This window comes from Martes martes (assembly GCF_963455335.1).
Source record: "Martes martes genome assembly, chromosome: 18".
Lineage (NCBI taxonomy): Eukaryota > Metazoa > Chordata > Mammalia > Carnivora > Mustelidae > Martes > Martes martes.
This window is the reverse complement of record NC_137906.1, coordinates 8,996,095-9,068,183: the sequence shown is the minus strand read 5'-3', so window position 1 is coordinate 9,068,183 and position 72,089 is coordinate 8,996,095. Positions and strand designations below refer to the sequence as shown.

General features: G+C 40.2%; 1 protein-coding gene across 2 annotated transcripts; it reads left to right on the top strand.

Annotated features, from left to right (window-relative positions):
* The first annotated feature begins 20,652 nt into the window (after positions 1-20,652).
* LOC308359176 (cytochrome P450 3A12-like) lies at positions 20,653-71,109 on the top strand. Of its 2 annotated transcripts, XM_080829949.1 has the most exons (13): positions 20,653-20,818; positions 26,416-26,509; positions 27,689-27,741; positions 32,898-32,997; positions 53,282-53,395; positions 53,657-53,745; positions 55,086-55,234; positions 60,247-60,374; positions 61,408-61,474; positions 64,542-64,702; positions 66,106-66,332; positions 68,591-68,753; positions 70,608-71,109. In XM_080829949.1, the coding sequence occupies exons 1-13, from the start codon at positions 20,748-20,750 to the stop codon at positions 70,701-70,703; spliced, it is 1,512 nt and encodes a 503-aa protein (XP_080686075.1). In that variant the 5' UTR covers positions 20,653-20,747; the 3' UTR covers positions 70,704-71,109. The 2 variants fall into 2 exon arrangements, with proteins under 2 accessions (XP_080686075.1, XP_080686076.1); XM_080829950.1 differs by lacking the exons at positions 26,416-26,509; positions 27,689-27,741; positions 32,898-32,997.
* Positions 71,110-72,089: the final 980 nt, after the last annotated feature.

Sequence of the window (72,089 nt, the reverse complement as noted above, 5' to 3'; positions counted from 1 at the left end):
ACTGTTTCCTTTGCTGTGCAAAAGCTTTTGATCTTGATGAAATCCCAATAGTTCATTTTTACTTGCTTCTGTTGCCTTTGGCGATGTTCCTAGGAAGAAGTTGCTGCAGTTGAGGTCAAAGAGGTTGCTGCCTGTATTCTCCTCAAGGATTTTGATGGATTCCTTTCTCACATTGAGGTCCTTCATCCATTTTGAGTCTATTTTCGTGTGTGGTGTAAGGAAATAGTCCAATTTCATTTTTCTGCATGTGGCTGTCCAATTTTCCCAGCACCATTTGTTGAAGAGGTTGTCTTTTTCCATTGGACATTCCTTCCTCCTTTGTCAAAAATTAGTTGACCATACAGTTGAGGGTCTATTTCTGGGCCCTCTATTCTGTTCCATTGATCTATATGTCTGTTTTTGTGCCAGTACCATACTGTCTTGATGATGACAGCTTTGTAATAGAGATTGAAGTCTGGAATTGTGATGCCAGCGACTTTGGCTTTCTTTTTCAATATTCCTTTGGCTATTCGAGGTCTTTTCTGGTTCCATATAAATTTTAGGATTATTTGTTCTATTTCTTTGAAAAAATGGGTGGGATTTGGATAGGGATTGCATTAAATGTGTAGATTGCTTTAGGTAGAATAGACATTTTCACAATATTTGTTCTTCCAATCCATGAGCATGGAACATTTTTCCATTTCTTTGTGTCTTCCTCAATTTCTTTCATGAGTACTTTATAGTTTTCTGAGTATAGATTCTTTGCCTCTTTGGTTAAATTTATTCCTAGGTATCTTATGGTTTTGGGTGCAATTGTAAATGAGATCTATTCCTTAATTTCTCTTTCTTCTGTCTTGTTATTGGTGTATAGAAATGCAACTGATTTCTGTGCATTGATTTTATATCCTGACACTTGACTGAACTCCTGTATGAGTTCTAGCAATTTTGGAGTGGAGTCTTTGGGTTTTCCACATATAGTATCATATCATCTGCAAAGAGTGATTGTTTGACTTCTTCTTTGCCAACTTGGAAGCCTTTGATTTCTTTTTGTTGTCTGATTGCTGAGGCTAGGACTTCTAGTACTTTGTTGAACAGCAGTGGTGATAACGGACATCCTTGCCATGTTCCTGACCTTAGCGGAAAAGCTCTCAGTTTTTCTCCATTGAGAATAATATTTGCAGTGGGTTTTTCATAGATGGCTTTGATAATATTGAGGTATGTGCCCTCTATCCCTACACTTTGAAGAGTTTTAATCAGGAAGGGATGCTGCACTTTGTCAAATGCTTTTTCAACATCTATTGAGAATATCATATGGTTCATATTCTTTCTTTTATTAATGTATTGTATCACATTGATTGATTTGTGGATGTTGAACCAACCTTGCAGCCCTGGAATAAATCCCACTTGGTCGTGGTGAATAATCCTTTTAATGTACTGTTGGATCCTATTGGCCAGTATTTCGGTGAGAATTTTCGCATCTGTGTTCATCAAGGATATTGGTATGTAATTCTCTTTTTTGATGGGATCCTTGTCTGGGTTTGGGATCAAGGTGATGCTGGCCTCATAAAATGAGTTTGGAAGTTTTCCTTCCATTTCTAATTTTTGGAACAGTTTCAGGAGAATTGGAATTAATTCTTCTTTAAATGTTTGGTAGAATTCCCCTGGGAAGCAGTCTGGTCCCGGACTTTTGTTTGTTTGGAGATTTTTGATGACTGTTTCAATCTCCTTACTGGTTATGGGTCTGTTCAGGCTTTCTATTTCTTCCTAGGTTCAGTTGTGGTAGTTTATATGTCTCTAGAAATGTATCCATTTCTTCCAGATTGTTGAATTTGTTGGCGTAGAATTGCTCATAGTATGTTCTTATAATTGTCTTTCTTTGGTGTTGGTTGTAATCTCTCCTCTTTCATTCATGATTTTATTTATTTGCCTCCTTTCTCTTTTCTTTTTGATAAGTCTGGCCAGAGGTTTGTCAATCTTATTAATTCTTTCAAAGAACCAGCTCCTAGTTTCATTGATTTGTTCTATTGTTTTTTTATTTTCTATTTTATTAATTTCTGCTCTGATCTTTATGATTTCTCTTCTCCTGCTGGGTTTAGGCTTTCTTTGTTGTTCTTTCTCCAGCTCCTTTAGGTTTAGGGTTAGGTTGTGTATTTGAGACCTTTCTTGTTTCTTGAGAAAGGCTTGCACCGCTATATATTTTCCTCTCAGGACTGCCTTTGTTGTGTCCCACAGATTTTGAACCGTTGTGTTTTCATTATCATTTGTTTCCATGAATTTTTTCAATTCTTCTTTAATTTCCTGGTTGACCCATTCATTTTTTAGAAGGATGATGTTTATTCTCCATGTATTTGCGTTCTTTCCAAATTTCCTCTTATGATTGAGTTCTAGCTTCAGAGCATTGTGGCCTGAAAATATGCAGGGAATGATTTCAATCTTTTGATACCAGTTGAGACCTGATTTATGACCCAGGATGTGGTCTATTCTGGAGAATGTTCCATGTGCACTAGAGAAGAATGTATATTCTGTTGCTTTGGGATGGAATGTTCTGAATATATCTGTGATGTCCATCTGGTCCAGTGTGTCATTTAAGGCCTTTATTTCCTTGTTGATCTTTTCCTTGGATGATCTGTCCATTTCAGTGAGGGGAGTGTTAAAGTCCCCTGCTATTATTGTATTACTGTCAATGTATTTCTTTGATTTTGTTATTAATTGGTTTATATAGTTGGTTGCTCCCATGTTAGGGGCATAGATATTTAAGATTGTTAGATCATCTTGTTGGACAGACCCTTTGAGTATGATATAGTGTCCTTCCTCATCTCTTATTATAGTCTTTGGCTTAAAATCTAATTGATCTGATATAAGGATTGCCACCCCAGCTTTCTTCTGCTGTCCATTAGCATGGTACATTGTTTTCCACCCCCTCACTTTAAATCTGGAGGTGTCTTCGGGTCTAAAATGAGTTTCTTGTAGGCAGCATATTGATAGGTTTTGGTTTTTTTTATCCATTCTGATACCCTGTGTCTTTTGATTGGGGCATTTAGCCCATTAACATTCAGGGAAACTATTGAGAGATATGAATTTAGTGCCATTGTATTGACTGTAAGGTGACTGTTACTGTATATTGTCTCCGTTTCTTTCTGATCTACTCCTTTTAGGGTCTCCCTTTGCTTAGAGGACCCCTTTCAATATTTCCTGTAGAGCTGGTTTGGTGTTTGCAAATTCTTTCAGCTTTTGTTTGTCCTGGAAGCTCTTTATCTCCTTCTATTTTCAATGATAGCCTAGCCGGATATAATATTCTTGGCTGCATGTTTTTCTCGTTTAGTGCTCTGAATATATCATGCCAGTTCTTTCTGTCCTGCCAGGTCTCTGTGGATAGGTCTGCTGCCAATCTAATGTTTTTACCCTTGTATGTTACAGACTTCTTTTCCCGGGCTGCTTTCAGGATTTTCTCTTTGTCACTAAGACTTGTAAATTTTACTATCAGGTGACGAGGTGTGGACCTATTTTTATTGATTTTAGGAGCGTTCTTAGCATCTCCTGGATTTTGATGTTTGTTCCCTTTGCCATATTAGGGAAATTCTCTCCAATAATTGTCTCCAATATACCTTCAGCTCCCCCCTCTCTTTCTTCTTCTTCTGGAATCCCAATTATTCTAATGTTGTGTCGTCTTAAGGTGTTGCTTATCTCTCGAATTCTCTCCTCGTGGTCCAGTATTTGTTTGTCTCTCTTTTGCTCAGCTTCTTTATTCTCTGTCATTTGGTCTTCAATGTCACTAATTCTTTCTTCTGCCTCATTTATCCTAGCAGTGAGAGCTTCCACTTTTGATGGCACCTCATTAATAGCTTTTTTGATTTCAACTTGGTTAGATTTTAGTTCTTTTATTTCTCCAGAAAGGGCTTTTATCTCTCCGGAGAGGGTTTCTCTAATGTCTTCTATGCCTTTTTCGAGCCCGGCTAGAACCTTGAGAATCGTCATTCTGAAGTCTAGAACTGTCATATCACCAATGTCCATATTGATTAGGTCCCCAGCCTTTGGTACTGCCTCTTGTTCTTTTTTCTGTGGTGAGTTTTTCCACCTTGTCATTTTGTCCAGATAAGATTTGCTTTCTCCTTCTCTAGAATTCCACTGTTCTTGGTGAGTGAAGTTGGTCTTGGCTGGGTTTCTTGTTGATCTTCTGGGGGAGGGGCCTGTTGTAGTGATTCTCAAGTGTCTTTGCCGCAGGCGGAATTGCACCGCCCTTACCAGGGGCTGGGCTAAGTAATCCGTTCGGGTTTGCTTTCGGGAGCTTTTGTTCCCTGAGCGCTTTCCGTAGAGTCCAAAGGACAGGAATGAAGATGATGGCTCCCAATCTCCGGCCTGGAGGAGCCGAGAGCTTGGGGTCCCGCTCCTCAGTGCGCCCTCAGAGAAAAGCGCCCAACCGCCTCTGCCTCTCTGACCTCCAGTCGCACCTGGAGTAAAGCAGTCAGTTGCTGGCACTTGGAGAAAAGCGCCCGTTCGCTTCTGTCTCCGTGGCCTCCGGCCGCGCTCTGAGCCCACCCAGCCTGCGACTGGCACAAGGTAACCCTGGGCTGAGAGCTCACTCCTCGGCTTTGTCACTGTAGCCGGCTTCCCCGCTCTAATATCTGCGAGCTCTGCGGCACTCAGACACCCTTGGTCCTTCTGTGACCCCACGGGACCTGGGGTTACGCTGACCCCGTGTGAGCTTCCCCCCAGTTTCGCCTCTGGAGCGATGTCCCTCTGTGGAGCAGACTTTTAAAAGTCCCGATTTTGTGCTCTGTGGCTCCACCGCTTGCCGGGAGCCGGCCCCTCCCCCCACGGTCTGTCTTCCCGTCGCTTTGGATTCACTTCTCCGCAGGTCCTACCTTTCAGAAAGTGATCAATTTTCAGTTTCTAGAAGTGTTGCTCTTCTTCTCTTTGATTTCCCGTTGGATTCGTAGGTGTTCACAATGGTTAGATAAGCGATCTAGCTGATCTCCTGCTACCCGAGTTTGTCTCAGCCTGCTACTTCTCCACCATCTTGACTCCTCCCCTTGGAAAGCTGAAGATTATTGCCACCACTAGGCTGTGCTGGTTGAGGGGCAGACTCTGCCTGGATCCAAAGCCAGCTGTGCTAAAAGGAGCTAGGGGATCTAGTTATTTAAACCTAAGGGTCTCAGTTTCCCCATCTGTGATGCAGGGATGATAATAGTGGGGCCTGCACATGCCTGTCACAGAGGGCTAGAGAACACACAGCAGTGAATGTGCACTCTCACCAAAGTTGGACGGGGGGCGGTGAGATAGGTCCTGGGTATCAGTGAGCAGGGCCCAGGTCAGCAAGGGCAACTCCCAGTCCTCATGGAGTCATGGACACAACCACAGACCATCAAGGAACCCTCTGTAGAGCCAGGGCAGAGGCCAGGTGTCACCTGTAAAGTCCAGGGCAGAGAGAGGTTCTGAGGCCCACTTTCCTAGCTCAGAAGAAGTCACACCCCCAAACATCCTGAGCTCATTCTGGGAGGAGCAGGGAAAGGGAAATGGTGGGGGTGGGGGAGGAATCAGAAAGACTGAACTCAGAAGCTCGTTATCTAAGTGAGACCAAGAAGTTCTTGTAAGGTAACAAGAAATCCTTCCTCCACAATGTCACCCCAATAAGGGTCTCATGGGTGTGATGATGTCAATGATGAAAAACCAAAGAGCTACATTTTCTTTGGACATCTATGTGTTTTCAAGAGCAGTCTGTCTCCCATTTCTGCAGTTGGAAACATATCACCATTGACTGATTAACAAAGATCAAATGGAAGACTCAGAGAGCTGGCAAGATCTCACTGTTGAAGTCAAAGGCTTTAATTTTACAGTTTTCTCGTTTAATCTTTCTAATAACCCTCTAAAGAAACTGAGGCACAGAGGGGTTAGTGACTTGCTTACAGTGAGAGAATAGAAAAGTTGGAGCCCTCTGACCCATGGCCTCACTCACTATGCTGAGCTGCTTTCAGACAATTTCATTAGTCCCAGTGCTGGGCTGGAGCCCACTGGCCCCAAAGGACAGAGATGGCTTTGTGGCTAATGCTGACCCCACAGCTGCCCTTTCAGAGCCTACGCAGTGCTGAGCACACAGTGTTCTTCACTTCAGCAAAATATCGTGGCTGTTTGTGAGACACATCTTGGATACAGCCCGTGGACTCCACCAGTACCTCTATTGTTTTGTCACTTGGGCACTTCCCAACACCTGCTATCCGAGGCTCATCTGAACCTAAAAAATGCCTAGAGGTCAGCAGGAAGGTTCTTGCTCTGGTTTTTGTACAGCTCCACAAACATTTCCTAGTTACCACTCTGGATCAGGTCCAAATGTGCCCTGTAGGCAGGGCAAAGTCCAGACCTATGGATAGACTCAATAGATCCAATATGGTGGAAGGTCAACTGCGGTGGTTTGAGAACACAGAGAAGGAGCCCTTGTCTCCAGAGGGGGTTGGGAGGAGCTGATATCTTGTCTGAGGCTTGTAAAAATTTATCTTTAAGAAAAAATGTATAGATATGCATGCTTTAGAATGTTGAACCAGTACTTTAGTGGTTATAGCAAAGGTATAAGCACCTTGCTCCACCTGATCTCTTTCTTAGTTTCCTCCCTCATCTTGGCAGAGGGCGTCTCCTTGTAGTTTTCAGAATAATTTTGCAGAGGAGTAAATTTTTCTTATGAATGTGTATGTCTGAAAATATCTCTGCTCTACCCTCTTACTTGATGGATGGTTTGATCATAGACTTAAAGGTGGGCTAGAATTTTCTCTGTGAACTTGAAGACCTAGAGATTTGTCTCTAGTATCACTGTTGAGAAGATAAGTACCCTTCTGGTTTCTGATTCCTTGTATGGGACCTGCGTCTTGCTCCCCTCACTCTCTTTGCAAGCATTTGGGATCTTCTTTTTGTCCCTGGTGTTCTGAAAGTTGATTACAGTGTGACTTCGTGGATCTGTTGTCATCCATTATGTTAGGCACAGGTGTCGAAGAGGCCTTTCTGCAATGAGGCCAAAGTTCTGTATCTGGGTTGTCCAACATGGTTGCCTCCGACCTCATGAAGCTACTCTGCCCTTGAAATGTGGGTTGTGTGGATGAGGATCGGCATTTCTGATTTTATCTATTATATATATATGTATATTATTTTTTTTCTTTTCAGCATAACAGTATTCATTGTTTTTGCACCACACCCAGTGCTCCATGCAATCTGTGCCCTCCCTAATACCCACCACCTGGTTCCCCCAACCTCCCACCCCCCACCCCTTCAAAACGCTCAGGTTGTTTTTCAGAGTCCATAGTCTCTCATGGTTCACCTCCCCTTCCAATTTCCCTCAACTCCCTTCTCCTCTCCATCTCCCCATGTCATCCCTGTTATTTGTTATGCTCCACAAATCAGTGAAACCATATGATAATTGACTCTCTCTGCTTGCTTATTTCACTCAGCATAATCTCTTCCAGTCCCGTCCATGTTGCTACAAAAGTTGGGTATTCATCCTTTCTGATGGAGGCATAATACTCCATAGTGTATATGGACCACATCTTCCTTATCCATTCGTCTGTTGAAGGGCACCTTGGTTCTTTCCACAGTTTGGCGACCGTGGCCATTGCTGCTATAAACATTGGGGTACAGATGGCCCTTCTTTTCACTACATCTGTATCTTTCAGGTAAATACCCAGTAGTGCAATTGCAGGGTCATAGGGAAGCTCTATTTTTAACTTCTTGAGGAATCTCCACACTGTTCTCCAAAGTGGCTGCACCAGTTTGCATTCCCACCAACAGTGGAAGAGGGTTCCCCTTTCTCCACATCTTCTCCAACACACGATGTTTCCTGTCTTGCTAATTTTGGCCATTCTAACTGGTGTAAGGTGGTATCTCAATGTGGTTTTGATTTGAATCTCCCTGATGGCTAGTGACAATGAACATTTTTTCATGTGTCTGGTAGCCATTTGTATGTCTTCATTGGAGAAGTATCTGTTCATATCTTCTGCCCATTTTTTGATATGATTATCTGTTTTATGCGTGTTGAGTTTGGGGAGTTCTTTATAGATCCTGGATATCAACCTTTTGTCTGTACTGTCATTTGCGAATATCTTCTCCCATTCCGTGGGTTGCCTCTTTGTTTTGTTGACTGTTTCCTTTGTTGTGCAGAAGCTTTTGATTTTGATGAAGTCCCAAAAGTTCATTTTCGCTTTTGTTTCCTTCGCCTTTGGAGACATATCTTGAAAGAAGTTGTTGTAACTGGCGGCATCACGTTAACTGATTTCAAGTTTTACTACAAAGCTGTGATCACCATGATAGCATGGTACTGGCATGAAAACAGACACATAGACCAGTGGAACAGAGTAGAGAGCCAGATATGGACCCTCAACTCTATGGTCAAATAAATTCGACAAAGCAGGAAAAAATATCCAGTGGAAAAAAGACAGTCGCTTCAATAAATGGTGCTGGAAAAATTGGACAGCTATATGTAGAAGAATGAAATTCAACCATTCTCTTACATCGTACACAAAAATAAACTCAAAATGGATAAAAGACCTCAACGTGAGACAGGAATCCATCAGAATCCTAGAAGAGAACATAGGCAGTAATCTCTTTGATATCAGCCACTGCAACTTCTTTCAAGATATGTCTCCAAAGGCAAAGGAAACAAAAGCAAAAATGAACTTTTGGGACTTCATCAAAATCAAAAGGTCGCCAAACTGTGGAAAGAACCAAGATGCCCTTCAATGGATGAATGGATAAGGAAGATGTGGCCCATACACACTATGGAGTATTATGCCTCTATCAGAAAGGATGAATACCCAACTTTTGTAGCAACATGGACAGGACTGGAAGAGATTATGCTGAGTGAAATAAGTCAAACAGAGAAAGTCAAGTATCATATGGTTTCACTTATTGGTGGAGCATAACAAATAATATAGAGGACAAGGGTAGATGGAGAGGAGAAGGGAGTTGAGGGAAATTGGAAGGGGAGGTGAACCATGAGAGACTATGGACTTTGAAAAACAACCTGAGGGTTTTGAAGGGGTGGGGGGTGGGAGGGTGGGGGAACCAGGTGGTGGGTATTAGGGAGGGCACAGATTGCATGGAGCACTGGGTGTGGTGAAAAAACAATGAATACTGTTACGCTGAAAATAAATAAAAAATTTAATTAAAAAAAATCAAAAGGTTCGAGTACAGATCTTTAACCTCTTTGGTTAGGTTTATTCCAATGTATCTTATGGTTCTTGGTGCTATAGTAAATGGAATCGATTCTCTAATTTGCCTTTCTGTATTTTCATTGTTAGTGTATAAGAAAGCCACTGATTTCTGGACATTGACTTTGTATCCTGCCACATTACTGAATTGCTGTATGAGTTCTAGTAGTTTGGAGGTGGAGTCTTTCGGGTTTTCCATGTAAAGAATCATGTCATCTGTGAAGAGAGAGAGTTTGACTTCTTCCTTGCCAATTTGGATACCTTTTATTTCTCTTTGTGGTCTGATTGCTGTTGCTAGGACTTCTAATACTATGTTGAACAAGAGTGGTGAGAGTGGGCATCCTTGTCACATTCCTGATCTCAACGGGAAGGCTGCAAGCTTTTTCCCATTGAGGATGATATTTGCTGTGGGTCTTTCATAGATAGATTTGATGAAGTTCAGGAATGTTCCCTCTATCCCTATACTTTGAAGCATTTTAATCAGGAACGGATGCTGGATTTTGTCAAAAGCTTTTTCTGCATCAATTGAGAGGACCATGTGGTTCTTCTCTCTTCTCTCATTGATTTGTTCTATCACATTGATTGATTTGCAAATGTTGAACCATCCTTGTAACCCAGAGATGAATCCCACCTGGTCATGGTGGATAATCTTTTTAATGTGCTGTTGGATCCTGTTCGCTAGGATCTTGTTGAGAATCTTAGCATCCATATTCATCAGTGATATTGGTCTGAAATTCTCCTTTTTGGTAGGTTCTGTGCCTGGTTTGGGGATCAGGGTAATGCTGGCTTCATAAAAAGAGTCTGGAAGTTTTCCTTCTACTTCAATTTTATGAAACAGCTTCAGGAGAATAGGTGTACTCGAGGAACTACAGAACACTCCTAAAAGAAATTGAAGAAGACACAAAAAGATGGAAGACCATTCCATGCTCTTGGATCAGAAGAATAAACATTGTTAAAATGTCTATACTGCCCAGAGCAATCTATACTTTTAATGCCATTCCGATCAAAATTCCACCAGTATTTTTCAAAGAGCTGGAGCAAATAATCCTAAAATTTGTATGGAATCAGAAGAGACCCCGAATTGATAAGGAAATGTTGAAAAACAAAAATAAATCTGGCGGCATCACGTTACCTGATTTCAAGCTTTACTACAAAGCTGTGATCACCAAGACAGCATGGTACTGGCATAAAAACAGACACATGGACCAGTGGAACAGAGTAGAGAGCCCAGATATGGACCCTCAACTCTATGGTCAAATAATCTTCGACAAAACAGGAAAAAATATCCAGTGGAAAAAAGATAGTCTCTTCAATAAATGGTGCTGGGAAAACTGGACAGCTATATGTAGAAGAATGAAACTCGACCATTTTCTTACACCGTACACAAAGATAAACTCGAAATGGATAAAAGACCTCAATGTGAGACAGGAATCCATCAGAATCCTAGAGGAGAAAAAAAAAAAAAAAGAATCCTAGAGGAGAACACAGGCAGTAACCTCTTCGATATCAGCCACAGCAACTTCTTTCAAGATATGTCTCCAAAAGCGAAGGAAACAAAAGCAAAAATGATCTTTTGGGACTTCATCAAGATAAAAAACTTCTGCACAGCAAAAGAAACAGTCAACAAAACAAAGAGGCAACCCACGGAATGGGAGAAGATATTTGCAAATGACAGTACAGATAAAAGGTTGATATCCAGGATCTATAAAGAACTCCTCAAACTCAACACACACAAAACAGACAATCATATTAAAAAATGGGCAGAAGATATGAACAGACACTTCTCCAATGAACACATACAAATGGCTATCAGACACATGAAAAAATGTTCATCGTCACTAGCCATCAGGGAGATTCAAATCAAAACCACATTGAGGAGTTGAGGGTCCATATCTGGGCTCTCTACTCTGTTCCACTGGTCCATGCGTCTGTTTTTATGCCAGTACCATGCTGTCTTGGTGATCACAGCTTTGTAGTAAAGCTTGAAATCAGGTAACGTGATGCCGCCAGTTTTATTTTTGTTTTTCAACATTTCCTTAGCAACTCGGGGTCTCTTCTGATTCCATACAAATTTTAGGATTATTTGCTCCAGCTCTTTGAAAAATACTGGTGGAATTTTGATCGGAATGGCATTAAAAGTATAGATTGCTCTGGGCAGTATAGACATTTTAACGATGTTTATTCTTCCCATCCAAGAGCATGGAATGGTCTTCCATCTTTTTGTGTCTTCTTCAATTTCTTTTAGGAGTGTTCTGTAGTTCCTCGAGTACAGATCTTTAACCTCTTTGGTTAGGTTTATTCCGAGGTATCTTATGGTTCTTGGTGCTATAGTAAATGGAATCGATTCTCTAATTTGCCTTTCTGTATTTTCATTGTTAGTGTATAAGAAAGCCACTGATTTCTGGACATTGACTTTGTATCCTGCCACATTACTGAATTGCTGTATGAGTTCTAGTAGTTTGGGGGTGGAGTCTTTCGGGTTTTCCATATAAAGAATCATGTCATCTGCGAAGAGAGAGAGTTTGACTTCTTCCTCGCCAATTTGGATACCTTTTATTTCTCTTTGTTGTCTGATTGCTGTTGCTAGGACTTCTAATACTATGTTGAACAAGAGTGGTGAGAGTGGGCGTCCTTGTCGTGTTCCTGATCTCAATGGGAAGGCTGCAAGCTTTTTCCCATTGAGGATGATATTTGCTGTGGGTTTTTCATAGATAGATTTGATGAAGTTCAGGAATGTTCCCTCTATCCCTATACTTTGAAGCGTTTTAATCAGGAACGGATGCTGGATTTTGTCAAAAGCTTTTTCTGCATCAATGGAGAGGATCATGTGGTTCTTCTCTCTTCTCTCATTGATTTGTTCTATCACATTGATTGATTTGCGAATGTTGAACCATCCTTGTAACCCAGGGATGAATCCCACCTGGTCATGGTGGATAATCTTTTTAATGTGCTGTTGGATCCTGTTTGCTAGGATCTTGTTGAGAATCTTAGCATCCATCTTCATCAGTGATATCGGTCTGAAATTCTCCTTTTTGGTAGGTTCTTTGCCTGGTTTGGGGATCAGGGTAATGCTGGCTTCATAAAAAGAGTCTGGAAGTTTTCCTTCTGCTTTAATTTTTTGAAACTATAAAGAACTCCTCAAACTCAACACACACAAAACAGATAATCATATTAAAAAATGGGCAGAAGATATGAACAGACACTTCTCCAATGAAGACATACAAATGGCTACCAGACACATGAAAAAATGTTCATCATCACTAGCCATCAGGGAGATTCAAATCAAAACCACATTGAGATACCACCTTACACCAGTTAGAATGGCCAAAATTAGCAAGACCGGAAACAACGTGTGTTGGAGAGGATGTGGAGAAAGGGGAACCCTCTTCCACTGTTGGTGGGAATGCAAACTGGTGCAGCCACTTTGGAGAACAGTGTGGAGAATCCTCAAGAAGTTAAAAATAGAGCTTCCCTATGACCCTGCAATTGCACTACTGGGTATTGACCTGAAAGATACAGATGTAGTGAAAAGAAGGGCCATCTGTACCCCAATGTTTATAGCAGCAATGGCCACGGTCACCAAACTGTGGAAAGAACCAAGATGCCCTTCAAAGGATGAATGGATAAGGAAGATGTGGTCCATATACACTAGGGAGTATTATGCCTCCATCAGAAAGGATGAATACCCAACTTTTGTAGCAACATGGACGGGACTGGAAGAGATTATGCTGAGTGAAATAAGTCAAGCAGAGAGAGTCAAGTGTCATATGGTTTCACTTATTTGTGGAGCATAACAAATAATACAGGGACAAGGGTAGATGGAGAGGAGAAGGGAGTTGAGGGAAATTGGAAGGGGAGGTGAACCATGAGAGACTATGGACTCTGAAAAACAACCTGAGGGTTTTGAAGGGGCAGGGGGTGGGAGGTTGGGGGAACCAGATGGTGGGTATTAGGGAGGGCACAGATTGCATGGAGCACTGGGTGTGGTGAAAAAACAATGAATACTGTTACATTGAAAATAAATAAAAAATTTTTAAAAAATGTGTGACACACACACACACACACACAAAAATCAAAAGCTTCTGCACAGCAAAGGAAATGGTCAACAAAACAAGGAGGCAACCCATGGAATGGGAGCAGATATTTGCAAATGACAGTACAGACAAAAGGTTGATATCCAGGATCTATAAAGAACTTCTCAAACTCAACACACACAAAACAGATAATCATGTCAAAAAATGATTTTATCTATTTTTTTTAATTTTTTATTTATTTTCAGCGTAACAGTATTCATTGTTTTTTCACCACACCCAGTGCTCCATGCAATCTGTGCCCTCCCTAATACCCACCACCTGGTTCCCCCACCCTCCCACCCCGCCCCTTCAAAACCCTCAGGTTATTTTTCAGAGTCCATAGTCTCTCATGGTTCACCTCCCCTTCCAATCTATTTTTAATAAATGTAAGACTAAATGTAACTTTCCACATGTGTCCAGGGGCTGTGTATTGAATGACACAGTGTATTGGCCTTTCATCCTGGAGACTTGTTCTTCAATCCTGGGAAATTCCCTTCAATTATTTCTTTTATTTTATCCTTTCTTTGTTCAGAAACCCCTATGGTCAGATAATTGGACCCTTGAATTATTCTCTAGTTTTCCCACCTTTTCCTTGCCATTTTTTGGAGTGAATTACTCACATAAAATTAACCTAGTGAACATGTCTTTATTTAAAGTCTTAATCTGTTATGCTTCATTTTTTTTCTGATTGACTTATTTTTTTAATTTATTTATTCTTTTTAGTTCCAGATAAAGAGTTCAGTTATTCATCAGTTGCGTATAACACCCATTGCTCATTACATCAAGTGCCTTCCTTAATGCCCATCACCCAGTTACCCCATCCCCTACCCACCTTTCCTCCAGCAACCCTCAGTTGGTTTCCTATGGTTAAGAGTCTCTTATGGTTTGTCTCCCTCTCTGATTTTGTCTTATTTTATTTTTCCCTCCCTTCTCCTACGATCCTCTGTTTTGTTTCTTAAATTCCACACATGAGTGAAACTGTATGATAATCCCCTTTCTGTGATAGACTTATTTTGCTTAGCATTACACCCTCCAGTTCCATCCAAGCTCAGATAAAGAACATGTGGTATATATACATATGTATATGTGTATGTATGTATGTATGTATGTGTGTGTGTGTGTGTGTGTATATATATACACAGCCACTAAAAAGGATGGAATCTTACCATTTCCCTCCTCGATTTCTTTGCATTAATATTGATTTTTAAAACATCGTGTTCAAGGGTGCCTGGGTGGCTCAGTGGTTAAAAGCCTCTGCCTTCAGCTCAGGTCATGATCCCAGGGTCCTGGGACAGAGCCCTGCATCGGGCTCTCTGCTCAGTGGGGAGCCTGCTTCCTCCTCTCTCTCTGCCTGCCTCTCTGCCTGCTTGTGATCTCTGTCTGTCAAATAAATAAATCTAAAAAAAAACATCATGTTCAAATCAAGTGTGTTATTTGTATGATTACTGAGAATTTGGCAATTTTGCCCTTAAGTGGGATGTGTCACTCTCTTCTCTGGTCCTAGTCCTGCCTGGAAGTCTGACTGAATTTTCTAAAACACTGTGTTTGTAAAGAGACAATGAGTTGTAATTTCTCCTGCTGTTTGGTGCTTTTGGAGTTTAAGTTTTCTTGATGCACAAGGCCCTCCACTTAGGGATCTGTTTAGAGACAAATTCTGCCCACTAGGAAAGCAGGACAAGTGGGTTCTCATCCTAGAGTTTCTTTAGATCCTACAGAAAAGTGAGGTGTGGTTGTCCTGTGATTGTCTCTGCCCTGTGTTTACACAGCAGGGCAGACACTGCAGGCTCCAATTAGAATCCAGGAAATGAAGTTTCTAAACATTTACATCATCAGCGGCTCCTCCCATCAGGTGGGGAAAAAAAGAGCCATACATAATCGATAAGAAGGAAAAAGGTCAATAGTTCACATCCAGTGAACTCTCACCTTTTTACTTATGTTTCATTTAAAACTTGAACTCGTGTCTCTTCCTCCTGCTAAAAGAAACAGCTTTGCATCATTTGGGGTGACTCTATAACTCTCGTCCTCTCTCAGCCACCAGTTGAACTGTTTCTGAGTTAATATTCAGTGAAAGTTTCTAAAGGGCCTGTGAGGGTCAGGTATCTGGCTGGGCAAAGTCAACAGATAAACCAAATACCATTATTTTATAGCAGGTTTTGATTTATAATTTGATAGTTGTGTGGTTATTTGTTTAGTGTCTATCATCCCTTTAGAGTGTCAAGTTCATAAGGCAAGGATTTTGACTTTTTAATATTTAGTGTTTGGCCTGTGGACTGAATGCAGCAGGTATAGAACCCAAGCAATCCTGAATGACGGTGGGAGAAGGGCCCACCTCCTCCAATGGCAGGAATGTCCATGGACCTGTCACTTACATCACCACTGCCACACCAACCACAAGGCCCAGCCACCAACACTTAGATACCATCTGGTTATCCAGAAATGGCAAGATCAAATTTGGCCTTACTGAAAAGAATGGGAGCTTGACAGCTTAGGAACAGACACATAATCTTGCTTTCATTTTTGTACACTTGAGATTGTGACCTGTGAAATTTGAATGTAATGCACAAATCATTCCAGAGCAACACTGGCTCCCCTACCAAGAGCAGTTCTCTTGGGTAGTAGAACTCAGGCCCAGCTTCTGAGAAGAGGCGTCATATGGGCTCACAATACAAAGGGATGGGACTATTAGACAGCCAGGGCTCATTGCATCACTCACGTTCTGACAACCTGTCCATCCACACTGATATCTGAGCCTAAGTCTTCCCTGAATGGTAGTTGAGATTCAATTGTGACCAATATCTAGGAAGACTGAGAAAGCAGATGAATCTTTCACTGTTGAGGAGGAAGCATAGTTTCTTTTCATTGGCTGTACCTTAACTATCTGTTAGATTCTTCTGTTTTCACCCACAATCATGTCTGAGTCTTAGTTATATTTCTACCCCACGCATTAGAGCAGAGAATGGAAAGTACATGATGAGCATAGTGCAAGACAGAGTAGATGAGAGCCACGGGGTGTGTGGGGTGTTCTTCTGACACATGGTGTCTTCCTTCACACCTTCTGTACAACTCTGAGGATGCAAGTTTCCTCATGTCAGGTGTTCCCTTCTGGGGAAGGATGAGGTGCATATCTCATGCCTCTATTATTTCCCCCTTGCAGACAAGGCCATTTGCATTGGGTCAGTGATGGCTGCATTTTAGTCCCCAGCAATGACTGGGATCGATTCCAACCAGCTGGAGGAAACCCTGAGGTGACAAAAGCAGGCAGATGCTTGTATTAGGATTAGTTATGAAATCATCATAGCCAAGCATGAATTTTTGGAGGAAGATGAAAGTCCATTAGTTTCCACAGAGGCTTGGTTTTTAAGTAAAATGAGAAAGGCTTTCTGTTCAAGTGAGAGAATTAAGTTGTCCAGATTATCATATGACTTGATTCTTTCCTTGTTTGCATGTATTCTGTGTACTAGGGAACATAGGGAGACAGTTCCCTCTCAACAATACACTTACTGTCATCTTGACTAGTATCTGTCTTCTCTGCTGAGATGAGGCATAGTCTGTTGTTCAGGAAGACACATAAGAAAGCTGTTGTTCAGGTCACCATGGAGGTAGGAACAGAAGTTTAACCAATTTGCTTTTGTTGTCTTGGGTCTCAGTTTTCTGATGACCCTTATCAGGAAAGGGCAAATGTTGATTACCAGTGTTGCATAATTCAGTAGACTTTTCAGTCTCTCTTCATGTTTACTTATTTACAATTTGTTCTTGTGATCAGTGGCTGCTGAAAAGCCCATTGCAGTAACCGAGTCTCAGTCTCTACTTCTGTAAACAGGGATAATCTCAAGACCCTATTAAATGGTGCCCAGTGAAGGCACCAAAGGGGGCAGAAATATTTCAGAATTCCTAGAACTTTCTCTCCTACTTTATCTGAGGATCATCTTCCTGCTTCCCATGCCTATCCATTGTTGATATTCAAGTTGGAGCCACTTATTTCTTAATATCTATTTGTAGGGCTCCATTTTCCCAGAGATTCTTGAGGTATGCCACATAATCCACAGTTTCTCAGGCCATGCAGACACAGAACATGTGTCAGAGTGATGATAATAAGCCAGTGTAATTTCCAGATGCTATATTCTCAGATCTCCCCAGCAGGTATGTGGCCTGGTCACCAACAATCCACCCAGAAAGGATACACAGGAAACCCAGCAATTTCACCTCTACCAGCTCAACTCCAACCACCTTTCTGAATGCCTTCCTGAGCATATAGTGGTTTTCAGGGGACTAGGGACATAATGTTGACAAATACTCAGACTCACCTTTGAGAAGCTCTCTATCTATGGCTAATAGGTATGGAGCCCAGCAATGGGGCTAGAGGGTGGAGAGGACAGTAATAATAGAACTAGGGCTGGGGCAAATAATCCTAAAATTTGTATGGAATCAGAAGAGACCCCGAATTGCTAAGGAAATGTTGAAAAACAAAAATAAAACTGGCGGCATCACGTTACCTGATTTCAAGCTTTACTACAAAGCTGTGATCACCAAGACAGCATGGTACTGGCATAAAAACAGACACATGAACCAGTGGAACAGAGTAGAGAGCCAGATATGGACCCTCAACTCTATGGTCAAATAATCTTCAACAAAACAGGAAAAAATATCCAGTGGAAAAAAGATAGTCTCTTCAATAAATGGTGCTGGGAAAACTGGACAGCCATATGTAGAAGAATGAAACTCGACCATTCTCTTACACCGTACACAAAGATAAACTCGAAATGGATAAAAGACCTCAATGTGAGACAGGAATCCATCAGAATCCTTGAGGAGAACATAGGGAGTAACCTCTTTGATATCAGCCATAGCAACTTCTTTCAAGATATGTCTCCAAAGGCAAAGGAAACAAAAGCAAAAATGAACTTTTGGGACTTCATCAAGATCAAAAGCTTCTGCACAGCAAAAGAAACAGTCAACAAAACAATGAGGCAACCCACGGAATGGGAGAAGATATTTGCAAATGACAGTACAGACAAAAGGTTGATATCCAGGATCTATAAAGAACTCCTCAAACTCAACACACACAAAACAGACAATCATATTAAAAAATGGGCAGAAGATATGAACAGACACTTCTCCAATGAAGACATACAAATGGCTACCAGACACATGAAAAACTGTTCATCATCACTAGCCACCAGGGAGATTCAAATCAAAACCACATTGAGATACCACCTTACACCAGTTAGAATGGCCAAAATTAGCAAGACAGGAAACAACGTGTGTTGGAGAGGATGTGGAGAAAGGGGAACCCTCTTACACTGTTGGTGGGAATGCAAACTGGTGCAGCCACTTTGGAGAAAAGTGTGGAGATTCCTCAAGAAATTAAAAATAGAGCTTCCCTATGACCCTGCAATTGCACTACTGGGTATTGACCTGAAAGATAAAGATGTAGTGAAAAGAAGGGCCATCTGCACCCCAATGTTTATAGCAGCAATGGCCACGGTCGCCAAACTGTGGAAAGAACCAAGATGCCCTTCAACGGATGAATGCATAAGGAAGATGTGGTCCATATACACTATGGAGTATTATGCCTCCATCAGAAAGGATGAATACCCAACTTTTGTAGCAACATGGACAGGACTGGAAGAGATTATGCTGAGTGAAATAAGTCAAACAGAGAGAGTCAAGTATCATATGGTTTCACTTATTTGTGGAGCATAACAAATAATATAGAGGACAAGGGTAGATGGAGAGGAGAAGGGAGTTGAGGGAAATTGGAAGGGGAGGTGAACCATGAGAGACTATGGACTCTGAAAAACAACCTGAGGGTTTTGAAGGGGCGGGGGTGGGAGGTTGGGGGAACCAGGTGGTGGGTATTAGGGAGGGCACAGATTGCATGGAGCACTGGGTGTGGTGAAAAAACAATGAATACTGTTACGCTGAAAATAAATAAAAAATTTAATAAAAAAAAAAAGAAACTGAAAAAAAAAAAGAAGGGCCATCTGTACCCCAATGTTTATAGCAGCAATGGCCATGATCGCCAAACTGTGGAAAGAACCAAGATGCCCTTCAACGGATGAATGGATAAGGAAGATGTGGTCCATATACACTATGGAGTATTATGCCTCCATCAGAAAGGATGAATACCCAACTTTTGTAGCAACATGGACAGGACTGGAAGAGATTATGCTGAGTGAAATAAGTCAAACAGAGAGAATCAAGTATCATATGGTTTCACTTATTTGTGGAGCATAACAAATAATATAGAGGACAAGGGTAGATGGAGAGGAGAAGGGAGTTGAGGGAAATTGGAAGGGGAGGTGAACCATGAGAGACTATGGACTCTGAAAAACAACCTGAGGGTTTTGAAGGGGTGGGGGGTGGGAGGTTGGGGGAACCAGGTGGTGGGTGTTAGGGAGGGCACAGATTGCATGGAGCACTGGGTGTGGTGAAAAAAACAATGAATACTGTTACGCTGAAAATAAGTTTAAAAAAAAAAAAGAAGATTTGGTATATATGCATTGGAATACTATGCAGCCATCAAAAGAAAAGAAATCTTGCCATTTGCAATGACGTGGATGGAACTAGAGGGTATTATGCTGAGTGAAATAAGTCTATCAGAGAAAGACATGTATCATATGATCTCCCTGATATGAGGAAGTGGAGATGCAATGGGGGGGTGGTTGTGGGGGATAGGAAAAGGAAAAATGAAAGAAGATGGTATTGGGAGGGAGACGAACCATAAAAGACTCAATCTCAAAAAACAGACTGAGGGTTTCTGGGGGGAGGGGGGACGGGAGAGGGTGGTGGGGATATGGACTTTGGGGAGGGTATGTGCTATGATGAGTGCTGTGAAATGTGTAAACCTGGTGATTCACAGACCTGTACCCCTGGGGATAAAAATACATTATATGTTTATTAAAATAAATTAATTAATTAAAAAAAAAGAACTAGGGCTGGGGGTGTAGAAATTTCCCAGAGGAGGAGGAGGTTGGTTATATCTGTTAAAGGAAGCATGTGAGGAAAGACCCTAACACAGGGGATCCTGTCAGAGCTGGGTTTGAAGGATGAATAGTTCCTTATAAGGGCCACGGTGGCATTTCCAGGCAGAGGAACCTTCATGGGTAAAGACGTGCAGACCAAGCTTATTTGAATGATTTCATGTATTTAAAGGTAGAGGCAGCCATGTGACAAGGGCAAGTTAGAGATTTAAGGACAGTGACTACCTGAGTTTCTGTAACCTTTGAAATTACCAGTAACACTGACTGAGTTGTTTACTGATTTTGGACAGAATATGAACTCAAAGGTCAATCTGGGAGTGTCCACAACGCTTTGCCAACACTCATGGCTGGTGGGGGGTGGGGGCGTGTTAGTGACTGCAATCCAGCCCCACCCCCTTTTCATTATATATAGTCCAGCCTCACTGAATCACCGCTGGTGGGAAGGGAAGCTCCGCACACACAGGCCAGCAAGGACTAGCACACACTGCTGAACGGAAGCAGAGAGAATACACAGAGGAAAAGTGGCCATGGACCTGATTCCAAGCTTTTCCATGGAAACCTGGCTTCTTCTGGCTACCATCCTGGTTCTGTTCTATCTGTAAGTAACTGTCCAGATTCATTGCCTCCAGAACCTTTGAGTTGGGTTGCTAATCAGCATCTGCCCCTTTTTCCTTGTCTGTTTTGAGGATCAAGAGTTAACAATGGGGAAGTTGCTATAGTGTTGGGTACTTCAAAAATGCTAGGCACACTTAAGGGGTCATAATTGCCCTTACCAGATCTCCTGAGAAGTGCCCCCCCAGACCTCAACTACAATTTCTGTAGCTAGGAGGGTTTAAGCGACATTATTTGCTTCTGGGGATAATCTTCTGGTGGACTACCATGTATTTTTTAATTAATTTATTTATTTATTTTAATAAACATATAATGTATTTTTATCCCCAGGGGTACAGGTCTGTGAATCACCAGGTTTACACCTTTCACAGCACTCATCATAGCACATACCCTCCCCAAAGTCCATATCCCCACCACCCTCTCCCATCCCCCCTCCCCCCAGCAACCCTCAGTCTGTTTTTTGAGATTGAGTCTTTTATGGTTTGTCTCCCTCCCAATCCTATCTTCTTTCATTTTTTCTTTTCCTACCCCTCAACCCCCCCATATCGCATCTCCACTTCCTCATATCAGGGAGATCATATGATAGTTGTCTTTCTCCGATTGACTTATTTCGCAAAGCATAATACCCTCTAGTTCCATCCACATCATCGCAAATGGCAAGATTTCTTTTTTTGATGGCTGCATAGTATTCCATTGGGTATATATACCACCTCTTCTTTATCCATTCATCTGTTGATGGACATCTAGGTTCTTTCCATAGTTTGGCTATTGTGGACATTGCTGCTATAAACATTCAGGTGCACGTGCCCCTTCGGAGCACCATGTTCGTATCTTTAGGATACATACCCAGTAGTGCAATTGCTGGGTCATAGGGTAGCTCTATTTTCAGTTTTTTGAGGAACCTCCACACTGTTTTCCAGAGTGGTTGCACCAGCTTGCATTCCTACCAACAGTGTAGGAGGGTTCCCCTCTCTCCGCATCCTCGCCAGCATCTGTCATTTCTTGACTTGTTAATTTTAGCCATTCTGACTGGTGTGAGGTAGTATCTCATTGTAGTTTTGATTTGTATTTCCCTGATGCCAAGTGATGTGGAGCATTTTTTCTGTGTCTGTTAGCCATCTGGATGTCTTCTTTGCAGAAATGTCTGTTCATGTCCTCTGCCCATTTCTTGATTGGATTATTTGTTCTTTGGGTGTTGAGTTTGCTAAGCTCTCATAGATTTTGGATACTAGCCCTTTATCTGATAGGTTGTTTACAAATATCTTCTCCCATTCTGTCAGTTGTCTTTTGGTTTTGTTAACTGTTTCCTTTGCTGTGCAAAAGCTTTTGATCTTGATGAAATCCCAATAGTTCATTTTTACTTGCTTCTGTTGCCTTTGGCGATGTTCCTAGGAAGAAGTTGCTGTGGTTGAGGTCGAAGAGGTTGCTGCCTGTGTTCTCCTCAAGGATTTTGATAGATTCCTTTCTCACATTGAGATCCTTCATCCATTTGGAGTCTATTTTCATGTGAGGTGTAAGGAAATAGTTCAATTTCATTTTTCTGCATGTGGCTGTCCAATTTTCCTAACACCATTTGTTGAAGAGGCTGTCTTTTTTTCATTGGACATTCTTTCCTGCTTTGTCGAAGATTAGTTGACCATAGAGTTGAGGGTCTATTTCTGAGCTCTCTATTCTGTTCCATTGATCTATATGTCTGTTTTTGTGCCAGTACCATACTGTCTTGATGATGACAGCTTTGTAATAGAGCTTGAAGTCTGGAATTATGATGCCAGCGACTTTGGCTTTCTTTTTCAATATTCCTTTGGCTATTCGAGGTCTTTTCTGGTTCCATATAAATTTTAGGATTATTTGTTCCATTTCTTTGAAAAAAAATGGATGGGATTTTGATAGGGATTGCATTAAATGTGTAGATTGCTTTAGGTAGAATAGACATTTTCACAATATTTGTTCTTCCAATCCATGAGCATGGAATATTTTTCCATTTCTTTGTGTCTTCCTCAATTTCTTTCATGAGTACTTTATAGTTTTCTGAGTATAGATTCTTTGCCTCTTTGGTTAAATTTATTCCTAGGTATCTTATGGTTTTGGGTGCAATTGTAAATGGGACTGACTGCTCAATTGCTCTTTCTTCTGTCTTGTTGTTAGTGTAAAGAAATGCAACTGAGTTCTGTGCATTGACTTTATATCCTGACACTTTACTGAATTCCTGTACAAGTTCTAGCAGTTTTGGAGTGGAGTCTTTGGGTTTTCCACATATAGTATCATATCATCTGCAAAGAGTGATTGTTTGACTTCTTCTTTGCCAACTTGGATGCCTTTAATTTCTTTTTGTTGTCTGATTGCTGAGGCTAGGACTTCTAGTACTATGTTGAACAGCAGTGGTGATAACGGACATCCTTGCCATGTTCCTGACCTTAGCGGAAAAGCTCTCAGTTTTTCTCCATTGAGAATGATATTTGCAGTGGGTTTTTTATAGATGGCTTTAATAATATTGAGGTATGTGCCCTCTATCACTACACTTTGAAGAGTTTTAATCAGGAAGGGATGCTGCACTTTGTCAAATGTTTTTCATCATCTATTGAGAGTATCATGTGGTTCTTATTCTTTCTTTTATTAATGTATTGTATCACATTGATGGATTTGTGGATGTTGAACCAACCTTGCAGCCCTGGAATAAATCCCACTTGGTCGTGGTGAATAATCCTTTTAATGTACTGTTGGATCCTATTAGCCAGTATTTTGGTGAGAATTTTCACATCTGTGTTCATCAAGGATATTGGTATGTAATTCTCTTTTTTGATGGGATCCTTGTCTGGGTTTGGGATCAAGGTGATGCTGGCCTCGTAAAATGAGTTTGGAAGTTTTCCTTCCATTTCTAATTTTTGGAACAGTTTCAGGAGAATTGGAATTAATTCTTCTTTAAATGTTTGGTAGAATTCCCCTGGGAAGCAGTCTGGTCCCGGACTTTTGTTTGTTTGGAGATTTTTGATGACTGTTTCAATCTCCTTACTGGTTATGGGTCTGTTCAGGCTTTCTATTTCTTCCTAGGTTCAGTTGTGGTAGTTTATATGTCTCTAGAAATGTATCCATTTCTTCCAGATTGTCGAATTTGTTGGCGTAGAATTGCTCATAGTATGTTCTTATAATTGTTTGTATTTTACCATGTATTTTTAATACATGTACCCAGCACCTATTTTAACCTTTCAGCACAGGTGAGTAGTGAGACTGTGATTCAGTACTGATGTGAGAAGCATCCAGATAGGACTGGGGATGAAGAGGGAGAATATTCCTCCCTCAGAGAAGACCTCTGGAGATACTCCTTGATCCTGGTCCTACAGAAGGTCATCACGGGACCACAAGATTAGCTTCTCATCTGCTTGAAGCCAGTAGACAAGACCACCATGTAAGCCACATTGTGTGTTGTCTGTCTGGCAGTGGAGCTGTCACTGGATCCTGTCACCACCAGGCAAACAACTCTGTAGACTTAGAAGACACTGGTGTGGCCAAAAGTCAGTAGCTATAGACCGTGCCCTCTGCATGGACTGTGATGTAATAGCAATAAAAATGAGTGGCTTTATTTTTGGCCCCTTCATTTGTGCCAACACCAGCATGACTCTACCAAGAAGAGGAAAGCTGGAAAGAATCAGAATAATTCATCCAGTCCACCCTCTGCCTTCGTATGGATCCATGTGAGTTTAGACACTAGATCAGATCTTTCCTTGGGTCCGGTGTTGCTGACACATTCACTCACTTGCTTGGCTTCACTTGGGAGTTCATATAGCATGTTGAATGTTCAGAAACAGGAACTGATTTGTTGTGGTTGGAATGGTAAAGAAGGAATGGAGGTGGGACTAACCAAGGCCACCCTGGCTTCTGCAATTGGTACTGATGCATCCAGCTGTAGTAGAGGAAGGATCCAAGTACCCAGGTGGACCTGAGGTGTCTCTGCTAGGTCCCTAAAGCACATGTCCTTTCATGCAACTTTGTGGGTTTCTTTGACTATAAAATATAATATTTGCTGGATTTGATCAGAACATTCAGAACCTGTACTGCATTAAAGGCTAGCCTCCAAAGAAGAGGAGACAAGGCCTTAATCCCAATCTCTAGAACATTTTACCATTACTCATTTTATGTTGCATAACACATATTCTGCTGTCAACTGGAGGTATCTGGATTTTGGAAGGCCCCCTATCAGTTATCTGAAAACACCTCAGGGCTTGCTGAGCCATTTCTACCTACCATACTTTCCTTATTTGCCTCTATGGGGTTAGCCTTGTAGGCTTCGCAGACTCATGGTTAGAATGGTTTCTGGCAGCCTCTTCCCCCACCTCTCTTCTTCCGCCACTCTTCCATCTCTCAGCAACACCTAAGAGGAAGGATTGCAAGAATCTAGGACCCTCAGTTGTGGGACACATGAGAGATGATGGCAGGTAGCCCTGCCATTGGAAGCACCATCTGTAATGGGTTTTTGAGATAGTTGATGCACAGAGTTGGTAAACTAACTCTTTGTGAGTGACCATCTTGAAAAAAATGAGTATACCTGACAGTGTGCTGAGCCAGTGAGTATCTCAGGTTGAAGGACCAGATGCCATGAGGGGAAGAATGACCTGGAAATGGATCGTTTCTTCCTGATTCTTTTATATGGTATCATTTAGGGCACACACAGGTCAGTCTGCCTTCTCTGTGCTACAAGAGAACCAGAGTGCCTGACAACAGACTTGGGTGGATCTGAAAGCATCTCACTTTTCAGTAAGGCCAGTAGAGCCTTGAACACAGTTTTAATTATACAGAAATAAGACTATTGTTGCTCGAGGCCTCTCTACAAATATAGATTTAAGAAGGTCCAGATCCAGAACCATTACAGAGCCAACAAGGAAGGAAAAGCACAAAGGTCTCTGAGCAACTGTATGAGCATTTCCATGGCAGACTCTCAGTAACCCTCAGTTCATAAGTAAGCTGGTGGGCTCCAGCCTACTTGAGTAGATGTAAATAAGTAAAATCTCATCATTGGAGAAGAGAAATAATTTTTCCTCTTTCCACCTAGAATGAGAATCTCCAAAATCATGGAAGAGTCATTTACTAAATAGAGATGAGTGAATTTCCTGGAGGAAGTCAGCATTAACCTTTCAGGAGTTCTCAAGTGTTTCTCAAGTATTCTCAAGTATTTCTTTTTTTTTTTTAATTTATTTTCAGCATAACAGTATTCATTTTTTTCACCACACCCAGTGCTCTATGCAATCTGTGCCCTCCCTAATACCCACCACCTGCTTCCCCCAACCTCCCACCCCCAAGTATTTCTGAAGTATTTCTCAAGCATTTCATTCTCAAGTATTCATTCCAGGATTGAGACCATGATGCTTTCAGCTACTCTTAGCTAATCATCCTTACTTTTTGTGGGTCTCACAGTGGAGGTGGTAAAGCAGATGATGAGTGAATGTAATTATAGCTTTGGAATTGCTGTTATTATTTCTCACCTACATGTTATTTCCCTCCCTTGCCTGTTGCAGTTCTGCATCAGTGACTGGCCAGCCTCAGCACTTACTACACCATCCCTGTGACCTGGCCTTCTCTTTCACTTTATAGATATGGGACCTCCACACACGGACTTTTTAAGAAGCTGGGAATTCCTGGGCCAAAACCTCTCCCTTTTGTGGGAACTGTTCTGGCCTACCGAAATGTGAGTTTTGCTTGAGCTGCCTCTTTTGCTTCTTAAGGTTGCAAATCCCACTTCAGTTCCACAGTAAAAATATTCCCCCTCAGGAGGTAATTCTTAGGTTTCCTGACTTTCCAGAAATGACGTAATAGGCCCTACCCAGCACATGGCCAAGTCTACCCCAGGCCTCTATTGTCTGTTGTTAGGAGCCTCAGGGTTTGCCCCAGTGGGGAGCCCAGCTCTCTGGCTAATTCAGCAAAGGACTTGATATTTTAGCTTGTGAACCTCATGAAGAAGCTTTCGTTTCTGGCAGGTGCAGATTCTCAGGAAGGCATAATTGTACTTGGTATTAGGAGAAGAGCAGCAAAGGTGTCCATGTTACTTGTCCATTAAGCTGTGTATGCTAGAGTCAGACTTTTTTGTTCATAGAACAAGCTATGGGTAGTCTTCCCCCGCCCCAGGATAGCTCTAGAACTTCAGTTTATTGGGCAGCCTGAGATTCACTTTTGGGGAATTTGCACATACTTGAATTCTTTCAAGAATTGGCCAATAATTGCAGTTATTTCCATGGCTCTAATTCTCCCTTTGCTAATGGCAAAATCTATTGGGATTTGAGAGGTTGAAGGGGAGCTCTCAGCTTTACTTCTCAACCTTCAGGGGAGGCACCCTGAGTGAGTTGAACAGGGTGGGATGGTGTGTGTCTATTGACTTCAGATTTTAAGCTTCAAATGAGCTGTTGGTGTGTGTGTTTTGTTCTTCATACAAAGGAAGAACTGCCCTTATAATATCACTAGAAAAGAGATACTTTGACAAAATTATTAAGAAATTAATGTACTGGAGGTGCCCAAGTAGCTTCAGTTTTTCCATGTGGCCCTGAAGGTAATAATTCAGAGGGTTCTGAGATTTAGATACAGCACATGCATAAGAAAAACACATCAGAGAGGTTATGTAGTATTCACAGATAGGGTAAGTTGTTCAGTATCTACAATACTTGGACATAATTCAAGATGGACTTGAAATTCTGTTTCAGTATTTCCTCTGTTTTCTTTTATTTTTGGTAAGTCACCTGTGAATAAGAGCTTCTCTCTAACTGCCAGTCAGAGACAGTAAACCACATTTCATGTGATCTAAGTCATTTTGGTCCTCATTAGAGGTAGGGCTCCATACATTTAGATTAGTAATACATTCTGTTTCTTCTTGCAGGGTTTTTGCGATTTTGATGAGGAATGCTTTAGAAAGTATGGAAGAATGTGGGGGTGAGTATTCTGGACATTTCTGGTAGATAGGCGTGTTATGATGAGGACCCTATGGTGTGGATTGTCTCAGTCAAGAACCCTTGGGATGCAGCCCACTATAGTAAAGCTTCAGCCTCTGCTTTCTGGGACCCCCTGTGTCACCAGGTACACAGGTCCAAATGCAGATTGGGCCTGGAGGGTATTCTGTATTTATATTTTGGATTAAATATGTCCTTTTGAAAGAAGAATTGGGGTAAACACAATGGAAAATCATTTCTACTCACCTTTTCTTACTTTCACTATAAGGGTGGAGTTTGTTTTCTGAGAAAGGCAATTATCATATGGTTTCACTTGTATGTGGAGCATAAGGAATAGAGCAGAGGACCACAGGAGAAGAGAGGGAAAACTAAATGGGAAGAAATCAGAGAGGGAGGCAAACCATGAGAGACTCTGGACTCCAGGAAACAAACTGAGGGTTACAGAAGGAAAGGGGTGGGAGGATGGGGTAACCAGGCGATGGGTATTAAACCACAATTGCAACCCAGGAATTAATCCCACTTGATTATGGTGAAAAAAAATATCAGGCCAAGATTTTTCTTTCAATAGAAGTACTCAATATACAAATGTTTCTTTATTCTATGGACTTGAAGAGATGTAGGAAAATTTTAAACCACAGTGTTTCCCGGTGGGGTGATGGACTTGGTGATTTTGTAGTATGGCCTTGGCTGCTTTTATTGGATGGTCCTGCTCAGTTTTGCCAGGGGTTTGGTGAGGTAGAGGAAGAGGTGCAGTGTGGTGCTGGGATGCTCACAGCCAGCAGTGTACCTCTTTGCACCTCTATATCTTCTCTGGTCAAGTCCTCAGAAACCATAGGGCTCTGAGTTGCATGGCCCATAAGCAACATGATGGAATAGAAAGAACCCATATCTCTGGATCACCACTGGTTCAGCTCCACTGCCACTTCCTACATTCGGTGCTGGTTAGCTCTGGATGGAGCCAGTCTTACATTGTGGGGCCCAGGTCTGCCTTTTTTTTTTTTTAAAGATTTTATTTATTTATTTGACAGACAGAGATCTCAAGTACATGAAGAGGCAGGCAGAGAGAGAGAGGAGGAAGCAGGCTTCCCACTGAGCAGAGAGCCTGATGCAGGGCTCGATCCCAGGACCCTGGGACCATGACCTGAGCCAAAGGCAGAGGCTTTAACCCACTGAGCCACCCAGGCATCCCCCAGCTCTGTCTTTAGTACATGGTTCTCATGCTTGACTGTGGATAAGAACGACCTGGGAAAGCTTGTTAAAAATGCAGCTTCTTGGGCTCCATGCCCCAGTAACACCAAATCTAGAGGATATGGGGTGGGTCCTAAGAATCTCAAATTAACTGATAGAGGAAGCTATGTTACGGTTGTGTGAGATCATGAATATAAAGGGTTACCCCAAACCACTGTCCATTGTCCATCCAGGTGTTTTTTTTAAAGATTTTATTTATTTGGCAGACAGAGATCACAAGCAGGCAGAGAGGCAGGCAGAGAGAGGAAGGGAAGCAGGCTCCCCACCAAGCAGAGAGCCTGATGCAGGGCTCGATCCCAGGACCTGGGATCATGACCTGGGCCAAAGGTCCCACTGAGTCACCCAGGCGCCCCATCCAGGTGTTTTTGAACAAATATGATGGGACAAGGGAAAATATTATCAGGGTGATGGGAGAGTTGTCCTATGTGACACCTCACTAAGTTCTATCACTGCTACAACAGTAAAGGTACATGACTCCCACTGAAACCTTCTGAGTTTTAGAATACATTTTAGGGATGCATAGCATTTAGTTCATTGATTCTCATATTTGTTTATTTATTTATTTATTTATTTATTTATTTATATTCAGTTCACCTATCCAACATATAGTACATCATTAGTTTTTGGTGTAGTGTTTAACAATTCATTTTTAGATGTGATTACAAAAGTATGAAATTCCTCTGTGATGTCAAAGAAAGAATAGGGGACTTGTGGAAAATTTTTCATTTTGTTCTAGTAAATGCAAATGAGTTATAGAGGAAAATACAATGTTAGAGGACAATGTGATTAAAGTTAACCTCATGCTGGCGACCAATTCCCATTAATGTGCCATATTGACAATCAGGAGGTCAGGCGAGATAGGGATGGATAAAATATAAAGAGTCAGCTTTGTGTGTGAGACATGTGCAAAAGTGGGCATGCCCTGCTGCTCCAGGATGTCACCTACACGAAGCCCAAGAAACTCACACTTGGGACCCCATATAAGAATAAATACAAGCAATAAAAAGGAAATATGTCTAAAATGAATTATGCATGTTCCTTTGTATTTATTCTCTTTGTCCTCCTGTTTCAAATTTTTCTAGCTTTTATGTTACCAAGAACCTCTCTTTAACAGTTAAAATAATATTTCCTTTAAAATGTAATTAGGAAAGGGGGCATCTGAGTGGATCAGTTGGTTATACATCAGTTGGTCATGATCTTGGGGTCCTGCAGGAAGCCTGCTTCTTCCTCTCCCTCTCTCTCTCTCCCCCTGCTTGTGGGTTTTCTCTCTCTCTCTCAAATAAATAAATAAATAAATAAATAAATAAATAAAATCTTCAAAAATGGAGCTAGGGAAGAGATTTTAGAAAATAGGGCAAAGAAATCATTCATAATCCTACCATCACTTTTTGAGCACTTCAAGACTTTTTCATTTGCAGACATCTTACATATTTGTGATCAGTGTGTCTAAAATTTTCATCCAATATTCCCTCTTATGCATTTTGTGTGTTTGGAATTTCTTTTTTTAAATATAATTTTATTTTTTCAGTGTTTCAAGATTCATTGTTTATGCACCACACCCAGTGCTCCATGCAATACATGCCCTCCTTAATACCTACCACCAGGCTCACCCATTTCCCCATTCCCCTCACATCCAAAACCCTCAGTTAGTTTCTCAGGGTCCACAGTCTCTCATGCTTCATCTCCCCCTCTGATTTTCCCCAATTCACTTTTCCTTCCCTTCTCCTAATGTTCTCCATGTTATTCCTTATGCTCCACAAGTAAGTGAAACCATATAACTGACTCTCTCTGTTTGACCTGTTTCACTCAGCACAATCTCCTCCAGTTCTGTCCATGTTGATACAAAAGTTGGGTATTTATCCTTTCTGATGGAGGTGTATATTCCATTGTGTATATGGACTGTATTCCATTGTGTATATGGACCATATCTTCTTTATCCGTTCATCTGTTGAAGGGCATCTTGGCTCTTTCCACACTTTGGCGGTTGTGGCCATTGTTGCTATGAACATTGGGGTACATATGGCCCTACTGTTCACTACCTCTATATCTTCAGGGTAAATACCTGGTAGCGAAATTGCAGGGTCATAGGGTAGTCAGAGATACAGGATACTACATCATTCTTAAAGGATCTATCCACCAAGAAGATCTAACAATTGTAAATATTTATCCCCCCAATATGGGAGCAGCCAACTACATAAGCCAACTATTAACCAAAATAAAGAGTCATACTGATATGAATACATTAATTTTAGGGGATCTTAACATGCCACTTTCAGTAACAAACAGATCATCCAAGCAGAAAATCAATAAAGAAGCAAGACCTTTGAATGACACATCAGACCAGATGGACCTCACAGATATATACAGAACATTCCACCCTAAAACAACAGAATACTCATTCTTCTTGAGTACATATTGAACTTTCCCCAGAATGGACCACATACTGGGTCACAAATCAGCGCTCGACCGATACCAAAAGATTGAGATTATTCCCTGCATATTCTCAGACCACAATGCTTTGAAACTGAAACTCAACCACAAGAAAAAGTTTGGAAGGAATTCAAACACTTGGAAGCTAAAGACCATCCTGCTCAAGAATGTTTGGATCAATCAGGAAAATCAAAGAAGAACTTAAACAATTCATGGAAACCAATGAGAATGAAGACACATCATTCCAAAACTTATGGGATATGGCAAAGACGGCCCTAAGGAGGAAATACATAGCCATCCAAGCCTCCCTCAAACAACTTTCGTAGCAACATGGACAGGACTGGAAGAGATTATGCTGAGTGAAATAAGTCAAACAGAGAAAGTCAAGTATCATATGGTTTCACTTATTGGTGGAGCATAACAAATAATATAGAGGACAAGGGTAGATGGAGAGGAGAAGGGAGTTGAGGGAAATTGGAAGGGGAGGTGAACCATGAGAGACTGTGGACTCTGAAAAACAACCTGAGGGTTTTGAAGGGGCGGGGTGGGAGGGTGGTGGAACCAGGTGGTGGGTATTAGGGAGGGCACAGATTGCATGGAGCAGTGGGTGTGGTGAAAAAACAATGAATACTGTTACGCTGAAAATAAATAAAAAATTTAAAAAAAAATTGAAAAATCCTGAATACACCAGCTCTCTTTACACCTGAAAGAACTGGAAAATCAACAACAAAGTCAGCCAACCCCATGCACAAGAAGGGAAATAATCAAGATTAGAGCAGAGACCAATGAGTTAGAAACTAGAGATACAGTAGAACACATCAACGAAACCAGAAGCTGGTTCTCTGAAAGAATCAATAAGATCGATAAACCACTGGCCAAACTAATGCAGAAGAAAAGAGAGAGGACCAAATTAATAAAATTATGAATGAAAGGGGAGAGATCACGACAAACACCAAGGAAATAGAAACAATCACCAGAAATTATTATCAACAGTTATAAGCCAATAAGTTAAGCAATCTGGAAGAAATGGATGTATTCCTGGAAACTTATAAGCTTCTGAGAATGAAACAGGAATTTCTTTAAAATTATAATTTTTCAAAGCTAAGTGGGTGGTCTCTCCCTATTTTTTTTTTGTTCCTAGATAATTTGCTTGCCTTCAGGTATTCACTAACCTAAGTTTCTTCTTGATAATATATAAAATTATTTGAAACACATAAAAATACTTGAAATATTCTAAACATGCAAAAAGTTATGGAAAATGGTCCAGGAAATATACATGTACACATTACTTAGAGTTAACAAATGTTCTAATGTTATTTCTTATTTTTCTAATGTTATTTCTAATCATGATGACAGATTTTAGATTATATAACATCAGGATGAAAGTTTGGGCTTCCAGGCATAGCTGCAGCTACAGAAACTGACATGTTAAATGTAATCAGTTCTGTTTTCCCAAAACAGGTTTTATGATGGGCAACAGCCCGTGTTGGCTATCACGGATCCAGACATGATCAAAACAGTACTAGTGAAAGAATGTTATTCTGTCTTCACAAACCGGCGGGTAGGCATGGAGTTATTTTAAATTTACATATTTATTTACTTACTTACTTACTTATTTAAAACTTTCATTTTGACACAACTATAGATTCACAGGAAGTTGTCACAGGAGTTCCCATGTCGTATGGTCTTCAAGCTCTTTCCCCTAATATCCTGCAAAGCTATTGTATAGTATGGAATCGGAAATTGACTTTGGTTCCAGCCACAGAACTTATTCAGATTTCAATGGTTTTATGTGCACTCATTTGTGTGTGTATGTGTGCATGTGTGTGTTGCTTTCTGAGCATTTATCTTTCATGTGGATTTGTGTACCCACCACCCCAATCACATTACAGAACTGTTTCATCAACAAAAGTCTCCCACTTACTATTCTTTTGTGGCATATGGCTTGTCTTTTTGTTGTATCAGGTTCTTCAGCAGAACAAACATTTTTTTCCTGGTTTTATTTTTTTAATTTAATTTATTTTTTCAGTGTTCCAAGATTCATTGTTTATGCCCCACACCTAGTGATTTGATTTAATCTCCCTGATGGCTAATGATGATGGACATGTATCTGTTACCCATTTGTATATCTTCTTTGGAGAAATGTCTTGTTCATGCCTTCCACCCAATTTTTGACATGATTATCTATTTTTTGAGTGTTGAGTTTGAGGAGGTCTTTATAGGTCTTAGATATCAGCCCTTTGTCTGTAGTGTCATTTGCGAATATCTCCTCCCATTCCGTGGGTTGCCTCTTTGTTTTGTTGACTGTTTCCTTTGCTGTGCAGAAGCTTTTGATCTTGATGAAGTCCCAAAAGTTCATTTTTGCTTTTGTTTCCTTTGCCTTTGGAGACGTGTCTTGAAATAATTTGCTGTGGCCGATGTTGAAGAGTTTACTGCCTATGTTCTCCTCTAGGATTTTGATAGATTTCTGCCTCATGTTGAGGTCTTTTATCCATCTCGAGTTTATCTTTGTATATGGTATAAGAGAATGGTCAAGTTTCATTCTTCTATACATAGGTGACTAATTTTCCCAGCACCAGTTATTGAAGAGACTGTCTTTTTTCCACTAGATATTTTTTCCTGCTTTGTCAAAGATTATTTGACCATAGACTTGTGGGTCCATATCTGGACTCTACTCTGCTCCACTGGTCTATGTGTCTGTTTTTGTGCCAGTATTGTGATGTCTTGGTGATCACAGCTTTGTAGTAAAGCTTGAAATCAGGCAACGTGATGACCCCAGGTTTGTTTTTCTTTTTCAACATTTCCTTAACAATTCGGGGTCTTTTCTGGTTCCATACAAATTTTAGGATTGTTTGTTCCAGCATTTTGAAAAATGCCTGTGGAATTTTGATCGGGATGGCATTGAAAGTATAGATTGCTCTGGGCAGTATAGACATTTTTTTATTAATTTTTTTCTTTATTTTCAGCGTAACAGTATTCATTGTTTTTTCACCACACCCAGTGCTCCATGTAATCTGTGCCCTCCCTAATACCCACCACCTGGTTCCCCCAACCTCCCGCCCCCCGCCCCTTCAAAACCCTCAGGTTGTTTTTTTTTTATTATTAAAATTTTTATTTATTTTCAGCGTAACAGTATTCATTGTTTTTTCACCACACCCAGTGCTCCATGCAATCTGTGCCCTCCCTAATACCCACCACCTGGTTCCCCCAACCTCTCACCCCCCGCCCCTTCAAAACCCTCAGGTTGTTTTTCAGAGTCCATAGTCTCTCATGGTTCACCTCCCCTTCCAATTTCCCTCAACTCCCTTCTCCTCTCCATCTCCCCTTGTCCTCTATATTATTTGTTATGCTCCACCAATAAGTGAAACCATATGATACTTGACTTTCTCTGTTTGACTTATTTCACTCAGCATAATCTCTTCCAGTCCTGTCCATGTTGCTACAAGTTGGGTATTCGTCCTTTCTGATGGAGGCATAATACTCCATAGTGTATATGGACCACATCTTCCTTATCCATTCATCCGTTGAAGGGCATCTTGGTTCTTTCCACAGTTTGGCGACCGTGGCCATTGCTGCTATAAACATTGGGGTACAGATGGCCCTTCTTTTCACTACATCTTTATCTTTCGGGTCAATACCCAGTAGTGCAATTGCAGGGTCATAGGGAAGCTCTATTTTTAGTTTCCTGGGGAATCTCCACACTGTTCTCCAAAGTGGCTGCACCAGTTTGCATTCCCACCAACAGTGTAAGAGGGTTCCCCTTTCTCCACATCCTCTCCAACACACGTTGTTTCCTGTCTTGCTAATTTTGGCCATTCTAACTGGTGTAAGGTGATATCTCAATGTGGTTTGGATTTGAATCTCCCTGATGGCTAGTGATGATGAACATTTTTTCATGTGTCTGGTAGCCATTTGTATGTCTTCATTGAAGAAGTGTCTGTTCATATCTTCTGCCCATTTTTTAATATGATTGTCTGTTTTGTGTGTGTTGAGTTTGAGGAGTTCTTTATAGATCCTGGATATCAACCTTTTATCTGTACTGTCATTTGCAAATATCTTCTCCCATTCCGTGGGTTGCCTCTTTGTTTTGATGACTGTTTCTTTTGCTGTGCAGAAGCTTTTTATCTTGATGAAGTCCCAGAAGTTCATCTTTGCCTTTGTTTCCTTCGCCTTTGGAGACATATCTTGAAAGAAGTTGCTGTGGCTGATATCAAAGAGGTTACTGCCTATGTTCTCCTCGAGGATTCTGATGGATTCCTGTCTCATGTTGAGGTCTTTTATCCATTTCGAGTTTATCTTTGTGTACGGTGTAAGAGAATGGTCAAGTTTCATTCTTCTACATATACCTGTCCAGTTTTCCCAGCACCATTTATTGAAGAGACTATCTTTTTTCCACTGGATATTTTTTCCTGTTTTGTCAAAGATGATTTGACCATAGAGTTGAGGGTCCATATCTGGGCTCTCTACTCTGTTCCACTGGTCCATGTGTCTGTTTTTATGCCAGTACCATGCTGTCTTGGTGATCACAGCTTTGTAGTAAAGCTTGAAATCAGGTAACGTGATGCCACCAGTTTTATTTTTGTTTTTCAACATTTCCTTAGCAATTCGGGGTCTCTTCTGATTCCATACAAATTTTAGTATTATTTGCTCCAGCTCTTTGAAAAATACTGGTGGAATTTTGATTGGAATGGCATTAAAAGTATAGATTGCTCTGGGCAGTATAGACATTTTAACGATGTTTATTCTTCCCATCCAAGAGCATGGAATGGTCTTCCATCTTTTTGTGTCTTCTTCAATTTCTTTTAGGAGTGTTCTGTAGTTCCTCGAGTACAGATCTTTAACCTCTTTGGTTAGGTTTATTCCGAGGTATCTTATGGTTTTTGGTGCTATAGTAAATGGAATCGATTCTCTAATTTGCCTTTCTGTATTTTCATTGTTAGTGTATAAGAAAGCCACTGATTTCTGGACATTGACTTTGTATCCTGCCACATTACTGAATTGCTGTATGAGTTCTAGTAGTTTGGGGGTGGAGTCTTTCGGGTTTTCCATATAAAGAATCATGTCATCTGCGAAGAGAGAGAGTTTGACTTCTTCCTTGCCAATTTGGATACCTTTTATTTCTCTTTGTTGTGATTGCTGTTGCTAGGACTTCTAATACTATGTTGAACAAGAGTGGTGAGAGTGGGCATCCTTGTCGTGTTCCTGATCTCAATGGGAAGGCTGCAAGCTTTTTCCCATTGAGGATGATATTTGCTGTGGGTTTTTCATAGATAGATTTGATGAAGTTCAGGAATGTTCCCTCTATCCCTATACTTTGAAGCGTTTTAATCAGGAACGGATGCTGGATTTTGTCAAAAGCTTTTTCTGCATCAATGGAGAGGATCATGTGGTTCTTCTCTCTTCTCTTATTGATTTGTTCTATCACATTGATTGATTTGCGAATGTTGAACCATCCTTGTAACCCAGGAATGAATCCCACCTGGTCATGGTGGATAATCTTTTTAATGTGCTGTTGGATCCTGTTTGCTAGGATCTTGTTGAGAATCTTAGCATCCATATTCATCAGTGATATCGGTCTGAAATTCTCCTTTTTGGTAGGGTCTTTGCCTGGTTTGGGGATCAGGGTAATGCTGGCCTCATAAAAAGAGTCTGGAAGTTTTCCTTCTGCTTCAATTTTTTGAAACAGCTTCAGGAGAATAGGTATTATTTCTTCTTTGAAAGTTTGATAGAATTCCCCAGGGAATCCGTCAGGTCCTGGGCTCTTGTTTTTTGGGAGGTTTTTGATCACTGCTTCAATCTCGTTACTGGATATTGGTCTATTCAGTGTGTCAATTTCTTCCTGGTTCAATTTTGGGAGTTTAGTTTTCCAGGAATGCATCCATTTCATCTAGGTTGCTTAGCTTATTGGCATATAACTGTTGATAATAGCTTCTGATGATTGTTTCTACTTCCTTGGTGTTAGTTGTGATCTCTCCCTTTTCATTCATAATTTTATTAATTTGGGCTTTCTCTCTTTTCTTTTGGATTAGTGTGGCCAATGGTTTATCGATCTTATTGATTCTTTCAAAAAACCAGCTTCTAGTTTCGTTGATACGTTCTACTGTATCTCTGGTTTCTACCTCGTTGATCTCTGCTCTAATCTTGATTATTTCCCTTCTTACGTGTGGAGTTGGTTTGATTTGTTGTTGATTCTCCAGTTCTTTAAGGTGTAGAGACAACTGGTGTATTCTGGATTTTTCAATTTTTTTGAGGGAGGCTTGGATGGCTATGAATTTCCCCCTTAGGACCGCCTTTGCTGTATCCCATAGGTTTTGGAGTGAAGTGTCTTCGTTCTCATTGGTTTGCATAAATTGTTTAAGTTCTTCTTTGATCTCCTGGTTGATCCAAGCATTCTTAAGCAAGGTGGTCTTTAGCTTCCAGGTATTTGAGTTCCTTCTGAACTTTTCCTTGTGATTGAGCTCCAGTTTCAAAGCATTGTGATCTGAGAATATGCAGGGAATAATCTCAGTCTTTTGGTATCGGTTGAGCCCTGATTTGTGACCCAGTATGTGGTCTATTCTGGAGAAGGTTCCATGTGCACTTGAGAAGAATGAGTATTCTGTTGTTTTAGGGTGGAATGTTCTGTATATATCTATGAGGTCCATCTGGTCCAATGTGTCATTCAATGCTCTTATTTCTTTATTGATTTTCTGCTTCGATGATCTGTCTATTTCTGAGAGAGGCGTGTTAAGATCTCCTACTATTAATGTATTCATATCAATATGACTCTTTATCTTGATTAATAGTTTTCTTATGTAATTGGCTGCTCCCATATTGGGGGCATAGATATTTACAATTGTTAGATCATCTTGGTGGATAGTCCCTTTAAGAATGATGTAGTGTCCTTCTGTATCTCTGACTACCGTCTTTAGTTTAAAATCTAATTTATCTGATATGAGAATCACTACCCCGGCCTTCTTTTGAGGCCCATTGGCGTGAAAGATGCTTCTCCATCCCTTTACTTTCAGTCTGGGTGTATCTTTAGGTTCAAAATGGGTCTCTTGTAGACAACATATGGATGGGTCCTGTCGTTTTATCCAATCTGCAACCCTGTGTCGTTTTATGGGTGCATTTAGGCCATTCACATTGAGAGTGATTATTGAGAGATACGTTTTTATTGACATTGTGTTATCTTTGAAGTCTTTCTTTCTGTCGATTGTCTCTATATTTCTGTTCAATGCTATTCTTAGGATTTTTCCTCTTTTATAGAACCCCCCTTAATATTTCCTGCAGTGTCGGCTTGGTGGTTGCATAGTCTTTCAAGCCTTGCCGGTCTTGGAAACTCTTTATCTCTCCATCCATTTTGAATGTCAGTCTTGCTGGATAAAGTATTCTTGGCTGCATGTTCTTCTCATTTAGTGCCCTGAATATATCTTGCCAGCCCTTTCTGGCTTGCCAGGTCTCTGTGGACAGGTCTGACGTTATTCTGATGGGCTTTCCTCTGTATGTAAGGAGCTTCTTTGTCCTAGCGGCTTTCAAGAGATTGTATCTACAATTATGATTCCTCAATTTTACTATGAGGTGCCTGGATGTTTTTTTGAATTTATAATCTTGGGGGGGGGACCTTTCTACTTCTAGTACATGAACACTTGTTCCATTCGCAAGATTGGGAAAATTTTCATGAAAAACTTGTTCCACTATATCTTCTAGACTTCTTTCTTTCTCCTCCCCTTCAGGGATTCCAATAATTCTGACGTTGGAACGTTTCATGGCATCATTTATTTCCCTGATTCTGTTTTCGTGGCTTCTAAGCTGTCTGTTCCAGGCTTCCTCCTGATCCTTTCTCTCTATTTGTTTGTCCTCCAGATCACAATTCTATCTTCTCAGTTACCCTAGCTTTTAGAGAATTTAGATTAGATTGGAACTCATTGAGAGCGTTGTGAACCTCATCCCTGGTGGCCTTCAGCTCTGCCCTAACATTATGAACCTCCTCTCTGGTCGCTTTCAATTCTGCCCTAATCAATTCCGTTTGGTCATCCATGGCTTTCTCCAACCTAGCTATTGCCTGGATAATTGTTAGCCTGAATTCTCTTTCTGACATATTGTCTATGTTGATAGCCGTTAGCTCTGTTGCAGAAGGCCCATCCTCTGTATTTTTCTTCTGTTGGGGATTCCTCCTCCTAGTCATTTTGGTGAGAGATGACTGGACAGATGTAGCTGGATGTATTGACCGTGGTGCAGTCAAGGTGCACCCTGGAACGCTTCTGAGCACTCAGGATTCCCCACCCAAATGAGAGAAAAAAGAAAAGAAAAAGAAAAAAGAGGGAGAGAGAGAGACAGGAAAAAAAGGGAAGATAAAAGAGAAGGTTCAGCCCAAATGGGCCCCAGGGTAAGATTTATGACGTATACAAACAAAAACAGACAAACAAAAAGACTGATAAAAGTATATGACGAGAGAAAAAATATATATATATATAAGCAAAAAAAAGGAGGAGCCTCATCAAGAAGAACCCCAAGTATAAGATTTATATACTATCAGGACAAACATAAATACACAGAGACACTGGCAGAAGAAAAAGATGGGAGCATGGTTATAGATTCTCGGTGTGGGCGAGGAAGGTTATTTTGATTCTTCCTGGATGTATCTTGATATCTTTGTTAAAGGACTCAACTTTCCTAAGAAAAAGGGGGATTAAAAATTGGTTCACCTATAGGGGTAGCATTGCTTGGAGAAAGGGGGTTACCTTGAAGTTTAACTCTATATGAATATTAGAAAATAAAGATAAAAAAGGAATAAACTGGACTAAACTAAATTAAAAATTTTTTTAAAAATTAAGAAAATGGAAAAGCAAAAGAAAAACACATGTGTATGTATCAAAAAATTCAGGTTAGAAGTTTATCATGGAATTTGATGTACTGGACATCTCACTGTGATGGTAAATAGGTTAAAAAATTATCTATATAAAAAAAGAAAAAAAATGAACCAGAATAGTGGGAAAGAATTAAAAATAAAAGTTGTATCTATGAAGTAGTGGTGGTTGTTCTCTTGTAGTCTTTTTTTTTTTTCTTTCCTGATTTGTTTTCTGGGGGAGGGGGCTGCCACGTGGGTTTTCAGTCAATGATGTTCCCTGAGTTAAGTCCTCCCGACCCCCTCAAGGGGGTGGGCTCTGAGAAAAACAGTTTTTTCAGGTTTTTGTTCTCTGGAGGTTTTTATGTTTGTTCACTTCTTTTCTCTCACCTTGACAGCTTTTGATGGTTTTTGGAGGTTTAGAGGAAAGAAAACTGTACCCCAACCTCCCTCTCAGAGAGAAGCTCAGTCTGCTCCCCTGCAGGTGCTGCAGCCGCTGGGCTGCTGACAGAGCAGGTTCTGAGTCGCGGTCCCTGGGGAGGCAGGATCTCCTGCTTGTATGCAAAACCAAGGCAGCTGTGGCTGTCTGGGCAGCTCCAGAGCGCCAGAGAGGTTCCAAGCAGCGATCGCACACTGAGATTTTCCCGCTGGCTGGGGCTAAGAGCGCCGGGCTTGCGCGCACCTCTCCCAGGGGAGGGTTTGGTGCGCGGCGCCTCCAGCTCTATCGGCTCTATCGCCGCGTGGGTCTATCGCTGCGTGGGTCCGAGAACACCAGGCTGGGTGTTCGTGCACCTCTCTCAGGGGAGGGTGAGGCACGTGCCCATCTTCAGTAAGGTGCGCGTTCTGCCGTCTGGTGTGGCTCCCAGCCCCTCACGGGAGCCGGACTCCACCCGTTCTCGGGCGCACTGGCGGCTCCGGGACAAAGACCAGGTTTCTCCGCCGCACTCTCTGGCTCAGCGCCATGGGAGGCTGCCCTGGGTCTGGGGACTTAAGCCCCTATCCCTAGCCTCCCCGATTCCCACAATTTCCCCGCACGATCGTTTGCTCTTTTGAGTGCTTTCAACAAGGCTCCAAGTTAATGCTGGTCCCCAGATGCAGGGCACTCTCGTATTGGGGTATTATATTCCAAATGGTCGCCTCTGGTGGCTCCCTCCCCCTTTTGTTTATCTTCCGATATCAGTCCGACGTTCCCACTCCACTTTACCTGCCCACTGGCGTCTTCTGGCCCCCGTAGAGATCCAGACGTGTATAATTCTGATCTCAGGCTGATTTCATGAGTGATCGGAGTTCTTTGGTAGGTAATCAGCTCACTTTAGGGTACAGGTTGAAAAGGCGCCTCCTCCTACTTCCCCGCCATCTTGTCTCCCCCCAAAACCCTCAGGTTGTTTTTCAGAGTCCGTAGTCTCTCATGGTTCACCTCCCCTTCCAATTTCCCTCAACTCCCTTCTCCTCTCCATCTACCCTTGCCCTCTATATTATTTGTTATGCTCCACAAATAAGTGAAACCATATGATACTTGACATTTTAACAATGTTTATTCTTCCAATCCATGAGCATGGAATGCTTTTCCATCTTTTTTGTCTTCTTCGATTTCTTTCATGAGTGTTCTGTGGCCTCTCAAGTACAGATCCTTTACCTCTTTGGTTAGGTTTATTCCCAGGTATCTTATGGTTCTTGGTGCTGTAGTAAATGGAATTGATTCTCTAATTTCCCTTTCTGTGTTTTCATTATTAGTGTATAAGAAAGCAATAGATTTTGGTACATTGACTTTGTATCCTGCTGCATTACTAAATTGCTGCATGAGTTCTTGTAGTTTGGGGGTGAAGTTTTTGGGTTTTCCATATAGAGTATCATGTCATCTGTGAAGAGAGAAAGTTTGACTTCTTCTTTGCAAATTTGAATACCTTTTATTTCTTTTTGTTTTCTGATTGCTGTTGCTAGGACTTCTAGTACTATGTTGAACAACAGTGGCAAGAGTGGACATCCTTGTCATGTTCCTTATCTCAAAGGGAAGTCTGTCAGCTTTTCCCCATTGAGAATGATATTCACTGTGGGTTTTTCATATATAGATTTTTATGAAGTTGAGAGCAAACATTTTTTATTTTGATAAGGCCAATTTAACATTTTTTCCTTTATGGGTTATGAGTTTGGCCTCAAGTTTGAAAAATCTTTATCTAGCCCTACATCCCCAGGATTTTCTCAAAGTAGTTCATTTTATGTTTTACATTTAAGTATATAGTTTTATATTGTTTTATGTTTTACATCCATAATATAAATCTTATATAATTTTATGTTTCACATTTAGTCTGTGATCCATTTTGGGTCAATTTTTAGTGTTAATTGGGAGGTGTGAAATTTAAATCAAAGATCCTTGGTTTTGGCCAATGGATGTCTAATTGTTCCAGCACCATTTGTGAAAAGGCTATACTTCCTCCATTGAATTGCTTTTATACCAGGATCAAAATTGAGTTGGGCCTATGTGTGTGTGTATTTCTCATTCTTTGTTCTGTTCATTGATCTCTATATCTCTCTCTCCACCAATACCAGGCTCTCTTGATTACTGCAGCCATATAGTAAGTCTCAGCATCACGAGCAGTGATTTCTCCCATTTTATTTTTCATTGGAATTGTTTTAGGTATTTTAGCTCCTTTGCCTTTCCACACAAATTTAGAATTAGCTAATCTATGTTTACATAATATTCGCTGGGCTTTTTTTAAAGACATGATTTAAACTTATCAATCATTTGTGAAAAATTTCTATCTTTACTAAGTCATGTCTTTTAATGCATGAACACAATATGTGTTTATTAAGGTTTTCTTTAAATTTTTTCACCAACATTAAGTTCTCAGTGCAGGAACACATGTTTTGTTCAACACACATCTCAAATGTTCCACCTTCTTTGTGTGATTATAATTGTTATTGTGTTCTTAATGTGTTTTTGCATATTCATTATGTAGAAATGTGGTTGAGTTTTGGTGTTGATATTTCCTATAACCTAGCTTAGCTCATTTATTAGATGCAGAAGTGTTCTTTTTATATTCCTCAAGATTTTCTACATTGACAATTATATTATCTGAAATAGGGACACTCCTATTTTATCTTTCCAATCTGTATGCCTTCATTTCTTTGCTTTGTCTTATTGCATTACTAGGAGATCTATTATGATGTCGACTAAGAGTGGTGAGAGTGAACATTTTTGCTTTCTTCCTGATGTTAAGGCAAAATATTCAATCTTTTGCCATTTATCAATTTATGTATACATTTTTACAATGAAAACTGTATATTTATTTTTTTTTAATTTTTTTTTAATTTTATTTATTTGACAGAGAGAAATCAGAGCTAGGCAGAGAGGCAGACAGAGAGAGGGGGAAGCAGGCTCCTGCTGAGCAGAGAGCCCGATGCGGGGCTCGATCCCAGGACCCTGAGACCATGACCTGAGCCGAAGGCAGAGGCCTAAACCACTGAGCCACCCAGGCGCCCCAAAACTGTATATTTAAATGTGAAGTTTTCATTTATAGAGTGATTATGACAAATGAAACATAGTAACATATCTATCACCATCCAGTTACTTTGTATGTGGGTGTGCATGTATATTAAGAACGTGTAAGGGCGCCTGGGTGGCTCAGTGGGTTGAGCCGCTGCCTTCGGCTCAGGTCATGATCTCAGAGTCCTGGGATCGAGTCCCGCATCGGGCTCTCTGCTCAGCAGGGAGCCTGCTTCCCTCTCTCTCTCTCTCTCTCTGCCTCTGCCTGCCTCTGTCTACTGGGATCTCTCTCTGTCAAATAAATAATAAATAAAATCTTTTAAAAAAAAGAACATGTAAGATCTACTTTTTAAGCAAATTTCAAGTATATAGTACAGCATTAATAATTATAATCACCATGTAGTATGTTGTCTCCAGAACTTACTCATCTTAAAATTGAAAGTTTGTACCATTTCATTACTATCTGCCCTTTGCCCTCCTCCTCAGCCTCTGATAGCTACCATTTTCCCTCTGTTACTAAGCTTGACTTTATTTTTCTAGATTCAACTTATAAGTGAGATCATGAGACACCTGCCCTTCTGTGTCTGGTGTAGTGCTCCTAGCCTGTTGTCCTTGTTGTCCAAGTTCATCCATGCTTGGAAATGACAAGATTTCCTTCCTTTTTAAGACTGAGCAATATTCCATATTCTCTCTCCATTTATCTGTCCATTTACATTTATTTATTTATTTATCTATCTATCTATCTTTAAATTCCAGTTAGTTAACATACAATGCAATATTGGCTTTAGGAGTACAATTCAGTGATTCATCACTTACATACAACACCCAGTGCTCATCACAAGTGCCCTCCTTAATGCCTATCACCCATCTAGCCCATTTCCCACCCACCTCCCTCCATCAACCCTCAGTTTATTCTCTATCACTAAGAGTCTCTTATGGTTTGTTTCTTTCTTGAAACCCCTTTTTACCCCCTTCCTAAATTTTCTTCTGTTTTCTTTCTTAAATTCCATATAGAGTGAAATCATATGGTATTTTTCTTTCTCTGACTGACTTGTTTCACTTAGCAGAACACTCTTTTGCTTCATTCACATTGTTGCAAATAGCAAGATTTCTTTCTTTTTGGTGGCTGAATAGTATTCCATTATATATGTATAGTGGAATATATATATGTGTGAGTATATACACATACATATATACGTACATATACAGACACACATATAGATATAGATATAGATATAGATAGATATAGATATAGATATAGATGATATAGATATAGATATAGATATAGATATAGATAGATATAGATCTCACATCTTCTTTATCCATTCATCAGTCTATGGATATATTTGTGCTCAATCCATAGTTTGCCTAATGTTGATAATGCTGCTATAAACATTGGGATGAATGTATCCTTTTCAATATGTATTTTTGTATCCTATGGGTAAATACCTAGTAGTATAATTGCCAGGTAATAGGATAGTTGTATTTTTAACTCCTTAGGAACCTCCATACTGTTTTCCAGAGTGACAGCACCAGTTTACATTTCCACCAACAGTGCAAATTCCCCTTTCTCTGCATCCTCACCACCATCTGTTTTTACAGAGCTGTTAATTTTAGACACTCTGAGAGATGTGAGGTAATACCTCATAATTGATTTGATAAGAGAAGAGAGAAGAACCACATGATCCTCTCAATTGATGCAGAAAAAGCTTTTGACAAAATCCAGCATCCGTTCCTGATTAAAACGCTTCAAAGTATAGGGATAGAGGGAACATTCCTGAACTTCATCAAATCTATCTATGAAAAACCCACAGCAAATATCATCCTCAATGGGAAAAAGCTTGCAGCCTTCCCATTGAGATCAGGAACACGACAAGGATGCCCACTCTCACCACTCTTGTTCAACATAGTATTGGTGGAGCATAACAAATAATATAGAGGACAAGGGTAGATGGAGAGGAGAAGGGAGTTGAGGGAAATTGGAAGGGGAGGTGAACCATGAGAGACTATGGACTCTGAAAAACAACCTGAGGGTTTTGAAGGGGCGGGGTGGGAGGGTGGGGGAACCAGGTGGTGGGTATTAGGGAGGGCACAGATTGCATGGAGCACTGGGTGTGGTGAAAAAACAATGAATACTGTTACGCTGAAAATAAATAAAAAATTTAATTAAAAAAAAAAGAAGTCCTAGCAACAGCAATCAGACAACAAAGAGAAATAAAAGGTATCCAAATTGGCAAGGAAGAAGTCAAACTCTCTCTCTTCGCAGATGGCATGATTCTTTATATGGAAAACCTGAAAGACTCCACCCCCAAACTACTAGAACTCATACAGCAATTCAGTAATGTAGCAGGATACAAAGTCAATGTCCAGAAATCAGTGGCTTTCTTATACACTAACAATGAAAATACAGAAAGGCAAATTAGAGAATCGATTCCATTTACTATAGCACCAAAAACCATAAGATACCTCGGAATAAACCTAACCAAAGAGGTTAAAGATCTGTACTCGAGGAACTACAGAACACTCCTCAAAGAAATTGAAGAAGACACAAAAAGATGGAAGACCATTCCATGCTCTTGGATCGGAAGAATAAACATCATTAAAATGTCTATACTGCCCAGAGCAATCTATACTTTTAATGCCATTCCGATCAAAATTCCACCAGTATTTTTCAAAGAGCTGGAGCAAATAATACTAAAATTTGTATGGATTTGTATTTCACTAATGATGAGTGTTGTTGAGCATCTTTTCATGTGTCTGTTAGCCATCTAAGTGTCTTTGGAAAAGTGTCTATTCATGTCTTCTGCCCATTTCTTAACTGGATCATTTTGGGGGGGGTGCTGAGTTTGGTAAGTTCTTTATAGTTTTTGGATACTAGCCCTTTATCACATATGTTATTTGAAAGTATCTTCTCCCATTCCATAGACTGCCTTTTAGTTTTGTCACTGTTTCCTTCACTATGCAGAAGATTTTCATCTTGATGAAGTCCCAATAATTCATTTTGGCTTTTGTTTCCCTTGTATCCAGCAACGTGTCTAGTAAGAAGTTGCTATGGCCGAGGTCAAAGAGGTTTCTGCCTATGTTCTCCTCTGGGATTTTGATGGTTTCCTGTCCCATATTTGGATCTTTTATCCATTTTGAATTTATTTTTGTTATGGTATGAAAAAGTGATCCAGTTTTATTCTTCTGTATGTGGCTGTCCAGTTTTCCTAGCACCATTTGTTGAAGACACTGTCTTCTTTCTATTGGATATTGTTTCCTAATTTGTTGAAGATTAACTGATCATACAGTTGTGGGTCCATTTCTGGATTTCCTATTCTGTTACACTGACATTTAAAGTAATCATTGATAGGTAAAAATTTGGCATGATTAGGTCAGTAATCCAAGTGTTTCATAGATCAGTTGTTCCTTCTTCTTGTCTTCCTTTGTAATTTCATGGTTTTTGATATAGTGGTACACTTTGATTTTTTTTCTCTTTATCTTTTCTGAATCTACTCTAGGTTTTTGCTTTGCAGTTACTAGGAGGCTTACATAGAATATCTTATACATGTAGTAGTCTATTTTAAGCTGATGAGAACTTAACTTTGTTTGTATTCAAAACAATGCTTTTACTCCTCCTCCACCAGTTTTATGTTTTTGATGTCAAAATTTACATATTTTCATATTGTGTGTTTAAAAATTATTTTAGCTATGTTATTTTAATTTTCTTTTAACCTTCCACTAGAGTTATGAGTGATTTGCATGTCATTAGTATAATATCACTGTGTTCTGAATTTGATTATACATATATATATATATTTTGAGTTCAGTAAAGAGTTGCTTTAATAGAAATATTTGAATAAAAGGGCATTGGTAACAAATAGATGGAAGTATATATTATATATTTATATTTACCATTAAGATTTGTACTTTCATGTGATTTCATGTTCTTAGTAAGTGTCCTTTTATTTTAGCTTGTAGAATTCCCTTTAGTATTTCTTGTAAAGCAGGTTCAGTGGTGAATTCTTTCCACTTTTTGACTGTCCAGAAATGTCTCTATCTCTCTCTCATTTCTGAAGGCCTTCTATTCTGGGTAAAGTATTCTTGGTTAGTGTTTATTTTTCAGCATTTTGAATAAATCATCCACTGTCTTCTGGATTTCCAGGTTTCTGCTGAGGAATCCACTGACAGCCTTATGGGTGTTCCCTTCTTTGGGATGAGTTCCTTGTCTCTGGCTCCTTTCAAGACATTTTCTTTGTCTCTTATTTTTTTCTTTGTCTTTAAATTTTGACAATTTTATTATCCTGTGTCTTAGTGAAGTCTTTTTTTGGATTCAATCTTACAGGGGACTTTAAGCTTCACTTGCCAAGATTTTCATATATTTCCCAATTTGGGGAATTTTTCAGCTATTGTTTCTTTAGTAAGCATTCTGCCCACTTCTCTCTCCTCCTGCTGTGACTCCCATAGTGTGAATATTGTTTCATTTGATGGTGTCCTATAAATCTTGGAGGCGTTTCTCCCCAGTTTTTTTTTCCATTATATTTGACTGCATAATCTGAAATAATCTAGAGGGCACCGTTGGTTCAGGCAGTTGGGGACCACACCTTCAGCAATTGTATGATCCTTGGCAGTAAAGCAGTGGAGGGTTCTTTGTGGCTGCTGTAGCTATTGAGGTCTTCAGCAGCAGCACCAGATCCAGCACCAGGAGACTAGAACTACACCAAGCAGAATGGTAGCCAGAGTTGGTCCTATGCACACACTCATCTGTGGGGACTGAAAGCAATCACATGCCCCAAACAAGCCTGGGTACAGCAGAGGTACCATGGCCAACTGTGAACACACAGGTAGGCTTGAGTGTCTGGGCTGCCTGTGTGCACTTATGTGGCTTCAGAGATAGTCATTACTTCATGCACAGCAGTGGATGCTTGTGACTGGAGTTCAGGCTGGCAGTGTGTAATTGTATAGCTTCAAGGTTTAGCTGTGGTCTCATGTGGCAGTGCAATCCAGTGACAGGAGTCAGGCATGGCCTTATATCTGAAATGTGCTGGGGTCTGAGCTGGTGTTGTACATAAGCCCAGTCACAAAAGTATACAGATTCCAGGGCTCAGGGTATAGGTGGTGGCACTGGCTGAGGCAACTCAAGTGAGTGCAGATGGGATACAGCAGGACTCTGGCAGCTGGAGTCTGCAAATGTGAAAACCCCATCAACAGCAAAATCTTAGAGGATAAAGAGTGCTGGTCCAGCCATTGGTTCCTCAGCACCTAAGGTTGCCAGGGTATTCTGCAAAGGAGGACACAAAGAAGCATAGTCACTCCTGCCACTTGATGTACTGGTAGTCCTGCACTTCTTTGTTCCTACCTGTGTTTAGATGTGTCAGCCATGCCAGTCTCTGGAAGGTTTGAAACCAAAACAGGTAATTTATGCCGTGCCCTGAAGGGCTGGGATAATGGCCTCTTACTCTTCTGTCCTTTTCCCAATAGGAGAATTCTCTGAGGCCACAGAGTGTCCTCTTGGTGCTGAGCAGTGCTGGCCTGGCTCCTGGTGTGATGCAGGCAAAATGAAGCTATTCTCCCTACCTTTTTAATGCCATTATTCTTAGGAGTTTTACTCTACTGTGTTGTTAAAGCTTCTTTTTTAAAAATTTTTATTTATTTATTTGAGAGAGAGATATGACAAGTAGGCAGAGAGGCAGGCAGAGAGAGAGGGGGAAGCAGGCTCCCCACTGAGCAGAGAGCCTGACGCAGAGCTCGATCCCAGGACCCTGAGATCATGACCCGGGCCAAAGGCAGAGGCCTAACCCACTGAGCCTCCCAGGCACCCCTTGTTGAAGCTTCTTAAATGGACTCCCAAGCTCTTAGACTTATTTTTATTTGTGGATAACTAATTGTTGTTCTTTGTGGGGTAACAGAAGCTGGAGTGTCCTGTCCCATCATCCTGGTGATATCACATCAGTCTTTCCTCATTGAGGTGATATTAGGTGTAGGGTTTTTAGATGCTCTTTATTAAGTTGAGGAAGTTTTCCTGTCTTCCTAGTTTGTGAGTTTTTACCATGAATGCATATTGGAGATATCCATTTTAAAACAAAATATAGTTTTGGAAGATGGACAAAAGATTCAATGTTGTTGGTTTGATAGGCCAGTCTCAATTCTGAGAAACAGAATTATCTCTCTTTTTCCTTATGTCCCTGGAGAAAATGCAGGGGAAAAGATTTTCATGTAACTGCATCATTTCTTGAGAATAGCAAATAGATTATTTGTTGTTATTTTAAGCCAATAGGTTTTTTTATTATGTTATCCAAATAGGTTATCAATCTTTTTAGTGTTAACTACCACTTTTTTTAAAAAAAAATCATTATATGGAGAGGAGTAAGATGGCAGGGGAGTAGGAGATCTAAATTTTGTCTGGCCCCAGGAATTCAGCTAGATAGTTATCAAACCATTCTGAACAGCTACAAACTCAACAGGAGATAGAAAAAAAGAATAGTAGCAATTCTATGAACAGAAAAGTGACCACTTTCTGGAAGGTAGGACATGTGCAGAAGGGAATCTGAGGCTAAATTTGGAAAGATAGACCCGGAGTATAGGGAGCCTCCATCACTAACCAGTAGGTGATAGAGCAGTGGAGCACAAAATTCAGAACTTTTAGAAGTCTGCTCCACTGAAGAATGTCACTCCAGTGGCTAAGCAGGGAGTGGAACCCTCATAGGGATGGTGTGGTCTTAGGACCCTCAGAGTCACAGAAAGACCAAGGGTGCCTGAGTGTGGCAGAGCCCCCAAGTATCAGAGTGGGGTAGCTGGCTGCAAAAACGGAGCCGAGGAGTGGGCTCTCAACTTGGGGTTGCCATAAACCATGATCCATGACACAGTCAGCACACTGCTCTTTGAGCAGGGATCCAACAAGTGGCAGATCCAGGAAGACTCCCCTTCCTCCCCCAGGAGGAGTGGCATGGGAGCATACCACAGGAATCTGCTGGGTTTGGAAACTCTAAATGGGGTTGTGTGCCAGAGATAGAAACGTGCAGTCGGAGGCCGGGAGAACATAAAGTGTGGTCAGAGACCAGAGAGACAGGAGTGATTGACTGCTTTTCTCTGAGGGCTCACTGAGGAGTGGGGCCCCAAGCTCTCAGCTCCTCTGGGGTCAGAGATTGGGAGACCACCATGTTCATTCTCATCCTCCAAAGCCGTATGGAAAGCTTTCAGGGGACAAAAGCTACCAAGAGCAAACCTGAGCAGTTTACTTAGCCTGGCTCCTGGGAAGGGTGGTACAACTCCACCTCAGGCAAAGACATTTGAGAATCACTGCAACAGGCACCTCCCCCAAAAGATCAGCAAGACCATCTAGCCAAGACCAAGTTTACAGATCAATGAGAGCTGCAAAACTCCAGTGCTAGAGGCATTCAGCACATAGATTTCATGGTTTTCCCCCACAATTCTGTAGTCTTTCAAAGTTAATTTTTAAAACTTTCTTTATATATTTCTTTTTATGTTTTTTAAAAAATTTTTCTTCTTTCCTTTTTCAACCAACATCTTATCTTACCAATTCCTTTTTTAAAATATTTTTAATTTCCATTTTTATAGTTGTATTCTACCCCTTTATTGTATTTAACCTTATTTTTGCATATATATTTTTTCCTTACTTTTTTTCTCTTTTTTATTGTGTTATGTTAGTCACCATACAGTACATCATTAGCTTTTGATGTAGTATTACATGGTTTATTGTTTGCATATAACACCCAGTGCTCCATGCAATCCATGCCCTTCTTAATACCCATCACCAAACTCACCCATCCCCCCAACCCCTCTCTTCTAAAAACAAGTTTTTCTTTCATTAAAATTTTGTGATACAATTTCTTCTAACAGATCAAAATATACCCTAAATCTAGTGTATGGCTTTGTTTTAGTCTGCTGCCTGATTACATTTTCTCCTTTTTTCTTTTATTTTAAATTTTTTTCTTTATTTTTTCAATCAACTTCTTATCTTATCAATTTCTTTTTTTAAATATTTTTACATTTTCATCTTTACAGTCATATTCCATCTTCATTGTGTTTACCCTTATTTTTGTGTATATATATAAGTTTTTCTGTCTTTAAAATTTTGGGAGGCTGTTTCTCCTAACAGAACAAAATACAACCAAAATCTAGTATGTGGCCCTGTTCTAGTCACCAGCCTGATCATTTCTTTTTCTTTTCCCCGTGGTTTCAGGTCTTCTCTGGTTTGTTTAGTGTATATTTTTCTGGAGTTGTTGTTACATTTTTAGCATTTTGTTCTCTAATTTATCTATTCTCTGGACAAAATGACAAAACGGAAAAGCTCACCTCAAACAAACAAACAAAAAAAATGGTACAAGAGGCAGTACTGACTGCCAGGGACCTAATCAATAAATACAGACATTAGTAAGATGTCAGAACTACAGTTCAGAATGATGATTATAAATATACTAGCTGGGCTTGAAAAAAGAATAGAATATACTAGAGAATCCCTTTCTGCAGAAAAAAAGGAACTAAAATCTAACCAAGTCAAAATCAAAAAGACTATTAATGAGATGCAATAAAAAATGGGGGTTCTAACTGCTAGGATAAATGAGGCAGAAGAGAGAATTAGTGATATAGAAGACCAAATGATGGAGAATAAAGAAGCTGAGAAGAGGAGAGATAAACAACTACTGGATCACAAGGGGAGAATTCAAGAGATAAGTGATAGCATAAAATGAAACAATATTAGGATAATTGGAATCCCTGAAGAAGAAGAAAGAGAGAGGGACAGAAGGTATAGTGGAGAAATTATGGTGGAGAACTTCCCTAATTTGGAGAAGGAGACAGGCATCAAAATCCAGGAGGCACAGAGAACCCCTCTCAAAATAAATAAAAATAGGTCAACACCCCATCATCCAATAGTAAAACTTATAAGTCTCAGAGACAAAGAGAAAATCCTGAAAGGAGATTGGAATATAAAGGCTGGAAAGCACATCAGGTGGCTTGAAGCCTCCTTCAGCCTTGCAGGACGCTAGGCATTTAGGATAAATATCTATTGAGCATCTAGCATAGGGACTGCTACTAAGTAGACAGCCACTAAGTATTTGGTAAGTAAGTGTGGCCCAGTCAGTTAAACATCTGTCTTTGCTCAGGTCATAATCCCAGAGACCCTGGATTGAGCCCTGATTCTGGTTCCCTGCTCAGTGGGGAGTCTGCCTCTGCCTATTCCCTTGTTCATGCTCTCTTTCTCTCTCTCAAATAAGGAAATGAATAAATAATAATAAAATAATAAAAATAAATAAAATAAAATAAAATAAAAATAAATAGTAACAGAAATACTATAAACATATAGTAATAAATATAATAAATTAATAAATACAAATATATATTATATTATACATAATATATAATATATTATAAATATAATATATTATAAATATAATATAATATTAATGTAATATAATGATAAATATAATAATAAAAAACATTTGATGGGTAATTTATGCCCATTTAACAAATTTCCCAAACTGTGGAGACCTACAAAACTTACGTAGGGCAAAATGTGTTTTGCTTTGACTCTAGTCTTTTGGTCCTATGGGATTTATGAAAAGTTCCATCTCTATGTCTGAGGATGAACAATGGAAGAGAATACGAACATTGCTGTCTCCAACTTTCACCAGCGGAAAACTCAAAGAGGTAAGAAAAGAACAGGACTTTTAATTAGGAAGTTAAGGAATATTCCTGGGGACAGATAGAAAATAAGGTCATAGTCCATCTCTAAGTGGTACTCTACTGTATTTGGGCTTCCCCAAAATGGTCTTTTATCTTCATGTTCTGGAAGAGACATGATAAAACTTGTTATTAAGTGCCCTTACTGCTCCATGCTTGCGAAAGCTATGTCATCCTAGGACTTGATTCTCATATTTAACTTCAGGTGGTCATGTATTTTGTTTGTAGATGTTCCCCATCATTGGCCAGTATGGAGATATGTTGGTGAGGAACCTGAGGAAGGAGTCAGAGAAAGGCAAACCTATCAACTTGAAAGAGTAAGTAGGAGTCCAATTGCTGGGATTCTAACTCTGTCATGACACTTTCCAGCTGTTGCCACAGAGTCAATTCCCATTGTTGAGTTACTCCAGTGAACAAGCTGATATAGGTGTATGGTGTTACAACTCCAGAGGGCCAGCCAAGAAGAGGCAGCTCACCTCAAAATGCAGGGAAGTCCAGAGACTTTGTGTGCATGAGTTGGGATTTATTTACTTGCTTAATCATCACCTTGGACATTTTAGAAGACAAAAATACATTGTTTGAAAAGAAGAAACATGAGTGTAGAGAGTATGGAATGGTGGGAGGGGAATGTACTTGGTACATATTCCTGGGCACTGGGTGGGGCACAAAAGTTGCCCTATGGAACTTGGAACAACTTAAACCCTTCCCTGATTTTGTTGAGGATATTAGCGAATACTAAATATTAACTTTTATAACCATTTGTCCATCTTTTAATCTCAAAAGGGAGAAGGACCTGCACATGGGATAGGTAGGGTGATGATAATAGATAGATAGATGATAGATAGATAGATGATAGATTTTTTTGCCTAAATTGGATATATTTTAATTATGCAGGCTGAACAGATGGACATTGCAACTGTCCTGGGAAAACTAGGCCATATGACCACTTAGATATGGCACCCCCATTTCAATATTGGATTGATCTAATATATATGTTTTAACTAGGAACATTCTTTGTTCTTACATTTTCCAGAAATGAGTATGCCCTCAGGGCAAGCTAGATCTCTGTTGTTGAGAAAGAGTGGGTCTTTCATGAAGAAGCCTTAGTTGGGGTGTAGAGAAGAAGGGATGATGTTTCTGGCAGCACAGAATTTGGTGGCGGTGTTCTGTAATGTATGTAATGTAATGTTGAGGAATAACCTCTGAGCATAGTTACTGTGGTGAAAGAAGATCCAGACCAGTTTCATCTTTTTTGATTCCCTGAGAAAGGGTTCATTATTCCACCATTTGTCCTGCTCAGACACAGTGCTTATCCACCTTCTATTGCGCATACTCAAAAGTTATTACTGTAATTTGTCGGACTTTGTGTCTCTATCCCTCCATGACTGAGCTCTTTGAACTCAGAGGTGTGTCTAACTTGCCCTAATGTCCCCATCACCCCAGGACAAGGCCAGCTGTATCACTGGCACCTCATGAACACCACATGAGTGAATGTGATGGCATATAGACCCTTCAGATGACCCAGATGGTGGTTCTGAATGTGTAGCTCTTGTCTTGCCTGAGCATGGGATCTACATGCACTTCTTGCTGCTTGTGTTGGATAAGGGTATTAAAGAGGTGCTGATCTTCATTATCCATGTCTTTGTTTCTCTCACAGCATCTTTGGGGCCTACAGCATGGACGTGATTACCAGCACATCATTTGGAGTGAACGTTGATTCTCTCAACAACCCACAAGATCCCTTTGTGGAAAATGCCAAGAAGATCTTAAAATTTGATTTCCCTGACCTATTTTTACTCTCCATAGGTATGTACACTAGTGTTTCTTCTTTTCTCCTCCTTCCTTTTCCTTCCCTTGCTTCCTTTCTCTCTCACTTCCTCCCTTCCACTTTTCTTTTCTTTTTTTCCAAATTTACTTTTTGTAAAGATTTTATTTGTCAGAGAGAGAGCTCAAGCAGGGGGAACAGCAGGCAGAGCAGGCAGAGGGAGAAGCAGGCTCCCCTCCTTGAGCAAGGAGTCCAATGCTGGACTTGATCCCGGGACCCTGGGATCATGACCTGAGCTGAAGGCAGGTGCTTAACCAGACTGAGCCACCCAGGTGTCCCAAACCTTCTACTTTTCTACAATGATTGTACTGAGATATACCTCCACATAACTAACATATAAGTCCCCCCCTTAAAATGTAGAATTCAATTTTTGTGGTCTCAGTGTTCATCAACAAAATTTTAATGTTGATTATATACAATGTATGTATTTTTCCTTTTATTTCTGTGTTTTCAGTGCCAGATCTTAGATTTCACTGAGAAATCTGAGATCATCAAAATTTATCCCTTGGTTTTCTCCTAAGGGTTATAAAGTTTTTTTAGATTTGGGTCTTCGATCCATTTTGAATTTATTTTTATATGTTGTATTAGTTAAGAGTCCAACTTCACTTTTTTTTTTCCGTGAGACTGTCCTCTTGTCCCAGCACCATTTGATTAAAAAGACTAATTTTTTTTCATTGAATGGTCTTAGAGACCTTAGCAAAATCAGTTGACCATGAACACATGGGTATCATTTTGGACCCTAAGTTCAATTCCATTGATCTACATGTCTATGCTTATGCTTGTACCACATTGTCTTGATTATTATAGCTTCATGTTTAGTTTTGAAACTGGAAGTCTGAAGTTTACAACTTTATCCTTTTTTCCCCCCAAGATTGTTTTGACTATTCTGGGTCCCTTACAATTCCATATGAATTTAAAATTCAGTATGTCAATTTCTACAAAAAAGTCAGCTAGGATTTGGATAAGAAATACATTAATCTGTAGATCAATTTGACAAATACTGCCATCTTGACAATGTTAAGTTCTAATCCATGATCACTGAATGTTTTTCCATTTACACAGATCCTCTTTATTTCTTTAAAACGTTTTTTAAAGGAGTGCCTTGTGGATCAGTCAGTTGGGTGCCTGCCTTCGGCTCAAGTCATGATTGCAGGGTCCTGGGATGGAGCCCCATATTGGGCTCTCTGCTCAGCATGGGAGCCTGCTTCATCCTCTCCCACTCCCCCTGCTTGTGTGCTCACTTTCTCTCTCTCCCCTCTCTGTCAAGTAAATAATAAAATCTTTTTTAAAAAATTTAAAAATTTTTAACTTAAATTCAATTTAATTAACATATAGTATATTATTAGTTCCAGAAGTAGAATTTAGTGATTCATCAGTTTTGTGTAACACCCAGTACTCACTACATTGCCCTCCTTAATCCCCATCATCCAGTTACCCCATCTTCACACCGACTTCCCCTCCAGCAACCCTGTTTGTTTCCTATGTTAAAAGCCTCTTATGATTTGTCTCCCTCTCTGTTTTTGTCTTTGTGGTTTTTAGAGTATAAGTTTTATGCTTCTTTTGTTAAAGCTATTCTTAAATATTATGTTCTTCTTGATGTTATTGTAAATGGAATTATACTCCTAGTTTTGCTTTTAGATTTTTCTATTGCAGAATATAGAAATACAATTGATTTTGTACGTTAATCTTGTATCCTGAAACCTTGGTAAGCTGATTTATTACTTCCAGTAGACTTTTGATGCATTCCTTCAGATTTTTTATGTACAACGTCATATTGTATGATAATAAAGATGCTTTTGCTTCTTTATTTCCTCTATGAATAGCTTTTGGGGTTTTTGTTTGTTTGCTTTTGCCTACCTTTCCTGGCTAGAACTTCTAGTACAATGCTAAATAGGAATGCTGATAGAAAAATCCTTGTTTTGCTTATTCTTAGTGGAAAGTGTCTGGTCTATATCTGTTAAGTGTGGTATTAGCTATGAGTTTTTTATAGAGGACGTTCATCAGGTTGAGGATATTCTTTTCTGTTCCCATTTGTTGAGTATTTTTATTACTACATGGTATTGGAGTTTTGTCAAATACTTTTTCTGCATCTATTGAGATGACCACGTGTTGTTGTGATTCTGATTGTTGTTGTTGTTATATTGTATTATATAACTCTAAATCGCTGAGTTTAACTCCTCTTAGTTATGGTATATCCTTCTTTGATATGTTGTTGCTAGGTTTATTTTGCTAGTATTTTGTTAGGGATTTGTAATGTCATAAGATGACATGTCATAAGATACGTTGGTCTGTAGTTTAGTTTTCTTTTTCTGTGATTTCTTTGTCTGGTTTTAGTATCAAGGGTAATAATAGTCTCATAGAATGAGTTTGGAAGTATTCGTATCTATTCTGTTTGTTGGAAGAATTTGTGCAAAATTGCTGGTGATTCTACTGTAAATATTTGCTAGAACTTACCTGTGAAACCACCTGGAGCTGAACTTCTTTTTGTGGGTCCTTTCTTCACTACTAACTCCATCTTTTTACTTATCTTTCAGATTGCCTAGTTTTTTTATTGTTTATGATTTTTAAAGATTTTATTTATTTATTTGAGAGAAAGAGAGTGCATGCATACAAGCAGGGAAGAAGGAGAAGCAGGCTCCCTGTCAAGCAGGGAGTCCAACGTGGGGCTTGATTCCAGAACCCTGGGATTGTGACCTGAGTTAAAGGCAACCATTCAACCGACTGAGCCACCCAGGCTTGTTGTTGTGGGTTTTTTAAAGATTTTATTCATTTATTTGACAGACAGAGATCACAAGTAGGCAGAGAGGCAGGCAGAGAGAGGGGGTGGGGAAGCAGGATCCCCGCTGAGCAGAGAGCCCAATGCGGGATTCGATCCCAAGACCTTGAGATCATGACCTGAGCTGAAGGCAGAGGCTTAACCCACTGAGCCACCCAGGTGCCCCCTGTTGTTGTTTTTTAATGTCACATTCTAATTTGTGTTTTCTAGGATTTTTCCATTTCATCTAAGTTATCTAATTTATTAGCATACAATTGTTCATGGTATTTCTTTATATTCTTTTTAGATTTTGAATGTCAGCAGTAACCTTCCCTTTCATTTTTGATGATAGTAATTTGATTCATTTTTCCTCTTTGTTTGGTCAATCTATCTAAAGGTCTTTTAAAAGAATCAGCTTTGCTTTCATTGATTTTTCTATTGATTTTTATTCTATATATCATAAGTTTCTGCTCTTGTCTCTATTGTGTGTTTCCTTCTTCTTGCTTTGGGTTTGGTTTCCTCTTGTTTTTCCAGCTTGTTTATAACAAAAAAAATTGGGTCATTGATTTGAGATCTTGGCCATTATTATTATTATTAAAGATTTTATTTTTTAAGTCATCTCTACACCCAACAGGGAGCTTGAACTCACATCTCCAAGATCAAGAATGGCACATTCTACCAACTGAGCCAGATAAGTGCCCCAAGATCTTGGTTCTTTTAAATGTAGACATATATATATTGGTGGGAATGCAAGTTGGTACAGCCACTTTGGAAAAGAGTGTGGAGGTTCCTCAAAAGTTAAAAATAGAGCTACCTTAGGGCACCTGGGTGGCTCAGTGGGTTAAGTCTCTGCCTTCAGCTCAGGTCATGATCCCAGGGTCCTGGGATCGAGCCCCACATCAGGCTTTCTGCTCAGCGGGGAGCCTGCTTCCCCCTCTCTCTCTCTGCCTGCCTCTCTGCTTACTTGTGATCTCTGTCTGTCAAATAAATAAATAAAATCTTTCAAAAAAAATAGAGCTACCTTATGATCCAGTAATTGCAGTACTGGGTATATACCCCAAAGATATGGATGTAGTGAAAAGAAGGGGCACATGCACCCCCAATGTTCATAGCAGTAATGCCCACAACAGTCAAACTATGGAAGGAGCTGAGATGCCCTTCAGCAGATGAGTAGATAAAGATGTGGTCCATATACACAACGGATTATTGCTAAGCCATCAAAAAGGATGAATATCCACCATTCACATCAACATAGATGGTACTGGAGGAGATTGTGCTAAGTGAAATAAGTCAAACAGAGAAAGACAATTGTCATATGGTTTGAACGTAAGGAATAGCATGGAGGACATTAGGAGAAGGAAGGGAAAAATGAAGCAAGTGGGAAATCGGAGGGGGAGATGAACCATAAAAGTCTATGGACTCTGGGAAACAATCTGTGGGTTTTAGAGGAGTGGGGGTGGGGGGATGGGTTAGCCCAGTGATGGGTATTAAGGAGGGCAGGTATTGCATGAAACACTGGGTGTTATATGCAGACAATGAACCATGGAACACTACATGAAAAACTGATAAAGTACTGTACGGTGACTAACATAACAATAAATAAATAAATAAATAAATAATTTTTAAAATGTAGACATATATAATGATAAGTTTCTTCCTAGTCACTGCTTTTTCTTATCCCATGAGCTTTTGTATATGGTTTCTTCATTTTTGTAATCTCTAAGTAATTCCAAAGTGCCCTTTTCATTTCTTCTTTGATCACTGTCTATATAGGACTGTAATGTTTAATTTCTACATATTCGCAAAATCCAATGTTGTTTGTATTCTCAATTTCTAATTTTATTCCATTGTGGTTGAAGGACATGCTATGTATTATTTGCATCCTGACAACACCTTCTTAAATAGCATGATAATTAAAGTAACATCTTATGGTCTGGTATATCCAAAGAGACTCTAGTCCAAAAATAAAAGGCGAAGAGATCTAGGAATGTAATCCTGTTGCTTACCCAAAGATGTGGATGGGGACACTGATCTCACTGCTCTAGTGGTGGCGCCTACTTGAGACTTGCCCTAGCTCAGCCATTGACTTGAAATTTCAAGTAAAGGTAATAGAGGGAATGACTCCCAGTTTCATTGACTCCTGGTATCTTTTACTTTCCTGGTTATAGTCCAAATTATAATTGCTCTGGGTGAATTTTGCATTTTCACTGTGATTTCCATTGTTCTTTTTCCTTACAGTACTCTTTCCATTCCTTACCCCAGTTTATGAAATACTAAATATCTGGTTATTTCCCAAAAAAGTTACTGATTTTTTCACAAAATCTATAAAAAGAATGAAGGAAAGTCGCCTAAAAGATAAGCAAAAGGTAAATATGGTGGTGATTACGTGTGTGTTTACTTTTGATCTTTTATTGTATACATCTCATGTGTACACATCTGTATGTTTTGACAGTATGTAGAGAACTGTAGGGTTTAGAACCGGAGACTTCTAAAATTTTAGAGAGAATGAAGAAGGTGGAATTCAGGAAAGGAGATAAGAAAATGAGTCTAAGATTCAATGTTTAAGATTTAATAATAAAGGTGGAACCTAGTGTGTCCCTGCATGAGATTTCTCTTCAATAAATTATCAAAGGGTAAAAATTACTGTGTAAAAATCATTTTTCTGATAGTATAACGTCCCCAGATGTTACATTGGCAAAGAATCCCTTTAATTCTAAGCCTCTTAGTTTACACATTCTCCAGGGGAGGGTCCAAGAGGCATCTGCTGGAAGATAGTCTGTGTTAAATTTGAGGCTGTCATAGTCTGGAGTGGGCAGGAGTCTTCTCTGGGCACTGAGGCTGCAAGTTCAGCCAGCTTCACCTTCCTGAGGCCTGGCAACCAGCACAAGGTTGTGTGTCTCCCAGGGAGACAGGGCTGGGTACCCCAGAATGTCTCTGAAAATTGTGCAGAATTCTGGGAGGGTGGGGCATTGGAAGATGTTGACACAGAAGTTGCCCATGGATTCTGCAGAGATCAGGGAATTGGTCTATGTGGCCATTCATTAAGAATTAAGGCTGGGGGGAAAAAAGGACCAAAATCAGGGACTTTCCCCTCAGTTAGCAAGCATGACAGAAGAGGGAGTATGCAGCACTTTGGTCAGAAAGTTGTGTTCAAAATCAAGAGAAATTCAGGATCAAGGGAGAAAGAACCAAAAAGCAGTGGGACACAATAGCTGGATTCCTGTCAGGGAAACATCCTGCTGCAAGATTTGTAGCTGGATGTTTTTGCCGCTGACACGTCAGACTTCTGGATTTAAAGGGACCATATTCTCAGGAAAAAAGCTAAATCCTGCATCCCTAATTTATTTCTGACTTCCACGAGTGATGTTTTGTTGTTGAAATTATTCTTTCTGCATGTAGCACCGAGTGGATTTACTCCAACTGATGATTAACTCCCAGAATTCCAAAGAAATGAATACCCACAAAGGTAAGTAATGAGAGCTTCAGAGAGCCAGTGATGGAGAGTTTCTGATGCAGGGTTCTGAGATGTGGAGGAAGATTTTTAGCAGATGGAATTTCTGCAAATTGAAGAAAGACACAAGTTCAGGTACAAATGGTAGTAGAAGCACCTTCCAGAAGCACCCCACAATAAGTTTGTTCAAAGCCTTAAGGGCAACCATAGACAGGGAAGTCAGTGGTTCATGGATCACCTGCATGAGAACCTCTGGGGAGCTTATTTTCCATGTCAATCCTCTGGCCTAAGTCAGACCAGTGAATTTGAAACTGGAAATTCACATCAAGGCTTCATCACCTCAGAAGACACATGACTCCAGTGTTGGTGACCTGGAACATTTGGTTAAAATTGTATTCACTGGCTTAATGTACTGTAAAGCAAGATGCCTTTTCAACTGTGTAAATGCTGTTTCTCTTCAAACTTTCATCTACTGCTTTTATTGTCCATGGATGGAATTTGAAACAATTATTACTACGATGGCTCCAAAACGGTGACTTCCTAATCCCATCAATTCTCTCACTTTGATAAGTGATTGTCCATTGTGAGGGAGCTTTTCATTCTCTCTCTGTAATTAATTAATTAGTTAATTAACTAATTAATGTCAATATGATTTCAAATATTACTAGCTTAGTCTCTTACATCATTCTTTATTTAGATCCTCAGTTGTCTCAGATTTGTCTTCTGGAAGCCCTTTCAAGTGGGCTCCCTGTTATTTTTTTCTTCCTCTTTCTTAATGTTTTCAATAGACGTTTTTTTAGACTTTTTTAATAGTCATTTTAGGTTCACTGCAAAAGTTAGCGAAAGACACAGAGATGTCCCAAATTCCCCCTGCCCCACCTACACACAGCATCCCCCCACTGTCAAAATCCTCACCCATCATACATTTATTACAATCAATGTCCCTACAATGACACATTATTACCACTCAAAATCCATAGTTTACATTACAGTTCACCCTTGATGTTGTACATTCTGTGAGTTTTGGCAAGGTATAATTGTCTATCCACCATTATAGGACAGAGTATTCTATTTATTTTCCCATATTATTTCTCAAGCATTTGCTTCCATTCTAGTGTAAGACATTCCTGGTTTCCCTTCTCTTTCCCTTGATGAGCCCTGGAATCAGCCGTTTCTCCAGAAACTTTGTTTCCTTTCAGTGAGAAATGGTATTTAGGAACCAAAATCTGGGATCTAGGGAGTGTTCACTGCTATAAGTTCTTTGCTTCTATTTCCTCTCAGTGGGCCAAATTAAGAATATCAAATATATTTACACAGCACTGATAAATGTAAACATTTCTATAACTATCCATCACCAGTGATGTGATAATGGTCTCTGAGTCTGAAAGAAAAAAAGAGCCTTGATTTATAGTTTGCTTCTATGACAGAAATATTCCCATCATGGTTAATTTCAGGCTAAATATGATTTGACAACCATCTCCCAAAATTCTTGAATATTTAACAATTGATTCTAGAGAATAAGGATGAGTTTACTCCATCACACCAGTAAAATATATGCATACATATGTATACATCTACTTTTATCTATCTATCTATCTATCTATCTATCATCTATCTATCTAGTTCTACTATTTTCTGTGATACAGAAAATATTCTATATATGCCCAGTTCAATACAGAACCACCGCACACATGTGGTTAATTGAACACTTGACATGTGGCTAGTGTCACTGGATAACTAAATTGTATATTGTTTTAAATGTAATTAGTTAATATTTAAATATAAATAGCACATCTGGTAAGTGGCTACCATATCAGACAGCAGGAGCTACAAAATGTGATTAGTATGGGGTTCATGGCAGTTGGGGGAAAGACTTTGATAGATGAATTTATCCACAGCAGCATCACAGAAAGTATGACTGGGAAATCAGAATTCTGTAGACTTTTCTTACACTCATTTTTATTATTTTTAGTTGAGAATTTCATGTCTGTGACAAGTACCATGTTAATTTCAGTGCCTTACATATTATCTAATCCTGTTCTGATCAAATAGATTAGAGTATGACCATGCTTAGTTTCTACCACAAGAAAGTCAAAAGGGAGGCCAGCTTATACTCAGAGTGGGGCCATTTACTAAGGAAGGTGACCTTCAGGCCATGATTGAGTAGGCATTGCTAATTCCACTCACTAGATTCTGTTTGTCTAGAATTCATGCTGGCCCATGTCCTCCTATTTATCATTGGGTTTTTTTGCTATCTTATGCAGTTGATTAGACTAACATCATTCACCAGTCTTCTAGCATTTTGTCTGTGTCAAGGTTTCCATACATATTTGAAATTATCCATGTGAAGAATGTGCCTCAGGGCTTCTCTTACCTGAAACCTCTCAAAGGTATAATCCAGCTTCTCAAGCTAGGTTGGACACACAAATCATACCTCGGGAAGCTCAGATTTTTATTCCATAGTTCTAGGGTGAGGTTTGAGATTCTGCATTTCTAATAAGATCTCAGGTGCTGCAGATGCTGCTAGTCCATGGACCACACTTGGATAACAAGAGTTTATCTGTAACCCAGTATTGTCCACTTAAATTCCTGCAAATAATGTTTAGATGAAAGATCATTCAATTTTCCTGATAATTAACCTTAGCATTGCATACTCTCAAAAAAATTAAGCTGTATTTTAGCTGGAAGAAATTATATTTTTCCTGGGGGAGGATGTTAGCCCATGTTACTTAGGGCAGAAGTATTTTTACAATTCTCCAAAAGATAATACTGATAACTCTGTGTATGTTAGACAGAAATACCATCTTCTGAAATTTACTCACCAGTGTTTGTGGGGAGGGTGGCATAACCAGTAACAGATGTCTAAGAATATTACAAACCTTTGGAATAACCAGATCAAGACAACCTTTGCCTCTTTCTGGCTCTACAAGATAGACATTAGAGTGAAACCACTCCCAGTTTGATTCTGAATTGCTTTTACATATTCCACCAGGGATTTGGGGGTTTCAAATGCATTTGTCATCATCTACTCTATGATGTTTTATATTCACCTGTTTTAGCTAAAATGTCTTTCCCCTTTTAGCTCTTTCTGATCTGGAGCTTGTGGCCCAGTCTATTATCTTTATTTTTGCTGGCTACGAGACCACTAGTACTTCCCTTTCCCTCCTTATGTATGAATTGGCCACTCACCCTGATGTTCAACAAAAACTGCAGAAGGAGATTGATGCGACTTTCCCCGATAAGGTAAGGGAGTCATACTGGAAGAGGGAGTCAAGATAGGCTCAGTTATGTCTCAGTAACCAGTAAGATTAGCCCTCAGATCTAGTGGGTTTTCATAGCAAAAGTTTACTTCTAACCCACATGTGCATGTCCAACATGGGTATAGTAGAGGATGGGAGTGAGTCTCTTCTCCATACAGCTACTTTGGTATAAAGGGTAAAGAGGTTCCACCTTCTTTAACTGCATTATCTGGAACTTAGGGACTTAACTGGGTAACAAGAAACTAGAGTGTTGCTCACTTGCTTTTCAAATGTTTGGCCTTGAACTGACATACATCTCCTCAGTTTACACCCCATTTGCAAAGTGGTTTCCCCTATGGTGACATGGACTGGGAAATGTGGGGGTCTACATGGGTGTTGGGTGAGCTGTGAGTAGTCTCTTCCACACACCCTATGAAGTGGCAATTCTAATTATCTCCACATAACAAGTCAGGAAACTGAGCTACAGAGAGACAACATAACGTTCTTAGACTAATACATAATTAGTGGTGAAGAAGCCAAGGAGCCAGGGTGCCAGGATCCCTATTAAACTCTTTACCTGTACAATGTTGGCTCTTAAATACAACACCAAGTGATAGGCACATATTGCGCCCGTTGTTTTCTGACCCCTGCCTAAACAGGAGCTCCCAACTTAGGAAGAGACCTGGCCTCTGGGGCTGGATCGGCTTATTGGGCAAACAGCGAGACTCCAGATCAACAATGAGGAGACCTTTCCAGCAACAGAGGGTGGGGCTGAGAGGAGGATTCTGATCCCCTTCACAATATTCCCTAGAACTGAAATTGTGTTCCCTCAGTGGGTGGCCTCCAATCCCACCCTTCTTTGCCCTATTTGGGTCAAAAGGAACCTGTGGCACCCCCAAACTATTTATATTTTATATAATATGGTGTTTCTTTCCAAGCATTATATATAATTGAAGAGCTAGGAAGCAGGGTATTTCAACTAAAAGAGTTTCTATGGATAGGGGATATTTTCTGTTGTACATTTTCCTTCCATGGTAGAGATGTGAGGCCCCAGTTTTGAAAGGAAACAGTGACTTCAACATATTTCACTTAAGATTAGGTGTCATAGTATATTAGTCACTTTTGTTCATATGAGGAAGAAATACCACTACTTGGTAGCGGAAAAGATGTCAGGCCCTGTTTAGAGGATTGTCCTAGCAGTCTTTTCTAATTGTTACTACTGCATATAAGTCAGTGGGCCATTGAGCAGGTCAAAGGACAGGGTAGACATTAAAATGCCCATAAATGGCTGTTACCAAAACAAATTATTTTTAAGTGTCCTTTTCTAACGTTTCAGTAGTAGTGCGTTGACTGAGTTGAAATGGATCCCAAATCTTAATTTGTGAAAATCTGTTTCTTTCCTTCCAGACACTGCCCACGTACGATGCCCTTGCACAGATGGAGTATCTGGACATGGTATTGAGTGAAAGTCTCAGATTATACCCAATTGCTGGGAGACTTGAGAGGGTCTGTAAGAAAGATGTGGAAATCAGTGGTGTCTTCATTCCCAAAGGGATATTGGTGATAGTGCCAACCTTTTCTCTTCACCGAGACCAGGATCTCTGGCCAGAGCCTGAGGAGTTCCGTCCTGAAAGGTACAAGGAACCCACCCTCATATTGAAGGATATTGTGACTTTTCTTAGTATAGATGACAATTGTGTGGTTGTATAGTTATTTATTTGTACATCTTTTTATTTTTAGAAGTAGTTTTCTTATCGCAAAATGATCATTATTGTCAAAATTTTATAAACTGTAGACCCTAAAAAAGAATACTAAAGTCATCCTCAGTCTCAATATATCGAGATTATTAATAATGATATGTATGTTCTTATGGGCATTTTTCTATGCATACATTGGCTACTAAAAATTATAATGGCATTACGTTTTTTGAATGACTTACTTAATGTTACATTAAACTATAACAACATACTATATTTGTGTTTGTGATTATATGCATATTTCATAATTTACTTAGCCACCATCTTATTGAAGGAAATAGGTCTTTTCTATTCCTTTAAGTTTTTTGGTCCCCTTTAGCTCTTTGAATTTACCCTTACATCCCCCATTCCATGTTTGTGAACCTTGGCCACTCTTCTGTTAGCCATAGTGGGAGAGCAAAGGCTGTGGACCTGAGAGTTCTCACCCACAGGAGGAACAGCCTCATGAGGACATAGGTGCACATGGGTCCTGTGCTGTCAGTGGCTGCAGTCCTGTGTCAGCTCCCACCTTTGTTGGTATCTGGGGCTCGTCCAAAGCAAAGTCATCTGAAAAGTCTGCTCTCTACCTGTCTGAAACACCCTCCTTGAAGGTGTCTTGAACTTTCTCTTCTAGGAATTCAGAGCAGAGTCTAGTTTTGGGCACAGTTTAAATTTTGCAAAAGTTGGTGTTTTTTTTTAAGATTTTTATTTATTTATTTGTCATAGAGAGAGAGCACAAGCATGCAAGCAGGCAGAGGCAGAGAGAGAAGCAGGCTCCCGCTGAGCGGAGGGCCCGATGCGGGACTCGATCCCAGGACACTGGGATCATAACCTGAGCCGAAGGCAGTGGCTTAACCAACTGAGCCACCCAGGTGTCCTGGTTTATTTTACTGATGATAGGATTTGGAGTGAAGTTTTTGGGATCAGACTTTTAGCCCCTGACTCTAAGCTTCCTGATAGCAGAGCTCTTGTCCTGTTGCATGGTGTCCTTAGTGCTAAAATCACATCTATTCATAGTACTTGCTGAAAGAATTCAGAATTGACCAAGTCATCTGTTTTCTGGACCAGAAGCCCTGGTGGTTCTCACAAGCTCAGCAATCCCTGGTCCTATACCTTCTTGAACAGAAACCAGAGACCACTTCTTCTTGACAGTACTTTGTCATGATTCATTCAGTTATGAAAGGAAGTGCTTATGTATGTGTGTTAGGGACCCTGCCAGGCAGTGCAAGATCCATGTGTTAAAAATGCCTATTATGGAGAATTTTTAACACATGCACAATCATATGCTAAGAAATACTTCTAATGCATCTATATGTGCCCATCACCTGCCCAACAACCACTAACCCATGTCAGCTGCCCCATCCACACACCATTGCAATTCCTTGTCTGATTTGCATGTGATTTTAAGGCTCATCATCTGTAAACATTCCAGTATGTTCTTCACAATATACAGAGTTTTTAAAAATGCCTACTGAGAATGCCATTGTTACTTTCCCCCAAATCCACATTTTTCCTTAATATAAATATGGAGGAATGAGTCTTGAATAAAATGTAAGTCTAATCTTCAAGGAATTTATAACCTCACAGAACAGATAGAGAAGAATTCAGTGATTATACTGGTTATACATAACCATGAGTATGGATATAGTGGAGTAGCAGTATGTGCTCATGTAAATAATCTAACATGCTGTTCTGTGCAAGTGGTTGGGGAGTGCCAGTGGAGAGGGCAGGGAAGTAAAGGGAAAATTAACAATGCAAATCATGGGAAGCATCTCTCCTGCTTCCTTTGTCCATGGGTATGTAACCAATGCAAGTCAGTGGATGCAGGATCCTACCTTTCCTTCAATCAGACTCATATTCTGCTCACCTTTCAGAGTATGAACTACTCACTACCCTGAATATAATCCCAGTGTTTAAGATAAAGCTTGTTTCAACAGCATTTGTCTCATCTCCTCAACAAGACTGAATGCTCCCATAGGGGAAGGGGGTATCCAACGATCTGTAGCTTATAACTGTCACAACAAAATAAGTATAGCTGGATTATAGTAACCAGCCCATCAAAGTTTCTTATATACTCCTGGTTGAGAACCCCCAATATGTAGCTCTTGTGGTTTTTATGTTTCCTAACTTGTTTCCAACTTGTATTGTGGAACCAGGTTCAGCAAGAAGAACAAGGACAGCATAAATCCTTATACATATCTGCCTTTTGGAACTGGACCCCGAAACTGCATTGGGATGAGGTTTGCGATCATGAACATGAAACTTGCCCTTGTCAGAGTCCTGCAGAACTTCTCCTTCAAACCTTGTAAAGAAACACAGGTCAGAGAGATTACTTTCTGCTTAACTAGTGTTTTATTGTGTTTTTTAAACCAAAAGATGGGTGTGGATGTGTGTGTCTGTGTCTGTGAGAGAGAGGGCTCATTTATCCTTAATAATTTGTCCTATTTCCCGAAGAATCTATTTGGAGCACTTGTGAACGTCTAAGGGTCCTTCAGCTCCTGATTGTCATGTCTGTGGTTTATGACCACCCAGCCATAAGGGTCATCTAGTCAATGCAGTTCATGTGACATCATTATGCATGGATCTATGAACTTCAGCAAAGTATTAAATTTCTTTCAAGTCCACAGAAAGGAAGGGAACATGTATACAATCATGACGTGCAGTGATTACTGCGACATAACTTTTGAATGATGCTCTTCTCCACCACAGCTTACAGGTACTCTCGAGACTATGGTTCTCAACCCCTGGTTATACACTGGAATCAGTGGATTTGTTCAAAATCCTGAGGCCCAAGTCATCTCAGAAATTCTTTTTTTTTTTTAAGATTTTATTTATTTATTTGAAATAGAGAGAGAGAGAGCACAAGCAGGGGGAGAAGGAGAGGAGGGAGAAGCAGACTCCCCAAGCTGGGAGCCTGACACAGGGTTCCATCCCAGGACTCCAAGACCATGACCTGAGCCCAAGGCAGAGGCTTAACAGACTGAGTCACCCAGGTGTCCCCATATCAGAAATTCTAAGATAATTCACACAGAGTGTGGTTTTAAAAGTGCAAACAATGTTGAGAATCAGGGGTGTGAAGCACGTCTGCCTGATGTGAAGGACTCCCAGGGTCCAGGCCATCCTGGGTACATGGCCCCACCGTCTGCAAGCCTGGTTCCAGTCTAGCTGTTCTTCCTTTCTATCCCAATCTGCCATCGTGAATGAATGGTTCCACCAGGAGAGGTGAAATTATCTTTAGAAGGGGGGATGGCCATAGAATAAAATACATAATACCCACTCAGGATGACCTTGCAAACTTCGACATACACAACTTAACTCTATCACTTTTCAAAATTGCTTGCCATAATGGCTAAGAAACCTTTTAAATGTTCAACACTCTTCCTTTTTACTTAAAATTTATTTTTTTTAAGATTTTATTCGTTTATTTGACAGAAAGAGACACAGCGAGAGAGGGAACAGAAGCTGGGGGAGTGGGAGAAGGAGAAGCCGGCTTCCCGCTGAGCAGGGAGCCGGACGCAGGGCTCTATCCCAGGATCCTGGGATCATGACCTGAGCTGAAGGCAGACACCTAATGACTGAGCCACCCAGGCGCCCCTATTTATTTATTTTTTATTATGTTATATTAGTTACCATTCAGTACTTGATTAGTTTTTGATGTAGTGTTCCATGATTCATTGTTTGTGTATAACACTCAATGCTCCATGCAATACGTGCCCTCCTTAATACCCATCACCAGACTAACCCATCCCCCCACCCCCACCCCTCTAAAACCCTCAGTTTGTTTCTCAGAGTCCATACTCTCTCATGGTTCATCTCACCCTCCGATTTCCCCCCTGCCTTCATTTTCCATTCTCTTAATGTCCTCTGTGCTATTCCTCATGTACTTAAAATTTAACTCAAAACAGAACACAAGCCAGCATGAGTTTGTCCCCAGCCTGGTACACAGTAAATATTCAGTAGATATTCTGTTGAATGGCTGATGGATGAGTGCTTCCATGCTCCAGTCTTGAGAGCTTACAGGGTGATTTTAAAGAATCAGAGATAGATGATGCTAAAAATAGCATATTTCTGTGTTTGTAATACATTATTGTCCTTCATGTGTCTTGCCTGCTTTGCATCTGTCATTGCCAGAGCTTCATTCCTGGTGCTCAAATCCTTGTTTAACTGTTGCAGATCCCACTGAAATTAAGTTCTTATGGGTTAATTCGACCAGAAAAACCCGTTGTTCTCAAGGTTGAGCCAAGAGATGGGAGTGTGAGTAGAGCCTGACTTTCCTAAGGACTTCCCCTTTGTTCTTCAAGAAGCCGTATCCCAGATCACCAGAGACCTCAATTTCCTCTGTGAGTAAAACCCAGAAATGAAGATGACCTGCATCTACTGCCCGTGACAGATGACTAGGGCTTCCATACATTCACTTAGCTTTTTTGGTGTCTGTGTGGAGCATACTCTATTGCAGAGAGTAAAGGAGGTGACCAATAAATACCAGAGATCCAGCCTGTCTGATTCACACAGACCACCCCCAGTTAGTACCATCTGTTCCCCTGATCAAGAATAAAACTTTCTCAACAATTTTATCAACCTACTTTAATGGAAACAAGAATTATTCTGGTGAATGTGGTAGAGACATTTATATGACATTTTATTCTGAATACTCCACATTAAATATTATACTGAACCCATCAATCAGCATCTCTTTACAAAAATGCTAACCAATGTTTTTGTGCACACTAATGGAGAATCTGAGGAACGGATGAGTGAGAGCCAGTGACTAAATATTTTTGACCATCACAGTCACTGGGTAGATGGGGCTTGTTCAGATTTCCAAAGTGATATATTAGGGGTAGGTTTAACCCACTGTGACTTTGCCCGTGGCTCAGCAAGTTTGTTCATAGTTTAATCCTACAAGTTTTATTTTTTTTGTTTTGTTTAAAAAAGGCTTTTTTAAATTAACATATAATGTATTATTTGCCCTAGGGGTACAGGTCTGTGTATCATCAGGCTTACACACTTCACAGCACTCACCATAGCACATACCCTCCATAACCCAAACACCCTCTCCATACCCCTCTCCCCCTGGCAACCCTCAGTTTGTTTTGTGAGATTAAGAGTCTCTTATGGTTTGTATCCCTCCCAATCCCATCTTGTTTCCTTTTTTTTTCCTACCCTACCCCCCAACCCCTTACTTTGCCTCTCAAATTCCTCATATCAGGGAGATCATATGATAATTGTCTTTCTCTGATTGACTTATTTCGCTCAGCATAATACCCTCTAGTTCCATCCATGTCATTGCAAATGGCAAGATTTCATTTCTTTTGATGGCTGTATAGTATTCCATTGTATATATAGACCACATCTACTTTATCCATTCATCTGTTGATGGGCATCTAGGTTCTTTCCATAGTTTGGCTATTGTGGACATTGCTGCTATAAACATTCAGGTGCACGTGCCCCTTCGGATCACTACATTTGTATCTTTAAGGTAAATACCCAGTAGTGCGATTGCTGGGTCATAGGGTAGCTCTATTTTCAACTTTTTGAGGAACCTCCATGCTGTTTCCCAGAATGGCTGCACCAGCTTGCATTCCCTCCAACAGTGTAGGAGGGTTCCCCTTTCTCTGCATCCTCGCCAGCATCTGTTGTTTCCTGACTCATTAA

What these genes read in the sequence shown, in the direction of transcription:
- LOC308359176 (XM_080829949.1), top strand. Translation starts at nt 20,748, where the DNA reads ATGGACCTGATTCCAAGCTTTTCCATGGAAACCTGGCTTCTTCTGGCT. An exon ending in GAGGAGTTCCGTCCTGAAAG is followed by an intron (nt 66,333 to 68,590) that starts GTACAAGGAACC and finishes TTGTGGAACCAG; the next exon opens with GTTCAGCAAGAAGAACAAGG. An exon ending in AACCTTGTAAAGAAACACAG is followed by an intron (nt 68,754 to 70,607) that starts GTCAGAGAGATT and finishes TAACTGTTGCAG; the next exon opens with ATCCCACTGAAATTAAGTTC.